A 60,000-nucleotide genomic window follows, 5' to 3' on the forward strand; every position below is an offset into this window, starting at 1 on the left:
TACATACATCTTTGGGTTGGAGATTGACTGCTTAGCCCTTTGAAATGTCAATGGGTCCTCGTATCAGATCGAAAATGTCAGAATCATTGTTAATATTGGCTCGTGGACTTTTTGACTTTTTTGCAAGTATCTTTGAGAATTCCAATAGCCTTTTTGTCGTCTTCAGAGTAGAAGTACCGCCGTGTGAAGCTTTTCTTAACAGCAGTGCCAATTCAGTCATAGTGATGAAGGGAGTTACTGCTTGTATTTTTTTGAATGTTCCATCACAGTGCACACTTTGAGACGCTTGTGGCGTGGAGTCTTCACGAATTTTTCAAGTCAGTCCTTATTTCCATAATTTTGCGCTACCCTTCTTGAAAAGCTAGCATTTAAAATGTTTGTGCAAAAATTTTTAAGAATTGTTTGTGGAAATTATTGCCCCAATTGCAAAACACCTAACGGTATTTAGTGTTTTTGTGCTGAGTTCAGATTATCGCATAGTCTATGTTATGCTTTTAATAACGTTAGCTAAACGAAGTTCGCTGCCACATAGCCGAATGCCTAATCAGAATTTAACATAGTATCAAACAAAACAAACTTGTATATTTGGAACTTTAATATGTTTGAACTTCAGTAACTCTTCTTCTCACTCAAGAAAATAGAATAATTTCTTCGATCACAGCTGCACAACGACACCATTGAAAAGGCACTTGCAACAGAGGGGTTCAAATCGAATTTCATACCGCCACATGCTCCTCATTGGGGTGGCAAATGGGAGTCCGCCGTACGATCGGGTTAGTTACACCTCCATAGAGTATATAAAGACGTATCCTGGAGCTGATAGCTAGATGCCATCAATTTATTTATTTTTTTAGTTTTAGTAGATGCGAAACACAGAAAGAAACACGCAATCTATATGCGGTCATGAACGCTCCACAAAAGTCGACACACGTAACAAGAAACTGGCACTAGCCACGAAGGCGATCAGCAGGAATATTCCCCATACTTGCATCATCAGCAGGCGCTTGTAGCGAAAATAGATAGTGCAAATTACGCGTCTGCATTTGCCGATCTTCCGTCCACTACCGTAACGTTTAAGGTAGCTCTCTTCTATTCATTAATAAAAGGTGCTAGCTTCTAAAAGCTCGATTTTTAAACATTCTTTTTGAATGATAATACGAATTTAACGCAGTGATCAGACTGTTGAATATGTAAAACTACTCGCCAAATCGTTTAGTCTAACAAAATTTCAGATATATGAACCTCATCAGCTAGTACTAGGATATTATTGCTGCGTATAGTTTCATAATCGTTAATGTTTAAACCTTTATTTGCGATACTCTGGCCTTTAAGATCAACAGGTTTACCTATAACTCCTCTTTAATTTGCAGAAGATGCAATAGCCATATGCTCTTTCAGAAGCATCTGCGAAGCCGTGATTTTGACCCTTTTATTGGAGAGAGGAGCAGACAAATCTTGGTATTGACTGATTTTTAAACTTAATTAAATTTGAAATTAAATCTGGTTAGCAACCCGTCATATAATGTAGGCTTCGAATAGCCAAAAACGAGATTAGCGGTTGATTCAATGAATACGACTTTTACTATTAACTGAAACAGTGTTTGCAAAATGCTCTTCACAAAGGTATTCTTGTACAGTTAATGTGGGTGTCGGAATTTTAGAAATAAATATCTCTTCCCTTTCCATTATCGGCATAAAAATAATGAAAAATCAAAACATTGGAAAACCGGTAGAATATTTTTTATTTTGCTTTACTTTCAGCAGCAAAAAATAGAAAGAATGCTAACGATTTGGACAATAACTCACGCTCGCCAACAAATTTTTGAGCTAATCTCAGATCATCAGTTCCCAAGAATTGTTTGTTTTGCCCACAATTTGAAAAGACCCAAAGACCGCATTACGTGTAGTCTATGGTTTCGACAACGTTAGCTATACGAAGTTCGTTGATATGTATTACAATTTAACTTAGTATATATATTCGTATTATTAATTTTATTATTTTCAAACATGATGCTTGAAAAAATTTCTTGATCTGGTCGAGCATCAGCTTCATTATCTACTACACCATGGAGTAGTGTGTGGTGAGTGCTAACAGTGCCTCTGCTTATTTATGATAAAGTGCTTAAAAAGTAGTTCTCAAAAAGACGCCATTTACACTGACTTTGGTAAAGCATTTTCAATCTGTAAATCATTTACTTCTTCTCTGGAAACTTTACCTCCGATCTAGAAAACTTTCGAAACTTTTTCCGGGATGATTTACAAAATTTTAACATCTTTAAAGCAAACTTTTGACTGAAATTACTATACCCTCTGCAAGGGTATAAAAACAGCAAAGTTATACTTTTTATACCCTTGCAGAGGGTATTATAATTTTGGTCAAAAAAATGCAACGTAGTGAAGGAGACATATCCGACCCGATAAAGTATATATATTCTTGATCAGGATCGCGTCCTGAGTTGAGATAAGCATGTCCGTCTGTCTGTTTCTACGCAAACTAGTCTCTCAGTTTTAAAGATATCGAATTGAAACTTTGCACACACCCTTCTTTCCTTTGCACGCAGTATATAAGTCGGAACGGCCGGGATCGGCCGACTATATCCTATAGCTGCCATATAACTGATTGATGGGAAATGCCATAACTTTGGTGTTTTCAAAGTTAGGATTTTTTATAAGTATTAAGAATGCATCATATGAATAAATTTGGAGAATATAATTTACAGAATATTCTGCAAGGGTATATCAACTTCGGCTCCGCCCGAAGTTAGTTTTCCTTTCTTGTTTTTAATTATTTTTTTTTATGCTTTGGCATTTGGTAATATTTAAATATTATGGAATTACGTTTTAATAAAATTAAATTCGGGCAACAAAATCTTATAGCTGCCATAGAAACGATGGCAAAATCCAGCCCAAAATCGACATAGCTGCAGGGTATATAAACTTCGGCTTGCGGAATTTTCCTTGCTTCCTTGTTATATATCTAATATGCTGAGTTTTAAATGAAACAAAATATTTTATTTTATAAATAATTTATTAAAAATAAAAAACCAAAAATTGAATAAATTTTCCTTAACTAAATTATTGGCACACTTGGGTATTAATTAACTATTTTGTTAAAACTATATCGATTTAGACACTTTTTGCCTAATCCCATTTGCCTCTATACTCTAAATGGTAAGATGACAAATTTTAAAGCAAAAATCGTTTTAGGGCCTTAAATCAACAGCATGTATCCAACAATTAAAATTTAATAAGCAGGATCAAGGCAAATAAAAAGTGGGGAAATGATGCCCAGAAGCCGTTTTACCATTCGGTGCCCTTTGAGGCATTTAAAAGGCTTTGAGTGGCCAGGAATTAGTAAGGATCGTATTCTTAACATAGATCAAAGTTAAGGATAGGAAGGACATTGGTAAGGATATTTACCCAACAGGCTTTTTGCAGGCCCTGCATGATGGATTCTACAAAAAATCAATCGATTTGAAAAGTCAAAAATAACCATTTAGTGTGGCGAAATATAAATCTGATTATGCCAATCGACTTTTGGGTCCTTTCAACCGTCTCGTATGATATAGTAATCCTTTCCCCAAACAAAAAGTTGTTAGTTGACTTTTTAAATGTGGATTTTTAAGTTTATTAGTTAAGTATTTACGTTTATTTGTAATTTAGATTTAGTTAAGTATAATATAAAGAAATGAACATTGGTAAATTAGAATTTCACACGTCTTTTCGTCTTTTGTCAAACATCTTAGGACCGTTCTCTTCAAAGGCTCGAACTCGTCTCCTCGACGTTCACCTTTCATCCCTCTTACTTCTCGTCTTTCATCTTTACTTCTTCATATCGTTCTTGCATTTCGTCGATGGTCTCGATCAGCTCAAAAAGGTTGTTGTCTAGGGTAAACTATTGTGGAATGATTGCTACACAAAGCAGACACACCCCACATCCAACCATCCCGCTATGCATTCGCCTCGAATGCATCTACCTCGTCATCGGGTGTTGACCAGCGCTTTAAGTATTCAGCACAAGTCGAGGAATTAATAGGACCATCAAAATTGCCGATCGTACGAGTTATTGTCTTTGGATTTGACAATCTTGTACGGACCCAAGTATTTAGGTTTCAACTTCAGACCGCTGCCTGAATTTTCGTCCTGGACCTTAGAAATTTGAGTCCTAGCTTTGCTTTTCAAATCGGTTTGCTCATCACTGTACGCTGCCATCGCCTCCTTGTTGATCAAGTCTTGTAGCTTGACGTTCTCTTTGGTACGCATTTTGGAACCTATCAAAAGCTCGAATGGAGTTGTGGCGATCGATCTAGCAAATGTGGAATTGATCGCCTGCTGAACTTTGTCGACGTGCTTATACCACTTGGATGGGTCGTCGATGCTTAGTTTTGAGAGAACTGATATTATAGTGGCATTCAATCTCTCGACTTGCCCATTGGAAGTCCTGTGGTCGTCTTGATTTAAGAAGTCCTGCGATGTAAATGCAGACCCTCTGTCGGAAATGATGATGACAGGGTTGCCAAATACTGCACTTTGGTTATGCAGCTTTGTGATTACGTCGTTCGAGGAAGTCGATTTAGTCGGGTACAGCCAGCAGAACTTGGTAAACGAATCTACAAGGGCTAAGATGTGCCTGTAGTCTTTATTAATGAAATCTCCGTTAGAAATCCACATGAAAGGTATGCAGAGAGACGTCTCCTTTGTCTAGAAGATGCATTAGTCATTCCTGTTTGCCTTTCTTACGATTGCTCAGAATACACGGGATGCAGCAATCTATGACCTTGTGAATCTTTTCCTCAAGACTTGGAATGTAATACTCTTTCGTGATGATTTCCCTTTGCATGCCACTGGGCACCACAACTAACTTAGTGTCGTTGACAAGCTTGTGTAGTACGCCGCCCTTGAGAAAGTAGTCGTTGTAGGAATTTTTTCTATCGTTGAGAATATCGCATATCGCTCTGTGATGATCATCTTGCTCCAGCCCTTTTTGAATACATATCAAAATACTTTGGTCAACTATTGTCATGATTGAGTAACGGCTGAGGGCGTTGACATGTTTCATACGAGTTCCGAAAATGGGCCTCATCAGAAAACATACCATACCATCGAAAATTTGATTAAAAAGTGCTCAGACCTCTCTCACTCATTATGAACAATATAGCTGTTTCTCTCAGCAATTTTTTCGGAAATATCAACTTCTGAACATCATTTCAGCACATTATTACCGCTTGCTTTTCGAATTCAGTCAAAGGTGAGAATCGAATCTTCCATGTCGCGAAAACTAAAACTGGTGATGCCACTTCGTTGCCAAATTTTGTCGACTTCTCCTTTTTTGCATTTTTGTCAAAATACGGCGCATTTTGCATTTCGTTCTTTCGTCTTCGTCGTCTGAGGAATCAATTTGATTGTGTGCGAACCCAGATCGCGTTCGCTTAGATTTTCCTGCACATATCTTTCCTTCGCCAAGTAATTTTCCGAGCTTTTGTCGAAATCGAAACCGGAAAAATTTCGAAGTCGTTGCCGGTTATCACCCTCGCTTTCAAACACGTACTTGTGAAAGGCTAAAATGTTCTCCCTCCTGCTATTGCGAAAATGTTCACTTATGAAGGCATTTAAACAGCTTATGGTGGTGAAAAATTAAATTTTAAGGCGTCGAATTATTGTTTTAAATTATGTGTCTAATATCGTCTTTTCGCAAATTTTTGTTTTTTACGTCTTCGTTTTTTGCTATTTCACATCGTACTCGGCTTCGGTTTTATTTTTCACTTCCTTTACTTAATCCCCGGCGAGCTCCCAAATGTGGAATTTTTAAGTTTATTAGTTAAGAATTGAAGTTTATTTGTATATTTGTATTTAGATTTAGTTAAGTATAATATAAAGAAATGAACATTGGTAAATTAGAATTTCACACGTTTTTTTCGTCTTTTGGCCAACGTCTTAGGACCGTACTCTTCAAAGGCTCGAACTCAACTCCTGCTTCGTTTCTCGTCCTCGCTCGTCGTTCGTCTTTCATCTTTCTTACTTCTCGTCTTTCGTCTTTCATCTTTACTTCTTCATATCGTTCTTGCGATTCATCATTGTTCTCGATCAGCGTAAAAAGGTTGTTGTCTAGGGTAAACTTATTGTGGAATGAATAAGACACACCCCACATACACATACATAACTGTAAACAGTCAGCACAATATTACAAATTAACAACAATTTTCAAAATATTAGCTTCATTGCTGTTTTCTTCTTTGGAAATCATTAGGATAACAAAATATCGTTTCATAAAACTATTCGTTTTTTGTTTCGGCATTAAATATTTATGTTTCTTAAATTAGTATTTTGTGTGTAAGCCATTTTTTTCCTTAGTAGCTTGTATGCGTCTTGGCATAGACTTCCCTAATTTTGGACCTTTCCTTAAGCCAAATCTTTTTTAGTACGTTCTTGAAGGAAATCTTATGTTTATGGTCTTTTAGCTTAAGGTTGGAACAAAGATTTTCAATAGGGTTGACGTCTTGGCAACGAATACTTTTGTGAGCAATCAAAACTGTTTAGTTTTTATATTTTTGACTACAACGTTTTATGGAAAGCGTTTTCTGTTTGTTTTTATTTTTGTATTATACTACACAAAATATGAATCTTTGGAAACGTAACCCATTTTTTCATTTTAAAATGGATACTTATTTAAAATAGGCAATTTTCTCCTACCCTGCAACGAATACTTTTATGACTCACTGTATACTAAATTTATATTAAGTAATTATATAATTATTGAAAATATAAGTATTATTAAAAAGACACATTCCACAATACATAGTGTGAACCAAAAATACTAAAAAACTTTAATACTTGTGTCCTGAAAAATCCGAGAACAATATCTACAATATGTACAACAATTCGGAAGCGACACAAAAAAACTTTGCGCCAAAACCTTCCGAAACGACCTGCACAAGGCTTGTTTACTTGGTAACTCTAACTTGTCGAAAGGCATTTATTTCTGTTATGAGAGACCGTGGTTTTTACTGACGAATCAAAATGGAGACAAGAGAGAACGCTATAGTCGGGTGCCCCGACTATCAGATACCCGTTACTCAGGTAAAGGGAGTGCGAGGGAGATGGAGATAGAAACTTTGATCACGTATAACTTTTTAACGAATGGTCCGATTTGAAAAATTTCTTCTACATTTCGATAGGTATTGATAAACACAACAAAACTGCATTTTTACTTTTCGAAATATTTAAATTTTTAAAATCGTATATAGGCGATTGTGGGCGTTAAAGGGGGCGTGGCACCTTTTTGAAGAGTAGGAACTCCTAGAATCTGCATGCAAAATGCCAATCTTCTAGCTTTTATAGTTTCCGAGATCTCAGCGTTCATACGGACGGACAGACGGACATGGCTAGATCGACTCGGCTAGTGATCCTGAACAAGAATATATATACTTTATAGGGTCGGAAACGCTTCCTTCTAGCTGTTACCTACTTTTGCACGAATACAATATACCCTTTTACTCTACGAGTAACGGGTATAAATAGCAAATGAAGCCATGAAGGAGAAGAACTTGAACCCAACGGTAAAGCATGGTGACAGAAATGTAATGGTTTGGGGGTGTGTAGGTGCGGGTATAGTTGGCCAAATGGTCTTCATTGATGATAAGATGAATAAGACAACGTACAAAAATATTTTTAGTAAAAAATTTGTTTCCGAGCGTTTCAAAATTTGGGAAAGGTCCAAAGACTTTCTTGTTTTAACAAGACAACGACCAAAAATATTCTTTGTATTTGGTGCAAAAGCGGCTGTTATGTGGCTGCAAGCAGCTAAAAACACCTCCTTAATCACCAGACTTGCATTTCATAAAACATGTATGGGACATTCTTGAGAAGAGAATCAGGAAGCACAAGAATTCTTTCAAAGAATCCTTAAAAACATCGTTGTTAGCTGAATGGGGGACCAAAATCAGCGGGGGTTCGTGTACAGACCAAACGGAGCTACAACGGAGACTACGAGGAAAAGTAAGGTTAAGTTGGTGGGCTGGTCGGGACGGGGGACCGTGTATAGAACCAAAGAAGCTACTTGGTGGACTGAATGGGACGGCGTCCACGTACAGACCCGAAGATGCTACTCCGGGAGACTACGAGGAATGATAAGGCTAGGATAGTGGCCGGCTCGGGACTTGTATTCGCGTATAAATTACATAGGGAACTACGGGAAAAAGTTAGGTTAGGTTGGATTTCTATTAAAGTAATGATATATATAATATATAATATTATATAATCCCAACATAACTTTGCTTTTCTTGTTGTGAGAAATGATTTATAGAATAATAGCTTATAATAAAGTATTTTACATCTCTCAATACCTGTTAATAACGACATTTTTCATCTGAATTTGATCTATTTATTTCGACAGAACGTAAAGGGTGCAAAGGGTTTGTGGCGTATTTAGTCAGGCTGATGAGGGTGCTTGGGTACATTTCTTTAGTTGCTTAACGAAATTTCGCATGCTCGAGTGCCTCACCTTCGTCGTTCATATTCTTTCCCTTCCTGGTAATAATCCGGGCCAAAGTCCAGCTTAAAACCGCTTCAGCAGGGGAAGCTTGTTCCTATCGGCGAACGCACTTTTCATACGTAAGTCCGCTGCACCGTTTTCATCGACTCGGTGGCCAAACTTTACAAACTTAATTTTTTTCCAAAATTTTGGTACACGGGCTCCTGTCTTAGAGATACGTCCTTCTAGGCAGAGTCATCACAACACATAGTGACATAGCAACATATCAGAATTACGGTTTTATTTTTATAAAAATGTGACGATATCATACAAACTATCTAAAAATTTAATACGCAAAAAATTTAAAAAAATAGTTGCTTTTAGTGAGAAATTAAAGCTCAGTGCAAATAAAGGACTTTAAGCTAGGAAGGTACATCCGAAAAATTGAAGAATTTTCCAAAATCCGTGGGTCGGAAAGTTGACCTAAAGCATCCGGAATATTCTTGTTCCCTTCTAACTCATGGTTAGTTAATAAAGGCGATGCTGAAAGAGCCTGCTCCTTGAAAAAATCTATTTTAATAGAAATGTAAAAAACATCTGTCAACAATAAAAGAAAGCTGCCAAAAGAAGAACAATACCTCAACAAACTTGAGGTATCACATAGAGCCCGTCGATGAAAAGAGTTGAATGAATAAATTCAATTGGATATTTCTAACGGACTCAAAAAAGTCAATTTAAAATAAAAGATAAAGTCAAAAGGTTATCTCTCAAGTATTTCAGATTAGCAATTTCATAACGAAAGAACTCAATTGTTCATGGTAAATAACTCAAGTTTTATATTTCATATTAAACTTAACATTTACTTTCATTGCAGAATAAAAAGCGCCTGGGTTTTACTGCTTATAAATTTCAGAATGATTAAATGAAGAGGGAGTTGGCAATTAACTGTTCCTCCGCGCTAAAGCAATCATTTTGATGTTTTATTTTAGTTTTTTTAAGCAACTGCTTATATTCTTAGATCATTTGTAAACACCCAAAATGTGAACAACCTTATAAACTATTAGAACAATATACTAAGCGGCAAAAGTAAAAAGAGATTAGTCATAGTCAACATTTTTTGAAAAAATAAGCTATGGAGATGCTAATATTTGTTGCCATAGTTGGAAATCGAATTCCCAAGAGTTGTGAAGGAGCTCCCGACCAACTGAGCTCGCCAGAGCACATTTGAAATCATTGACTTTCAAAGTGAACGGTTTTTTTTCGGCGCTCCGATTTTATATTTTGTTTCGTTTTTCCGTGGTAGTGCTATTTTTGGTGTTGATTTTCCATCTCTCTTTGTTTCGAAAGTTCTAGGCGTTCAGTTTCTGGGGTACTTATAACTGTTACGTATCCACCACTTCCCCACACAATGGAAGAGCGCAGTGATATCGATGATACCGAAGCTGATGAAGCCGGAGAACCTTGTTGCGTCGTACCAACCAATAAGTAAGAAGTGTTAAGGATGCAATTCCAAACCACGAGTTCGGCTTCAGGAATCACCATGGAACCCCGGAACAAGCGCACAGAGTTACTCATCATATTTTGAATGCCTTCGAGAATAGACAGTACAGCTCTGCTATCTTCTTGGATGTAAAGGAAGCTTTCGATAGAGTGTGGCACGATGGCTTGCTATTTAAGCTGAAGACTCTCTTGCCAACTGCGCAGCTGTTATCTGCTGGATGGAAGCTTTATGGTTGAAGTGAGAGGCGATAGATCATCTATCAGATGCATACGAGCTGGCGTAACACAAGGTAGTGTTTTAGGCCCGTGCTGTACACCCTTTACACCTCTGACTGGCCAAATCCCAGAGATCCGGGTACCCTCCTGGCAACGTATGCTGACGAAACAGCCTTCATTGCAAACTCTCTGTGTCGAATCGAGGCGTCCAGAATTACCCAGAGCTTCTTGGACCTGAACAGCGAGTAGACGAACTGGTGGAATATAAGCATAAACGAAAATAAATCGCAACATTGCAACTATAGGATATAGTCGCCCGATCCCGGCCGATCCGACTGCGTGCAAAGGAAAGAAGAATGTGTGCAAAGTTTCAATTCGATATCTTCAAAACTGAAACCCTAGTTTGCGTAGAAACAGACAGACGAACAGATGGACATGCTTATATCAACTGAGGAGGTGATCCTGATCAAGAATATATATACTTTATAGGGTTGAAGATCTCTCCTTCACTGCGTTGCACACTTTTGACCAAAATTATAATACCCTCTGCAAGGGTATACATAACAGCAAGGAATGTTATTAATATTCAAAAGTTTATATATTAGAATACAGCTTCTAATTATTTAAATATCAAATAAAAATAGAGGATTCTCTATGGCTATTCACTTAACAAATTGTGATTCCAAAAAACTGCAGATAGAAATTGATTGAAACTTCTCTAAAAGTCAGTCTTCAAAATATCTTTTGATATATTATATATAAATATCTTGGCACATGTTCTGTAAAGGATTTAATAAATATTTCCAGAAAAATAATTCAAACAACCTCTACATACACGCCACACGCTCTGTGAAGGACTCTATAAACTCCAAAAATAATACCCATAGAAAATCCCAACTTCCTAACTTTAAAAACACCAAAGCTCCGATCAATCAGTTATATGGCAGCTATAGGATATAGTCGGCCGATCCCGGCCGTTCCGATGGATGGTTGATGTACTCTGTGGAAATCGGAGTTTCACATTTGTCAAAAATTCCAACCGTTTCGAGAGTTTGGACTCTTGGGAAGTGGGTATAAGTGTAAATCCGCTTATACGCGATATTCTTATCGATATTAGAGCTAATGCAATAAATTAATGGCCATTTACACTAAAGCCTAGTACTCAGATCGACGAAAACTGAACGCCAGTCATGAGAGAGATCGAGAGGCAAACAGCTGGCGATCACTTTTCGTCAACGTTTTTTTTCACCTCGGTCCTCAGATCGACGAAAAAAATACCAGAATATTGCATAGCGTTGCCAGTCTGCGAAAATAAACTTTGGGTGAACCCTAGCGAAAAGATTACAAAATTTAATTCTTTGGCGTGCGCTTCTCACTGAACATTTTAAAAAATGGAGGGAAAAAATTAAAAAAACGCAAAAGTCGATTGCAGGAGCTTACATGTGAGGACAAAATAACATTAATACTATCTAGGGTGCCTCTTGTCAGAGCAAAATGCTTTTTAGGTCAAAAATGTACGAAAAAAACACAATAAAAGTGCAGCTATGAACTTTAAATTAGCAAATAAAGCCTAGTATCCAGATCAACGAAAACCGTACGCCAGTCATGAGAGAGAGCGAGAGGCAAACAGCTGGCGTTCACTTTTCGTCGGGCCTTTTTTTCACGTCGGTCCCCTGATCGACGAAAAAAATACCAGCAAATTCCATAGCGTTGCCAGTCTGCGGAAATGAACTTTGGGTGAACCCTAGTGAAAAGATTAAAAAATTTAATCTTTTGGCGTGCGCTTCTCACTGAACATTTTAAAAAATGGAGGGAAAAAATTAAAAAAAAACGCAAAAGTCGATTGCAGGAGCTTACATGTGAGGACAAAATAACATTAATACTATCTAGGGTGCCTCTTGTCAGAGCAAAATGTTTTTTAGGTCCAGAATGTAGGAAAAAACACAATAAAAGTGCAGCTATGAACTTTAAATTAGCAAATAATTATCACTAAATTAAAAAAAACAACTGTTAAATTTAAATTGTATTGTTTTTTAATTTCTTTGTATAGCGGCATAGTTGTCTTGCCAAGGTAATTGATAATATCTTTTAAAGGCTCTTTCCCGCAAATACGATATTTGAATTTTAACTGCTTGTCAACAAACCCAGCTGACTGACAGTATGACCGTAGCACGCTTAATTCTGATGAACTCTCGAAATTTTGGTCACACTGGAAAGATTAAAGTTTTTACGCAAGCGTACTCGTTTGTTGATCTGAGTACTAGGCTTTAAGGTAAGTGTAAACGGGTCCTAAAATGTTTCGCCACTGTTATCTAGCACTTGATGAGTGCGATTAAAGTACTTTTCTGATTAATGTGAGCATACAGCTCGGAACTAACAGGAGTTAGACTACGAATCTACAGCATGAAGAACTCTGGGTAGGTCTTGCTCAGTAGGGGAGAAATTCGCTTCACAATTTTTTTCGTCCTCAGAAAACTGAAAGGAAAGACCTTGTTCATTACCGGGGCCTCCCGTGGAATCGGCAAGGCCATCGCTTTAAAGGCGGCCCGGGATGGAGCCAATATAGTCATTGCAGCCAAGACCGCTGAGCCGCATCCAAAGCTGCCCGGAACTATATACACGGCAGCGGAGGAGAGTAAGTTGTCGTTAACCACCACATGAATAGAGTCTTACTTTTGAATCTCCAATGAACTTTGAACCCTTCTTGTTCCTTAACTAGTCGAACGGGCCGGAGGTCGGGCGCTTCCCTGCATTGTCGATGTGCGCGACGAGCGGCAGGTGCAGAAAGCCGTAGAGGCGGCGGTGGCCAAGTTCGGTGGCATCGACATCGTGGTGAACAACGCCAGCGCCATATCCATTACGGGAACCCTTGACACGGAAATGAAACGCTACGATCTCATGCAGAACATCAACGCCAGGGGTACTTTCCTAGTGTAAGGGGCGAGATGGGAGCCTAATCTGTCAACCAATCTAACCGCGCTGATCAAACTCCACAGATCAAAGACTTGCCTGCCTTATCTGCTGCGCAGCGAGAACCCTCACATTCTGAACCTTGCCCCCCACTGAACTTGAGTCCCAAGTGGTTCGCCAACCATACCGCCTACACCATCGCCAAATACGGCATGTCCATGTGCGTTCTGGGCATGGCGGAGGAATTCCGTGCCCAGGGCGTGGCCGTAAACGCCCTCTGGCCCCGCACCACGATTCACACCGCAGCCGTCGAAATGCTCAGCGGATCAGAAGGTGCATTGTACTCTCGGAAGCCCGAGATAATGGCCGACGCGGCCTACGCTATATTCTGCCGTGACTCCAAGGAATACACGGGCCAGTTCTTTGTGGACGACGAGGTACTGCGAGACGTGGGCGTGAAGGATTTCGCCGGGTATGCGTGCCATCCGGAGAATATACACCTGTTGGCTACGGATATTTTTCTTGACGAAGCTGGCCCTTCTGCCAAACTGTAAAGCCAGGAACACATGTATAAATATTCCTTTAAGACAGAAAGAACTGCTAAAAAAAATTGTTGTATGCGATTGTTGATACTCACAGTTGCTTTTGCTTACATTTTTACTATCATTTAGATGCCGTAGATTTGATGTTATTCTTTGACACTATCAAAAAGTACCAATTCCAATTTCCAGTATTCTAATTTTATTCAAAAGTATTCAGTGCAGTGATGGGCACATTTCCGAACCTATAAAGTACATATACATATACATACATATTCTTCATCAGATCAACAATCTAGCCAATCTAGTCTGTTTCTTTCCAAACAAGTCCTTCAGTTTTAAAGCTATTTGCAGGTATTTATATAGTCAGGATCGGCCTACTCATCATCATAAGGCTAATTGAAACAATCGGGGAAAAAAGGAAATTAAATTATAACTTCTGTATTTTTAACATGAAAATTAATCATTTTGACCGATTTACATTTTATTAGTTTATTGTAAACCACAAAATCCACAAATTCTGGGGACAAACTCTCTTTCTGAGAAGTGCTTTGCGCCTAGGAAAGATCAACTTTTAAGGCTGTTAAACGGGTGGAGCAGTAAGCAGTACAAGTATAAATAGCATTTATTGATTAGACGTCTTCCTTTTTAAAAAAAAATTTTTTTTTTAATCTTGTAGTGAATGTTACAATTTTTACTGTCAAGAAGAAGAAATCAGAGTTCCGCCGAAAAAACATCGACTAATGCCCTCTTCCCATAGAGTCCATCCGTCTGAAACGGTTGGGATTTTCGACAAATGTGAAACTCCGATTCCCACAGAGCACATCCACCATCCACCATCCGATAACAGCTGATCTGAACAGCTGTGGCTCATTATTTTAGACCGTTGCATTTTGCACAACATTTAAAATGAGCCATCAGCGTTATAAATGATACTTGGTAACAGACTGCAAGTGATCTACGCGAACAATCAAATCGAACTAATACGTCTGCCGATTTTTGCCAGCCTGCAGACAAAATATGAACAGTTATTGCCCAATATTGTCTAAATGGTAACAAATCAAGTTCATTATATATAAATGTTTGTTTTTTGTTTTATTAAAATTTCATATTTTATTTCATTTTAAATGTTCTGCTTAATGTTGTGAGTAAGGTATGCGCCTAGGAAAGAGTGGAGCAACACCTAATGCTGCCACACGGATGGAGCATTAATTAATTAATTATTGCAAGTATAAACTGCATTTTTTAATTGGGGCCCTCCTTTTAAAAATATTACCCATTTTTTTTTTTAACTGCATTTTCGGTGAATGTTCCATTTCACTGTCAAGGGAATTGGCACCCCCTGATACATGCCCTTGTCCTGTTCAAAAGTTACCCGCCATTATTTTTTTAATTTTCGTAGTGAATGTTCCAATTTCCACTGTCAAGAAGAAGAACTCAGAGTTGCACCAAAAAAACATCGCCTAACTATCGCATAAAAAAGTCCGTCAAATTTGGATGGGGAACTAACTGGGAATTTTCGGAACGGCATATCCGTGGACCATCCGTTCAACGGATGGTGGATGGAGCTCTGTGGGAAGAGGGCATAAGACGCAATGAGTTGTTTTTAAACAACCTTTGGCCTGTTTGATTTGTTTACGTAACAAAATTTTATTGGAGGTTATTAGTATTTTAAAAAATAGACTAGTAATTTTCTAATAACTTAAAGCATTACGCAGACTATAATATTATAAAAATTGATGTTTTAATATTTTAATTTGGGCACATTGGCTTCGACTGCACCAATGCTTTCTTTGACCCCATGGGTTAACCCTCGAAACGCGTTCAAGTTATTTAATCGTGACGGGGGTGGCTGCTTGCGTATTATTGCGATTCGTTTCGCATATATCAAAGCTAATTAATTTAGGTATAAACACCACCCCCACAACCCCATCCCGCCCGCAGTAGTTTGGCTTGGCTGTGTAACTACGTCCAGACTGTTGATGGCGAAAGCCGCGAGCCTGGCATGCCAATTTTATTATGCTTTGACTATATTACGAACCCCCCGAACCACCGGGATTTGCTATCTTTAATTTACTTTTCCTATACCCTTGTACCTCCAAATTTCAACGACATTACCTCATGTATACAAGCAAGACCGAACGCAAGAAAAAAAAATATGTACATATGCATGCGGACTTATTGTTTTCTTTTCCAATTCATTATTACGGTTTCTGTTAATAAAAATCGAACGATTATATAATGCAGCCGTAGAAACATTGAAAAGTAGTTGTTCCATAAAATATTTAATTAAATAAAATATTATTAAGCCGGAGTTTGCTTATTTTCTTGTAAGTAGTTTAGGAGTAAGCGCAGCGATTTTTAAATGTGTTAATATTTTAGAATCGGATTTATTGATCTACAAGAAAAAGATTTTGCAATAATTCTCAATATTTTCAATTTAAAAAGTTCAAATCCAATTTCTGTAAAAGTAGAAAACTCTGCTTTGAATGGTGAAACACCAAAAACTAATGGCAACAATCATAGTATCGAATGAAATAAAAGTCTTATGGATTTGCCTAGTCATCCCTGCAGTACCGTTCATCACCTTTTGATCGCTTTTTCATCACCAAAAATTCATCACTGCTGATTAATCGGCGATGAAACTTCATACAAATTAGTGATGAATTTAACATTGGCATGTCCTAGGAGTTAATCAGTGAAAAATTTATCACTCTTTAATCAGTAATTCATCACTGTTTTTTCAGTTTTTCATCACTCTTTAATCAGTAATTCATCACTTTTTGAACAGCGTTTACTGATGAACATGCGATGAACGAGTGAATAAAATGCGATGAAATAGTGAATAACGAGTGATGAATTACTGATTAAAGAGTGATGAATTCATCACATTTTCATCAGTAATTCATCACTCTTTAATCAGTAATTCATCTCTTTTTCATCGCATTTTCATCGCTTTTTCATCGCATTTTCATCGCTTTTTTTCATCAGTAAAATTCATTCAGTAAATTTTCATATAAATTTATTTTTATTTTATTACATTATTCCATTATTATTTTATTTATTTCATTACATATAACTAATTAATTTAACTTAATTCAATATACATATGTATGTACGTTTTCAGTTGTCTCGGAGGTGTTGAGGATGTTTCGGTTTCGGTGCTCTTTTTTTGACTTCGTGCTTTATGTACTGGGTCTTCCTGACCAAGTATATGTACATATCTAAAATAGAAAAATTATTATAAAATATATAAAAACTTACTGCGTTTTTGTTTTGCCACCGGCCAAGTCCTAAGTTTATGCTGGCCCAACAGTTTTATTATAAGCTTCGCCTTAAATAATGAATAATATATTACAGTTTCTTGTGGCAGTTAAATAATTAATAAATACCCTAATTTTGATATTTAGTTTAATTTAAAATCTGTTTGCGTTTTCCGTTTAATGAGTGACGTAACGAAACAAATTGTTGAAAAGGGCACCGTTATTTTGTTTTTCTTGCCTATTTTCTTTACATGTTTTTTTCAAAGCGTTTAGCTGTCCGACTATAAAATAATCACTCTTTATTCACTTAAAAAAGAATCACCTTTCAAAACTATCATAATAATTTTATTTTTAAAATGTATTTCCATAAAATAATATAATTAATAAGAATCAACGACTACAATACAAAAATTATGCTAATTTATTTTCAAGGGTGTATAAAGGTCGATCTGATTTTAATACATTGTCCTCCACCTCTCAGCTCATTTTATGCGGAGAGAGACGGAGTAAGAGAGGGAGATGGAAATTTTTCTGCGTTGCCTACGATCGGGGACGGAGAGTTTCGGCTCTGCCGACTTTGCCTTTGGCTCTGCCGGCGTCGCAGTCCGCTGCTGATTAAACAGTGATGAATTTTTGTAGTGATGAATTTCGGAACTGCAGGGATATTACTTCTTCACCCAACCCTATATATGAAAGTCAAGCAATTTTAAAATGTGTTCGACAAACTTCTAGGATTGGGAAGTGAAGATTTGAATTCCCATTAGATTTGCACACTAAAGCTATGTGACATCTTTATCGCAGAAATAAATATTCAAGATTTTCAAAAAACTGTTTTAGAATACTGTACAAAATTCACAGAGAAACAGAGTGTTGAGCATGTAATTAGTGAACAATTTTTCACTGTTAATAATGCTTGTTCTACAAATTTTAAGTATATTCGACTTTATTAAGAATCTTATAATGATTATTGATATTGCCAAGATTCATCTTGCAACTTTTACAAGTTTCAGGGGTTATATAATGGAAATGTTCGAATTTATTCAAACAAACATTCCATTAATGCAAACAGAACTACTCAGTGCAGGGCCTTTAATCGATTTCTTGGAAAAAAGATATCAAAGGCAGCACTGCGTTTGAATTTAGAAATAAATCCTAGTTCTCAGATCGACGAAAACTAAGCCGGTCGTGAGAGAGAGCGAGAGGCAAACAGCTGGCGTTCAGGCTTTTTTTCACCTCGGTACTCAGATCGACGAAAAAATACCAGAAAATTACTTCGCGTTGCCAACCACCTGAAATGAACTTTTGGTGAGCCCTAGCGAAAAGAATAAAAATTTTATTCTTTTGGCATGCGCTTCTTACTGAACACTTTAAAAAATGTTCATTTCAGCAGACTGGCAACGCTATGAAATTTACGAAGAAAAGGATTCTTCTCTACTCATTAGTTGCACATATTCCAGAGTATCACCTGGTCTACCCACTAGCACATGCCTTTTTATGATATTGTCGCTTTTTATGCGAGCTAAATAAGTTTTGTAAAGTAAATAAATTCAAGCTTCCAATATGCAAACGCATCATAGCTGATGTTAGTTTTGCTATTATTCAAGCAATTTTAAATGAATTTAATCATTTAAACATTGTTCAATACAATAGTATATGCTTCACATTGGAAAGATTAAAGTTTTTACGCTAGCGGACTCGATCTGAGTACTTTAAAAAAAAAAAACAAATTTACGACTGGGATTAGATGTGAAATTAGAGTTTCCACTGAGCCACACTGTCACTATCAACAGTCAACAGTCGCTTTTACTTCATTAAATGCTATTATTTAAAGGAAAAAAGCTTTTCTCAACTTTTAATTAGAGCATTCATATATTTTATAAACAAATTGGTTCCTGGGAAACGCGCTCACTTTTCTTACAACGCTTTGGTTCAGAGAATGGGATGGAAGGTATTTAAATGTTAAATGTTTCGCGCCAAGAATTAAGTGTTGAACTTTTCAAATTATCCGATAAATACGCCACGAAATCGTACAGATATGTTAATCCACGATCTAGGACTAACTAGGAAATTTTTGGCACGACATAATATTGTGGACCTTCCCGCAAATCAGGGAGTTGGCAATAATTAGAAATCTTTGATGGTGCTTTGTGAGAATAGGCTCTAAAAGATTTATTGTTATTAATCTGAAATTTATGTACGGTCACTCAATTTTAAGCACACGTGCGGATTCAAAAGAAGGAAATTAATGTACAAGCGCAGCAAAATGAACGACGAAAACAAAGGCCAATTGAGTATGGAGGTGGTGGAGCCCGAGGACGCGGAGACTGATACGGATTCAGACAGTGCTAGTGATGCGGAGGACGAAAGCGCCAAGCCCAAGGTGCCTAAGGAAGTCTATCTGCCGGGAAAAATGCTGGCCGAGGATGAAGAGCTGGTCTGCGACGAGAGTGCCTACGTGATGCTGCACCAGGCTTCCACAGGGGCTCCCTGCTTGAGCTTTGACGTCATCCCCGACGAGTTGGGCACAGGACGGCAGGCGTTCCCGATGGCCGCTTACATCGTGGCTGGCACGCAATCCGCTCGCACCCACGTTAATAACCTCATCGTGATGAAGATGAGCAACCTACACAAGACGCAGGAAGATGACGGCGACGAAGACGAGGAATTAGAGGACGACCAGGATGACATTGCCGACCGTGAGGAGCTGAAGAAGCCGCAGATGACTTGTGCCCTGATTAAGCACCAGGGATGCGTTAACCGAGTACGTGCCCGCCGTTTGGGTAACACGGTGTACGCCGCCTCCTGGAGCGAGCTTGGACGCGTCAATATCTGGAACCTGACCCAACCCTTGCAGGCCGTGGAAGATGCTAGCCTACTTAAGCAGTACGAACAGCAGAACGAGGACCGTCCGATGTTTACCTTTGGGGGACACCATCAGGAGGGTTTCGCCGTGGACTGGAGTCCTATTGCAGAGGGCGTGCTCGCCACGGGCGACTGCAGACGGGATATTCACGTGTGGAGTCCCTTAGAGGACGGCACTTGGAAGGTGGACCAACGTCCGCTGGTGGGCCACTCTCAGTCGGTTGAGGACTTGCAATGGAGTCCAAACGAGCGCAGCGTGCTCGCGTCCTGCTCGGTGGATAAGACGATTCGCATTTGGGACTGCCGAGCGGCCCCGCAAAAAGCCTGCATGCTGACCTGTCAGGATGCCCACGAAAGCGACGTTAATGTGATTTCGTGGAATCACTCAGAGCCTTTTATTGCCAGCGGCGGTGATGATGGCTTCCTGCACATTTGGGACCTACGCCAATTTCAGAGCCAGAAGCCTATTGCCACGTTTAAGCACCACACGGACCACATAACCACAGTGGAATGGAGTCCCTGTGAGGCCACCGTCCTGGCCTCGGGTGGCGACGACGACCAGATCGCCTTGTGGGATTTGGCCGTGGAGAAGGACACCGACCAGGCTCAGGCCAATGCCCAAAACGAAGATGAAGTTAGCAAGTTGCCACCCCAGCTGCTTTTTATTCATCAGGGCCAGAAGGAAATTAAGGAGCTACACTGGCACGCTCAACTTCCGGGCGTACTGCTATCGACAGCCCACAGTGGCTTTAACATTTTCCGCACCATTAGCGTATGATCTTATTTTACCGACTGAATGTTTTTTAGCTACGTATGTAGTACGTCACATAAATATACTTTTTAGGGGTGCATTATTTGTAAAGAGAATTTGCTTTGCCTTAATAATCCTGGCCGGGACTCTGCCCACCAAAAACATTAAAACATATTTTCTCCTGAATATAAATCTGAACTAATTACTTCAAATGTTTTCAAGAGATAGCAGTCCAAGATGAATGTCAAAAATATTTTCTGCTTTAATTTATCTCTAATTTTAGATTACCCAGAATTTTATGTGGCGAGCGCTTCTAACTGAACATTTTAAAAAATGAAGAAAAAATCAAAAAACCCGCAAAAGTCGTTTGCAGGAGTTTACATGGGAGGACAAAATAACAATACTATCTGGGGCGCCTCTTGTCAGAGCAAAATGTTTTTTAGGTCCAGAATGTACGAAAAACACAATAAAAGTGCAGCTATGAACTTTAAATTAGCAAATAATTATCAGTAAATTAAAAAAAAACAACTGTTAAATTTAAATTGTATTGTTATTTAATTTCTTTGTACAGCGGCAGACTTGTCTTGCTAAGGTATTTGATAATATCTTTTAAAAGCTCTTTCCCGCAAATACGATATTTGAATTTTAACTGCTTGTCAACAAACCCAGCTGATTGACAATACGACCGTAGCACGCTTAAATCTGATGAACTCTCAAAATTTTGGTCATACTAGAAAGATTAAAGTTTTTACGCTAGCAGACTCGTTTGTCGATCTGAGTACTAGGCTTTAATCTTTTCGCTAGGGTTCACCATGCAATTTCAACGCCATGCAATTTTCTGGTATTTTTTCGTCGATCTGAGTAGCGACGTGAAAAAAAGTCCCGACGAAAAGTGAACGCCAGCTGTTTGCCTCTCGCTCTCTCTCTTGACTGGCGTACGGTTTCCGTCGATCTGGATACTAGGCTTAATTGACTATGTATGAAATTGTTGTCTGTGCGTCAGTTATTGTGGGGAGCTTAGTGGCGATACTTTAAGGACTGATTTTATTTTTTGGATATCTAGGCACGTTATTAAAAAAGCCTAAACGCCGCTTTGTTAGGAAGAGTCTGCCAGTCCTTTAAATCATTAAAATTATCTAGCGTGATCTGTTCTTCAAAGAGCGGGAAGTCGATTTTTTAAATATCCAAAAAAGCCGCTTATGCCGTCTTCCCACAGAGATCCATCCACCATCCATTGAACGGATGGTCCATAAGGTTTTGCCGTTCCGAAAATTCTCAGTTAGTTCCCCATCCAAATTTGACGGACTTTTTTATGCGATAGTTAGGCTATGTTTTTTCGGTACATCTCTGTTCTTCTTCTAGACAGTGAAAATTGAAACATTCACTACGAAAATTTAAAATAATAATGGCGTGTAACTTTTGAAAAGGGAAGGCACCAATTCAAAACATGCTGTTTATACTTGTAATAATTAATTAATTATTGCTCCATCCGTGTGGCAGCATTAGGTGTTGCTCTACTCTTTCGTAGGCGCATACCGTACTCACAACATGGAGCAGAACATTTAAAATGAAATAAAGTATGAAATTATAATAAAACAAAAAATAAACATTTATATATAATGAACTTGATTTGATACCAGTTAGACAATATTGGGCAAAAGCGGTTCATATTTTTTCTGCAGGCTGGCAAAAATCTGCAGACATATTAGTCCGATTTGGTTGTTCCTGTTAATCACTTGCAGTCTGTTACCAAGTATTATTTATAACGCTGTTGTGTTCATTTTAAAATGTCCCTGACTTCAATCATTTTTTTTATTTTTACAAATAATTTCCATTAGTACAACGACATTTCCGAAGTATCGAATTTACGAAGAGTAGGCGTCTCTTTTGAGTTATTGAGTTAACTCAGATATCGATAAGAAACTTGTGCTAGTGTGGCTCAGCTGTTAATGTCTGGCGCCCTTTACAGGCGCTGCAGTCAATAAAACCGAAAAAACCCTGAAAAATACCAAAACGAAAATCGATTGGCAGATCCCATCCATTCATTCAACATTCAGCGTGCAAAAAGGCAGTAAAAAATCCAGCTGTAAATAAGCATATCCGAAGACATCCGATCAAAATGGTGAAGTCAAACCCCCTGAATATCTTGAGAAGCATCTACAACAACGAGTTCCAATGGTAAGTTTGCAATGCATTTAAAACGATCAATCGAACTTTACATAACCGGAATCCGATACAATACTCGCTCGCAGGATGTTGGTCAAGAGCTACGGCCTGTTTTTCCTGGGAGTTCGTCTGGCCAAGGAGTTTGTGGGCGTGGAACTGATGCCGGCGCTGGGACCAGCCTAGCCATGAAACCAAAATTGAATCCGTCGCGTACAAAAAAGGCAATTAAAGTTAATTAATAAGAGAAGACATATATACAATTGAAAGGGTGTGAAGAGTATTAACATCTGCTGACCATCAGCTCTTTGATTTTTGACTCGTCGGTGTCAATCTCAGTGATCAGGCTGTCGGCCAGCACGGTTGGCGTCATTTCGCGCTGCAGGAAGTTTGCTACCAGCTTCCGGCTGGGGACGGCTCCTCCGTGGGCCAGGATTTCGGCTCGGTACTTCTCGCCCGCCTGTCTGTTGAAGGGGTTCGCTTCAAAGTACGTCTGCCAGATCCAGGAGGCGATTGTTTTCGAAACAAGGTAGGCGTAGTATTTGGCTCCGTAGCCCACAAGATGGGAGAAGCGCAGCTGCCACGCCGTGTTCTCTACATAGGGTAGGCCGTAGTAGCGGTTCTGCACGGAGCGTAGAGTTTCTGTGCTGCTACCACCCTGCCGCGCCCCTGCTCCGTGGTACTCCTGGTCCAGGGCTGAGTAGAATACCTGGAGCTGCGTCTCGCTGGCAGCAAACAGGTGCTTAGAGGCACACAGTCTCCTCAGCATGTCTTCCGAAATGGGTTCGTGAGTTTGAAAGTGGCGGGCGAAGGTTCGCAGCACGCGCGGATCACCGGCGAAGTACTCCATGAGTACGCTTGGGACTTCGGCAAAGTCCGTGGAACAGCGCGTACCCGTCACGTGTTGGTGCTCGGTACGAGCTAGCATCGAGTGCATGGCGTGACCCATCTCGTGGAATAAATTGTCAACTCGTGCCGGAGACAGCAGGGTCGGCCCGCTCCAGCGCGGCTGCGCTAGACTCAGCATGACCACCACAGCGGGCAGCTGGTAGGAACCGTCCGGCAGAAGCTTGCCTCCCTTGATGGTGAAGTGGCAGTCTTGGTTGGGCTTGCCTGTGCGTTCAAAGAAGTCACAGTAGATGTAGCCCAGAAGTCCTTCTCTCTCGTGCACTACAGACAGCTTGTAGATGTCGTTGTACCAGGACTCGCCTGGCTCCATCTCGGCGTTCTCCAAACGGACCCCATAGAGCGACTGCAGCAGGTTATTCAGTCCTTCCATGCAGCCACCAAGCGAAAAGTATGGAAGAAATTCGTTGGCCTGCTCCTCGAGTGATTGCCTTCTCATCTGGGTAGTAAAATACGGCGTATCCCAAACCTCGGCCATGGCGCTCACCTGACCGCCCTCTCGGCGTTTCATCTGAGTCATCTTAGCAAAGTCGGCTTCAGCGCGCGGTCGTAATTTCTCCGACAGCTCGTCTATGAAGTCGTGGACCACTTCGGGTCTTTCCATGGTGCTACCATTGAGGGCTCGATGGGCATACGTCTTGAAGCCACAGCTGCGGGCCAACTCGTGCCGGCAAAGCAGAAGGTCCCGCAGCAGATCCTCTTGGCTGTCGGAAGGTTGCAGGTAGAGCCGGTAGGCGGCCTCCCGTATCTGCACGTTCTCCGCGTTTGTGCACAGTCCTGTAATAATAACATTGTCGCCGGATGTCGGAAAGCTAAGAGAGATGTCATCAGTGTATGCTAGGTAGAGGGATATATGGACTAACTAGTTACGAATAGCCTCCGGGACGAGGCTGCGCGGGAGAACACTGGGCTGGACGGCGCCACTCATGAACTTCTGGCCCAGCTGAAGAATGTAGTCATTGAGACGAACGACCCGCAGGCGCTCCTTCTCAGGCAAGTGGATGCCGCACTGTTCGAAGTCGAAAAGAAATAGTTTGGCTACATGTTTATCCACCTCACTGGTTGGCAGCTTGTCCCCATGCTCTACCACATGGCTTAGTGCCTGGTAGATGGGCTTATGAGTGTTAAGGCTTTCCACCACACCGCAAATGCTGATGCAGGCCTGCTCCGCCGCTTGGGTGTACTTGCTCTGAGGATGTGCGATCCGAACGAACTCTGCTAGGTCCGCCACCTTGCACAATGAGTCGGAAAGCTCGTCGAAAATGTCTACCATCTTCCGCTCCCGCTGCTCGGAGATGGCCTCCGAGATGAGCTCCTGCGTCCGGCTTTCCGCATTGTCGCGTAACAAGTAGAAGCCCTCGAAGCTTCGCAGTTCCGGGATGCGAAAGAGTCCCTGCAAGGGAAATGAGCATTAAGCCTAGTCATAGTGGTCTGGTTTTTTTGTGTCTCTGGCCCTTACCACTTCGTCGCGGGTGAAGTTGATCCGCCTGGCAGGAGGGGAATTAAAGGCTGTGGCCAGCGGCGTCCACGTGGAGACCAAGCGGCTCCGGTGGCGGTGTCGCCATCGCAGCAGGGTACGACTCAGTTTAAGCATGATTCTTGATTTAAGGTGGATCACTCAAATTCCTTGTTTATGTTGGGAAGATTTCTTAGGCAATCAGCTGCCTACAGAGTGACCGCGCCATCCACCCCAAAAGTAAATACCATGTCAGTGTCAAGAAATACCATTAATTTAAAAAGTATCCAGTGCTTAAGGCTGGGTTCACACTGCGTGTTATCACTAAAGCCTAGTATCCAGATCGACAAACGATTACGCTAGCGTAAAAACTTTAATCTTTCCAGTGTGACCAACATTTTAAGAGTTCATAAGATTTAAGCGTGCTACGGTCGTACAGTCAATCAGCTGGGTTTGTTGACAAGCAGTTAAAATTCAAATATCGTATTTGCGGGAAAGAGCCTTTAAAAGATATTATCAAATACCTTGGCAAGACAAGTCTGCCGGTGTACAAAGAAATTAAAAAAAATTACAATTTAAATTTAACAGTTGTTTTTTTAATTTACTGATAATTATTTGCTAATTTAAAGTTCATAGCTGCACTTTTAAGCCTAGTATCCAGATCGACAAACGACTACGCTAGCGTAAAAACTTTAATCTTTCCAGTGTGACCAAAAGTTTGAGAGTTCATCAGATTTAAGCGTGCTACGGTCGTACTGTCAATCAGCTGGGTTTGTTGACAAGCAGTTAAAATTCAAATTTGCGGCAAAGAGCCTTTAAAAGATATTATCAAATACCTTGGCAAGACAAGTCTGCCGCTGTACAAAGAAATTAAAAAACAATTAAAATACAATTTAAATTTAACAGTTGTTTTTTTTAATTTACTGATAATTATTTGCTAATTTAAAGTTCATAGCTGCACTTTTATTGTGTTTTTTCGTACATTCTGGACGTAAAAACCATTTTGCTCTGACAAGAGGCACCCCAGATAGTATTAATGTTATTTCGTCCTCACATGTAAACTCCTGCAATCGACTTTTGCGAGTTTTTTTGAGTTTTTCCCTCCATTTCTTATAATATTCAGCGAGAAGCGCACCCCAAAAGATTAAATTTGTTAATCTTTTCCGCTAGGGTTCACCCAAAGTTAATTTGCGCAGACTGGCAACGCTATGGAATTTTCTGGTATTTTTTTCGTCGATCAGGAGACCGACGTGAAAAAAAGGCCCGACGAAAAGTGAACGCCAGCTGTTTGCCTCTCGCTCTCTCTCATGAATGGCGTACGGTTTTCGTCGATCTGGATACTAGGCTTTAAATCGACTTTTGCAATTTTTTTGAGTTTTTCCCTCTATTTCTTATAATGTTCATTTTGGTCACACTGGAAAGATTAAAGTTTTTACGCTAGCATACTCGTTTGTCGATCTGAGTACTAGGCTTAAGACACAAAGCAAAAGTTTGAAAACCATTTAATTTTATAACACTTGTTGGTATACAATTTTATTTTGTTTTTCCGTTCTCGGCATAAATGTATAGGGTTTGGTTTACCTACACGGGAACACGCAACCAACAATTGTCCGTGTGAGAAGCAATTCGCACTTAAATCTAAGCCACATAATTCCAAAGTTTGCCCCTGGGCTTTATTGATTGTTATTGCGAATGCCAATCTAATTGGGAACTGCAATCTTTTAATTTGAAAAGGTGTATCAGTTGGAATTTTTTGAATTCTAGGAATGAGGAGATATTAACATTTGAATGGCCCCACTATTATTTTTGCTTCCACTACATTGTTATTAATTTTTTGACTGCTGGTCGCGTCCCATTGCAGAGTTTCGGTTGATTGATGTTTCGTAACAGGATAATTGGCAAATCTATCTTCAATTTCAGTATGTGTGGTGGCATCGTTTTCGTTTTTTCCCCCTTTCTTTTTTGCTTGGCAACTTAGGAGAATGCTGAATAGATAAAAAAAATAATTGGAGCCTCAATACATGTGTCAAAATTTGGGCTCAAACGGTTCATAACTTTTCGAGTACATCGGCCACGAACATACGCAGAGCATTTTTACAGCCTTGCAGAGGGTATTATAATTTCTGTTAAAATTTTGCAACACAGTGAAGGAGACATTTCCGACCCTATAAAGTATATATATTGTTGATCAGCATCACCAGGAGAGTCGATCTAGCCATGTCCTTCCGTCCGTCCGTCCGTTTCACGCAGACTAGTCCCTCAGTTTTAAAGCTATATGCTTGAAACTTTCCCAAAAGTCGTCTTTCTATTGCAGGTAGTATATATTATATACTATATAAGTCGGAACGGGCGACTATATCATATAGCTCCCATAGGAACAATCGGAAAAAATAATTCAAAAAAATTATAACTTTGTTGCTTTTAATTTTTTATGTTGTTCTTTGGAATTTGGTAATACATAAATATTATAGAATTAAGGTTTTAATTAAATTAAAATCGGATAACAATATAATATAGCTGATATAGAATCGATGACAAAATGCAGCTCAAAATCGACATATGTACAGTCGATTCATTGTTTTTAGTAATAAAGTCATAAAAATCGAAATGTGGTTGATTTGTAAGAACTGCAAGGGTATATAAACTTCGGCTTGCCGAAGTTTGCTTCCTTTCTAGTTATATACATATATACATAGATTGTTTATTAAAATTGTCATAAGTCGACCTTGTATCGTTTAAGTTAAGATTGTGTGAAAGTTGTGTTTTTCAGTTGATTTTTGATCAAAGAAACGCTCTGCTCAGACAACAGGCACTTCAAAAGATTAAATTTTGAAATCTTTTTGCTAGGGCCTGTCCAACATACACCCAAAGTTAATTTCAGCTGACTGGCACCGCTATTCTGAAATTTTTCGTCGATCTGAGTGCTGGTGTGAAAAAATGGCCTGACGAAAAGTGTTCGCCAGCTGTTTGCCTCTGACGACCACATTTCGTCGATCTAAGTACTATTCTGAACTCCATAATTCCAGTTACGAACAGCTGTTTTGATTTCGATACGGAAAGTATCAGATTGTAGAAAATAAATGCTGAGATAAATATAGAGATAAATTCCACTAGAAATTTTCGTTTCAAGATAATTTTTTGTTTTTTTTCGTCCACTCGATAATTTTATAACGCCCAACGCGATGTTGAGTTCTTTGGGCTTGAGTAAACACGTTATAATGGAAAATGATTTGACTTCTCGTCGTCTTCAGAAAAGGGTGACCGCATTTTTAGACCAAATATTGCCGGTATCGGCACGATGGTCCATCCCTATCGGCATATTGTTATAATTTCTATATCAGCGTGCTGCGTTTTCCGCTTAAATGGAATTCGTTTTATCTTTAATTTTGCTGATCTTGGCAACCAACCATGATGCTAAAGCAGCTAGGTTGAACCACCCACGTGTGCTGCTGCCAATATTTGAAGAGAAGGCCATTAACTTCACCCTGGAAGTGGACGAGTCTAATTGCTACAAATGGTTAGTAGGCGTCCCACTGACCTGCCGCCATTTTAACCCTACTTTACTTGTCCCTAAGGTCGTCCTCGCGCCAAGATTTAATATCAGTCATGCCTATCTATAAGGGCTTCAGCGAATGTGCTTACCAGGCGGTAGTCACAGTGCGCACACACGAACGGCGCCGAAACACGGCTATTGTCTTCGCCGAGGAGGCTCACACTGGTGAGACCCTGCGCTGCGACGTGATCGTGGATGCCATCGCCAGCTTGAATGTACGCACTGCAACGCGACAGCTTTACCTTGAAGAGGCGCCAGCCATGTTCGAGCTGCACGCCTTTGATGAGCAAGGTAACGAGTTCTTCACCTTGGAGGGCATTGAGTTTGAATGGGAGATTTCTAAGCCCGGCAACAATAAGCCCGCCGCTATGCGCTACCTCACCTTCACGGATAGCCACTACCACACCGTTCCGGCGGCCCTTGAAAAGTTTGAGGCGGAGGGCACTAAGGGATACATGATCCTTCTCGAGGGTATCAACACGGGCACATCCAAGGTGACAATCAGTATGCCCCAGGCCGAGTACAGGCACGTGCGGCCTATCGAAGTTTACATCAGTGTCTTGGCCAACATTATTATAAAGCCTTCCGAAGTCACCATCCTGGCGGGCGATACCGTCTCATTCCGCATTCTGCAGCTGAAAATGGACCGAATGCACGCCATAGACAGCAAGCAATACTACCTGGAGGTGGAGGACGTCAACGTTGCCAAACTGCATGGCAACAGTGCCACTGGATTGACTCTGGGCCGCACCCAGGTCTTTCTACGGGATCGTAACATGGCAGACTCCGAACAGACCACCAAGGGGCCCAGCGCATTATTGACCGTGGCAGAGCCTCACAGATTGGGCATTAGCCTGCTTCCCCACCTTAACTGGGCCACGGTGCAAGGCGAGCATCACGAGGTGGCCTTGGACTTATTTGCCGCTGACGGGCAGAAGATAACGCTTGGCAGCCGGTATTCCATCAGCTCAGAGGTGGACGAGACCCTGTTCGCTATCGACCACCGAACCCGAAACGGGAGTCGCCTTTTCGGTAAGGCGAAACAACAGGGCATCACTCAGGTGTACGGCTCATACAAAGACGTAAGTATTCTATAATGTAATGTTTTTATACCCTTGCAGAGGGTATTATAATTTTGGTCAAAAGTGTGCAACGCAGTGAAGGAGACATCTCCGACCCTACAAAGTATATATGTTCTTGATCAGGATCACCTCCTGAGTTGATATAGCCATGTCCGTCTGTCTGTTTCTACGCAAACTAGTCTCTCAGTTTTAAAGATTTCGAATTGAAACTTTGCACACTCCCTTTTTTCCTTTGCACGCAGTATATATGTCGGAACGGACGGGATCGGCCGACTATATCCTATAGCTGCCATATAACTGATTGATCGGAAATGCCATAACTTTGGTGTTTGTTAAGTTAGAAAGTTGGGTTTTTCTATGGGTTTTATTTTTGGACAATCAATCCGACCTATCAAATTTCATAAGGGTCGGCCGACTAAATCCTATAGCTGCCATATTACTGAACGATTGGATTTTCTATGGGTTTTATATTTGGTTAGTCTATCCGACCTTCCAAATTTCGTAAGGATCGGCCGACTATATCCTATAGCTACCATATAACTGATTTATCGGAAATGCCATAACTTTGGTGTTTGTTAAGTTAGGAAGTTGGGATTTTCTATGTGATTTATTTTTGGCCAATCAATCCGACTTATTAAATTTCATAAGGATCGGCCGACTATATCCTATAGCTGCCATATAACTGATTGATCGGAAATGAAATAGCTTTGGTGTTTGTAAAGTTAGAAAGTAGGGATTTCCTATGGGTTTTATTTTTGGCCAATTAGTCCTATAGCTGCCATATAACTGAACGATTGGAAATGCCATAACTTTGGGGTTTATAAAGTTAGGAAGTTGGGATTTTTTATGAGTATTAAGAATGCATCATATGAATAATTTTGGAGAATATAATGTACATAATATTCTGCAAGGGTATATAAACTTCGGCTCCGCCCGAAGCTAGCTTTCCTTTCTTGTTTTTGTTTATATCAAGTGACAAAATATAGATAACTACTTAAGACAATTGCAAGAAGTTTTTAGGCGTCCAAACTATATCCTACAGCTGTCAAAATAATAAATTATGAAACAGGAAAATTTAGATAGACTTTGAAAAATAAAAATCTAAAGTTACTTTTGGTCTTTGCTATATAGCCTATAGGGTGAAATGTCTTCTTCACTGCTTTGTAAACTTTTGACTGAAATTATAATTATATTATTATATTAAATTCTTGCCACAAAGAAAACTAACCAATTTGTAAACAAAATAAATAAATTTAATAAGACAAATCTCAAAAACGGAAGTGTTCTGGATTACAGCCACTTCTGTTCATCCGTTTCTTTCACAGCAGTCTTGTTCCTACTGCTAGTATAAGTTGAGAGAAAGCGTTTTATATTATTTCAAAGTTAATAATTTAGATGAGTCAAATCTTCTTGGTTTAAAAAAGTAATTTCATTTTAGATGCCTTGAAACATAATATAATTATATATTATTGAAAACTAAAAACACTTCGAAATTTTGTTAGAAACAGATGTAATAAACTTTAATTTTTGAGCAAATCACTCATTCTTTGAATTGTTGTTTTCAATCAAATAAATGTGACCATAATATAATTTATGTAACTACAAAGACAAAATTTTTAAATTATTTATTTTCGTATTTTTTAGCCCAATTATATAATCCAAATTTTTATCTATTTTAATTACACAGACGTTTTTTTTTCTTAGTGTTAAAATACATACAAGTCAAACAATATCAGGCTGCTCAAGTCGACATAGAACAAATGTTTAAATAATTTATTTTCGAATTTTTTAAGCCCAATTATTTGATACAAATTTTTATTTATTTTAATCACACAGATTTTTTTTGGCTTAGATTTAATATACATACAAGTCTGTCAGATTTCATAGGTTCATCAAAGGAAAAGAAAGTAAGTCATTTTGTGCTTAAAAAGCATCCCAAATAGTGAACAACGTTTTCTTTTAGTTACATTGTCTAGTTACACAAAGTATTTGTTTTCCGCCTGTCGTTCTTGACAGCTCCCATCGTTGCAGCGTCGGCTAAAGATGATATTTTCTATTATCTTGCCATAATATTGAGATCAAAAAACTTAAATAGATCGAACAAAAATATTATGGTAATTGTTTTGCCTTATTCTCTAAAAAATAACTGAGTAAAAAAAATTAGTTTTATCAAGATCTTTAATTCTAATTTAAAATGTTTTTAATTTACGAATGTCTTTCTTATTTTCCAAGAACGAAGTTTGTGGCAACTTTGACTATTTTTTTCGTAATCAGAACCTCAAAATAGAATTTAACAAGAAAGGAAGCATATACCCTTGCAGTTATTACAAAACGACTACATTTCGATTTCTATGCCTATATTACTAAAAACAATGAAGTTATGTCGATTTTGCGCTGCATTTTACCATCGTTTCTATAACAGCTTTATGATATTGTTGTCGGATTTTTTCAAAACTAAAAGTGTAAACAAACGGATGGACCTGCAGGCGGACAGACGCACGTACGGACGGACAGACGCACATGGCTAGATCGACTCCCCTGGTGATGGTGATCAACTGCGTTGCAAAGTTTTGACTGAAGTTATAATACTTTCTGCAAGGGTATAAAAACACATATATAACGTTAAATCCCAATTGCAATGTCATTAATTCTCTGGTGTTACAATAACTTTAATAAATGCAATCTTTTATTTTTGACTCAGCTGTCGGTACAAGCTGAACTTCAGATATTTGAGGAGCTTCAGCTGATGCCAATCAAGGTGGTCCTGCCTTTCGATCAAAACAGCGTAAAACCGCTAAAGCTGCAGTTTCATGCTTCTGGCGGCGACTACAACTACGCCTGGTTCTCCGGAAACCCGCAGGTCCTCCAAATAGATGCCCATGGGTTGGCCACAACTGAAATCCGAGACGTACGGCCCGCCTTAGTTCCCCAAGAGCTTCTTGAGGATGGAAGTTCACTAGCCGCTCACACCACTGTCAAGGTGGCGCTGACCAAGAACCAGAAAATCTCCTGTCTCTCACAGATCTACTTCCTACCCCCCAACAGACTCCAGATTAAACACAGCAACTTTGAGACATCCTTAAAGGACTATGTCCTCGTACACGTGGCTGTCTACGCCCGAATTAACAATTCAGACGTCCCCTACACGATTTGCGACAATCTCCATTTCCAGCTTGATTTCAGCCATCCGATTCTACAGCTGGAGAGTAACGAGGAGGCAGAGGAGCCGGTCAATGAGGCGTGTCATGTGCTACGGCTGCGGGCCACCGCTGTAGGCAGCACTTCGCTACGCGTCTCTTACATTTTTCAGGACAAAGTCCTTCACGACAGCGTTGACATCTACGTTTTTGAGCCGTTGGGCGTGCTTAATCCGCTGGATAACGAGGTTGTGCTCCCCGTGGGGTCATCCCGCAATGTTATCTACTCTCAAGGACCACAGCGTATTTTTACCCTGGCGGCGGAGCTCACCAAGTCCACAGCTTTCGATGGCGAGATAATCAAGGTGTCCGAGATAGAGTTCGACACACAAAATGCCATCACCGCGTTCACCGTGCTGTGCCGCAAGCTTGGCGAGACCGTGTTCACTTATAGAGTGCATAATAGACTTTCTACGCCAAGCTTCGCCGTCTACCGATCAGAGGTGACCACCAAGGTGCATTGCGTGCGCCCCCGTTTCTTGAAGCTTTACGCTCGCCACAATCTGCGTGAGTCTTGCCCCCTGGAACAGCGCTCCTCGCTACTGTTCCTGAAAGATCGCGAGAACAAGTTTGAGATCGAGATAGAGGTCCAGGATTCAAATAATCGGCGGCTTATGAATGTGAGCTCTCTTCGGCTGGAATGGGAGTTTGCCGCGGGGAACGAGCGCTACCACGAGGACACCATTCCACACCGTCATATCAATGAAGTGGAGGTTATTCACGGAGTTAATTTGCCAAACCGTGATATTCTCGTCCTGACTTTGAGCGAGGTGGCGCCTAACTTTCGCATTAAAGGCACTGTGTCACACTACAACGATAAGCTGCTCGCTCTGCAAGATATTTACGCTGAACGTCCTCCTTTCGGTGTCGAAAATGTTGGTTTTTAATCTTTTAATATAATTTTTCACTATCTAATTATCTTTTTATTTCCTTTTGCAGCCTAAAACGGGGTTGGTTAGCACGCCTCTGATCGAAAACGAGATACGATTTCACACGGTAAACAGCACTCTGTTGCCAAAAGACCACATCAGCATCTTTCTTGCTTCGGGCCACAGCGAATACCTACCCATCACCCAGGGCAGCGGTTACTTGCAGTTCGAGCTGTCCGAAGCGGGCATCGTGCACGTCGAATACGATGAGAAGGCCCGTTTACTAGTTCTGACGCCGCTGCGTTTCGGCCACGTGCGTCTCGAGCTGACCGATCGCTGTTTAACCAACGAACCCAGTCATTTGTCCATCTCCGTTGTGGGAATTGGGGCCATTGCAGTAATTGGCATGGACCGGCTGGAACGCACTAATCGCATCGAGGCGATCGTCCGGCTTTTTGACACCAACGACAACCTTTTGCTCGTGGACCGCAGCAGATTGAGTGTGTACGATCTATCTGAGGTTGTCTTGGACCAAAGCGTGTTGAGCGTGCGCCTAGGGGAGCAGAATAACTTGCGACCGGGGGAGATCCGCTACACTATCACGGGAAACAACGTCGGCGAGACCAAGATCGTTTTTCAGTCCGGGAAGGGCACCCTGCAAGTGGCAAGCGAGCCGTTTAACATTCAAGTTTTTGCTCCTATTCGACTCTACCCCCGCGACTCTACTCTCGTGGTGGGTAGCAGCAAACAGATCTACTACCAGGGCGGACCGCAGCCAAGCACCAATATGGTGTACACAGTAGAAAAGGAGAAAGTAGCAAGTGAGTTTATTTCTGGTGTATTGACAATAGGGTAAACTTTATTCGTCTCACTTGCAGTTATGAGGTCTTCTATTGTTACGGCCCACAGCCTGGGAACCACTAAGATTGTAGGCAAGTTCCTGCTTAAAAATCCTATAACCGGAAAGGACGAGGTGGTCTCCCAAGACTCGGTGGAACTACACGTGGTTGCCCTCAAGGGAGTGCAGATTCGGACGCCACTGGTCCGCATTCGTAGCGGCGCCGTGATGCCCGCCACCTTGTGGGGGCATAATGATTTGTCGCCCATGATTTTGGGTACCCTCCAAAACACCAAAATCTCCTGGAAAGCCAGCCAGTCGCAGGTGGTTGAGATATTTAACGTCTTTGCGGCTGCGGGTAAGTCTAGTTTTATAAAGTTTAGATATACACATAAACGTGCTCGGATACCGCTGTAGAGATTAGATTATATCTCTATGCCCACAAAATGCACGAAGATTAACCTCTTAATGTTCTTCGATGAGCCTGCCCGTTTAAGTTTTGAAGCAGGAACAGATACGGAACTTACAAACCTTTCCATTAATTTAAGGTGGCTTCTCAATTTTTGGCCTGATCAAGGCCAACATAATAATAATAACAATATAATAAAAAAATGTTTTTTGTGTGTAAAAATAATAGGCGCATTTGAGAAATATGTGCCTCTTCCATATTTTCAATTTTAAATTGTTTTTGCTTTAATTCTTTAGAATAAATAAATAAATTAAAATAAACGTGATTCCAAATAGAATATTGCTATAAAAGAACTTAAACTTATTTATACTTTAGGTCCAGTTTCAGTACTTTTGGTCTAGTATCAGTATTTTAGGTAAATTTCAAGGGGTACTTCGAAACAAATTGTTGGTTGATTTTTTAAACCAATTATATGCGCTTGCCTATTATCTAAGTCATTTTTTTGGTATTCTTTTTGTTTGGGTAGTTTTCTTAGAAGTATGTCAGGTTTATAAAGGTCTATAAACTTTTTCTACCCTTGCAGAGGGTATTATAATTTCAGTAAAAAGTTTGCAGCGCAGTGAAGGAGCCATTTCCGACCCTATAAAGTATATATATTCTTGATCAGGAGCAATAGGAGAGTCGATATAGCCATGTCGGTCTGTCCGTCTGTCTGTCTGTTTCAATACCGTTTGCAAGCTCAGTTTAAAAGCTAGCGATCTGAATCTTTTACAGTCGTCCTAAAACAAGCGATCTGAAACTTTTACAGTCGTCCTAAAACATGTGTACGCAGATCAAGTTTTGAAAAGCGGACGTTTATATCCATAGCTCCCATAGGAACAATCGAATATGACTTGGAAGAATTGAATATATTTCGGGCAGTGTAAAAGCTATTGACATGAATCTTTTCAAATTTTATGCATACCTTGTTCAGGGTAAAAGCGCGTGCCGATCGGACGTCTATATCCTATAGCTCCCATAGAAACAATAGGGTGAAATAGCTTCGAATTTTATACTTTTCACGATATTTCGCGCAGTATATAAGCTATTGACATGAATCTTTCCCAATCTTATTTTTTCAAGCAAACCATGATCAGGGTAAAAGGGCGTACTGATCAGACGTCTTTATCCTATAGATCCCATAGAAATAATAGGGTGAATTCGGTCCAAATTTGATGTTTTTTCGATTCTCCATCATTGGATTAATAAGGTCGCTGATGAGGGAGTATGGTGACTGAAACAGTTTTTAGCATATTTGTTCTTTGGCCTTTGTATTAAGAAGACTTCGGGTTTATTTTATAATTCTGTTATTCTTCTCGCTACTTTTGCAATTTTAGCAATTTCGGAAAAGTCTGCAAGGGTATTAAAACTTCGGCTTGCCGAAGTTAGCTTTCGGGATCGTTTTCTTGTGATTTGCCATCGAATGAAATTTTTTTACATGAGATATTATTTTAGTAATTAATTAATTGTATTTAAATATAATTTCAGGAATTGAATACCAAAGTGAAGACTTAATATCGGTCCGAGTTCGAGCCCTTAATCCCGGAAAGGTTACAATCTCAGCAACCATTAGTTTGGCGGACGGAACAACGCTGCCACCAGCCACGGTGGAGCTAATTGGTAAGTGTTAGGTCACCCGACCACTCAAGAAAACTATGAAAGACATAATTGAAATTATTATCGCAGTTTTTAAAACACTGGAGCTGGTGGCACCAAAGCCAATTAAAATGGATTCCATTCTGGCAGCGCCACGAAGCACGCTTCAGCTTAAGTCTAATATGGACGATCCGGTTTATAAGCTGGACGGCCAGAGTAGTGGCATTATCAACGTATCGCCGGATGGACTTGTGCACACAAAGGACCTTCTCGGCCGAGATATGATAATTGTAACAATCTGCATGCGGACACGAAAGCGGATTATTATTGAATTGAATTTTATGTTTATCGCCTAGGCTAAAACTGCCGACCAAACGATGCCCATTGGAATCGAAGTGAAAAATGTACAATACATTTTGGTGACTCTGATGCCAAACCTTAAATTTAGGAAGACCGAACACAAGGTTCCCCGGGGTATGAACTTTTTGTTAAAGGTATCGCTTCACGACAATCTGGGCAACGAGTTTTCACATAATATTGAACCTGCAAATGGACTGCGGTATGAACTGGCCACCAAGGATGTGGTCGATGTCCAGATAGATAATAATCTGACAATTTCGGTGAGTATCACTTTGCCATTTTTCCATTCAGTGAGCTCCTTTCCTTTTTTTCTTTAAATGTACCGGTTAAATGAAGAGAAAAATTCAATGCCGGGATGCATTGCTGTTTGGCTTTTGCAGCGAGTGCGATTGGTGCGGTTGTAGCTCTTGCGGTTCAAATTCCTGTGCACTAGTTTTCTTGGGCTTATACACGATTATTAAAACATATTAACTTTATACACACACTCAAACAGCTAAACCTGCAGCGGGAGACCAACAATGTAATCGCCATCAGTCTTAAAGACCCAACGGGAGTCAAGTATTCCGAGGACTACATCAAGCTGTCAGTGGTCGAGTCAGAGAACATCTTTCCCACCAAGGTAAGCTGGATATGATTTCAGCTATTGGAATTATTAAACAGGTGTAGACAGAGGTAGAAGAAATGCAATAATAAACAAGATTTAAGAAGCTTGTGCGTTATTAGAAGACACCTGTCACCTCTGATTATCTTGCTTTTCCAATGAAATTTTTTACTGGAGTTAATTGAGTGATTTTTTTTCTCCGCATGCAAAACACGTATTCTGTATTCATTTATACACATCAACACATTCACATGCAAATACCACAACTGGTCGACGATGCAACGGTTGCCCCTGTCCAACCGTCAACCAACCCACAGACCATTTTCTCGGTTGGCGATATTATTTGCTTCGAATCACCACTAACTTTGTCATCGATTTGGAGCAGCTCGGACGAGCATATTATTTCGATTAATAAACATACAGGTTAGTAGTTTGGTGCTTACTCACTCATTTTCTCCAATTTTATTTTTTCCTTTTTTTTACCATTTCGGGCAAGCTCACTTTAGCTGTATGCTAATCCTAATGCTGAGTGTCACCAGATTCCCCCAAAATTGAAAATTTTCTCATTATCACAAATACCCCCTAGAACCAGTTCGAAAATCTGAAAATGTCCTTTTTATGTTTGATAAATAAACAAATAAATATTTTATATTCCAGGTATTGCCCGGGTGCTGCATCATCGGCACAAACTGGGCGATAAGATTGTGATTACTAACGGCGACGAAGAAAAGCAGGGCGGATTCATTAAGTACGACCTGGAAGTTCGCGAGTCGGATGCGGTATTACACTCATTGTTACCCATCAATCCACATTTCAAATAAACTTTCCCACAGATTGTGTTTGCCAAGTCATTGGACATATTCAGCGGACCGGAGTATCGGGCACAACTAGTTCTCCGAAACCACGTGCAGTCCGAAAAGTACAGCAACCTCGTAAGTCCTACCGGAAAAGGATTTTATATGTTGATTTGTCCTGATATATATAACTTTCGATAGATTGCAAAAAACGTTTCAAAGTGCGCTGGGCAGCTGGAGAGTCTGCCAGTGGATGTTTTTAACTGTCGGCTGGCGGCCAAGGAGGCGCTCGGTCGCCAATTAATAAAGTTATACAAAGTTGAGGCCTTGTTCGATGCTAGCGTCGGCCAGTATTCCTGTCGACTGGAGCTGCTCTCTAGTTTTATTGAGTTACTGGCCATTGTCAAGACGAACGACGTCTATTTGGAACTTGAGGTTGGTTTCCTACTTCTTGTCTATGGAAAAATATACTTAAGGGTGGATTCCCATTTAATCCTCTCAGAAGGGTCTGCCCAACCTCATATATCTCGAAAACTAAAAAAGATATAAAAAAATCTTGTATCCTACAGCAAATTAATTGGTCCTTCAGCCTAATAACAATTTTCCCCTTTATTGTAAACAGGTGGTGATGGGCAACGGCTTTTTGGATAAGATGTCTTTGAAATTAGTTCCGGGTATCAAGGTGATTCCTGAATCAGTGCGAGTGACCGACATGAAGGCCCAAGAGATTCATATTAGTGGACTGGACAAGGCGTTGCATAGAGTACAGGTAAGTCGATGGTATATTCTCATGCTAAACAATCTTACATGTAAATAGCAGAAAAACGCACATTTAATGTGGTCATTAAGGGGATAGCCTGCTTTAGAGGCTTCAAAGAATCTACATTTTTTTGCATTAATATCTACCCAAACTTTCCAAGAATGTGTCCCTAAAATTTCAGAAGCAAATTGTGGGATTTCTCGATTTTTCATTTTTATGATTTCTCTTGCTGGCTCGAAAGATCGGGAAAAAATAAAACGTCCTATCGAGACGAGACAAAAAAAAATTGGATTAGGGGTTAAATTCTCTTCTAGTTGAAGCTAAAAAAAAATGATGATTAACACACTTTTTAAACAATCTGAAGTGAATTTAAAAAAACATTTTCTTTTAATTTGCTAAAAATTTTAGAATTTTACACTTTTTTTTAAATTTTTTTGATTTAACTAGAAGCTATACTATTAAAAATACAAAATTTTTTGGATTTTTGGTTCTGATGGAAATTGCCACCTGCATCTTTCCCGCCACTCGATACATGCTTTAAAGAGACGCCTCGGCGAAATACTTGTACCGGGCATAATATGACATATATTTTAATGAAAATGAATGAATTTGAAAAGACTGTTGAAATATATAACAATAAAACCTGAAAGTTTCATTTCAATCGAATATTTCTTTCCTTCCCAAAAAAGTCATCAGAGAGATCGATTTTTTTGAATGTTTCAAGCCTCCATTACTGCTTCGTAGTTAACTACTGACAGAGGCTCCAGCGGTACAATATTATGTATTATAAGTGTTGATGGTGCTTCGATAACAAAGGAACGATAAAAGTTGCCTTTCATTGACTGTCCTGGCAGTCAGTAGTCCGCACGTCCCTCAACCCATTTTGGTTTTGTTCTTGATCGAAAGCCGAAGTAGGCCGCAAAGTCAGAGGCAGGAGAAGCTGAGAAAGTGGCTATGCAATGTCAATGTGAAGATATCGCAAAGTAATTTTTGAATACTTTGGACTTTCATTTGCGCTTAGCAAATAAAGTCCGTGCTAAACATTTTTCATATTTATTTTGAGATTTGTTAGCTACGTAACAGCTATCTTATAGACTGACTCGACTATAGCGTTTATCCTTGCTTATATAATAACGTATTTAAGACATGCTATTTTAAAAATTTATATTGATTAGGCTGTCACCGTATATTTAAAAAATATCTCAGAGTCTATTATCGACTAGCATGGTGTAGCTTCTCTTATGCATATCAAGTTGTGATATTTTACGGATATCTACATATTTCCTAAAGCTATTATAGGATCTTGGGATATTTTTTAGAAATTTTTCTAGGTTCCCACCGTTACGTTGCTTTTATTATTTGAGTGGAAAGTTTTTTATACAGAGTTTTTTATCCTCACAGAGTGTGAGGAACTTTTGACCAACTTTATTTTTTTTTGTTAAATAAAAATATTAAAATTAGTTTTTATATCAGAGATTCTAACAAGCACACAAATTTCATCACTTTAAAATATTTCGCGAAATATATATATATATTTTATTCCTTATATTTATTTTCTTAGAAAAATACAAAACAATGTAATGCAATGTAATGTAAGTTTTGAGACTTAATTACATTGGTCCTGTAAAATGGTTTCCAGATTTTTAACGGTTAAACTAGCAATACCCGTTTTTGCAATTTGTCGAATTTTCTGATACTTAAACTATTCATTTCAATAGATGGATCCGAAATGACTTAAAACCATAATTAATTCTTAAAAACAAAAACCGATCAGAAATTTGTATTTACCTTAATAATTGTACATACAAATATATATATTTTTTCAGAGATTATTATAATTATTATAAAAAAATTTAAAAAGTATAACATTGTTGTTTTTAATCTGTTGTTTCTTTGTTCTTTGGGATTTGGTTTGGTAATATTTAAATAGTATGGAATTAAGGGTTTAATTAAATTAAAATCAGACATCTATATCATATAAGTAGCTCCCATAGAAAAAACCAAAAAATTAACAAAAAAATAAAATAAAAAAAATTTGTAATGTTCCGTTGAGATATAGTAATAATTAACTATATCAGAATAACGCTTATAGTTTTGTCAAAATAGGATAACAATATCATATATGTTGCTGCCATAGAAGCGATGGCGGAATTCAAAGCAAAATCGACATAGAGGGTATTATAACATTTAGTAGTATAAGGATAGAAATCGAGACGTAGTCGTTTTGTAATAACTGCAAGGGTATGTTTTTCTTAATTTATTATAAACAAATTCTTATACAAAATATAAACAAATCATTTAATTCTGCTCGTAAAAAACTACAATAAAAAAATCAATTGGCATGTACTCAGTTGTATACCAATTTCGTACTTTTTGCAAAAGCTAATTTTTTAATACTTTGTCTAAAGATCCTTACATTTTTAATTCGTTCTGGCATACTTTTTACTAAATTTTCAATTATATTTGTATACCCTTGCAGAAGGTATTATAATTTCAGTCAAAAGTTTGAAACGTAGTGAAGGCCTTGAAAAATCAGTCTATTTCTTATGGTTCGATCATTCGACGAGAAAAAGGGATTTTTTTTTTTTTGATTTTCTAACAAGCCGCCCGTCGAAATTCACCGATGTTGCGCGCTTATTATTGTGATGAATCGGCGTATTCGCAGTCCCCAGACTTAAATCCTATAGAGCACCTTTGGGGGATAATAAAGAAGAGGATTGGTGGGTTTAAGTCCAAAAATAGGGAAGATTTGTGGAAGAAAGTGAAGTCCGAATGGTACTCCATTGAACCATCAATTTGTGCCGAAGACATTATAAATTGCAGTGGCACAACTATATATTAAAGTTACAATTTAAACTAATAGGCTTTGAAACTACAAAACTGTTTTCCATAGGCCTCAAAATTTAAAAAATTATTATTTAGTTCATTACGTTTTTTAAAAATTATTTTTTTGTTATATTCTGACACATAATTAGAAAGAAAAGTTTATATTATTTTTTCCATGACTGTATATATATTCTTAACCAGCATCACCAGGAGAGTCGATCTAGCCATGTCCGTTTGTCCGTCTGTCCGTTTCTACGCAAACTAGTCCCTCAGTTTTAATGCTATCTGCTTGAATCTTTCCCAAAAGTTGTCTTTCTATTGCAGGTAGTATATAAGTCGAAACGACTATATCATATAGGTCCCATAGGAACAATCCGAAAAAACAATTTAAAAAAATTAGAACCTTGTTGTTTTTAATTTTTTTTTCGTTCCTTGGGCATTGGTAATATTTAAATATTATGGAATTACGGTCAACAATATCATATAGCTGCCATAGAAACGATGGCAAAATGCAGCGCAAAATCGACATAGCTTCATTGTTTTTAGTAATATAGGCATAGAAATCGAAATGTAGTCGATTTGTAATATAGCTTTCGTGTTAGATTCGGGGCCACATCTCGAGCTGTTTTGCTGAAACCACTTCGTTTGCTTACAATCGAGCACAAATTTTCGATTGGATTGAGATCGTGACGTTTCTGCAACTGCTCCCCGATGTTCTTCCAACAATTTTGTTTTCCGTCCGACTGGTATCGATTAAATTTAGATTCATCAGACCATATCAATTTTTTCCAGTCGTCAACTTTCCAGTTTTTATAAGCCCTGCAAATTTTAATCGTGCCTTGATATTCTTGTCGGACAAAGCCGGTTTCTTCTTTGTCAGTTCTGAAACGTATATAATGCGCCTTGATCGATATGTCGTCGAAATGGCTAACGGGCTTGCCTATGGCTGCATCCTTTGGTCTGCAGTTCTTCTCGTTTTTAATTTTATGCATAAAAAGCCTTGCAACCGCAACAGTTAAAATTCGACGTGGATCACTTCTCTTTGCTCTTTGGGTGCAGCATTTCGCCCTTTTTTTCAGCGAGAATTCGAGTCGAACATTCATTCTCAGTACGGTTAAGTTTTTGGTTAACATCTTTCATATTCACACTTCACGATAAAAACTTCTTGAAAACAAACGGTAAATTAGGCTTTTAGCTTAATAAGCTTAGCTTTGCAGAAAAGTTCGAAAATAGCATAACTGAGAACATTCGATTTTGTTGTGGGTTGTACATGAGTTTGTTAATAGATGATCAATAAATAATTACAAAAAAATTGGGTTTATTTTCTTTGCTAATAACTGTACGCCACTGTATATCATGTAACTCATAGAAACAATCGGAAAATAAATTTAAAAAGTATGACTTCGATGTTTTTAAACATATACGATTATGCTCCAATTGCAGAATTTTGGTTTTAATTTGTTTTTAGATCGGGCGACTATGCCAAAGCTTCTATATATATGAACGATCAAATAATCGTATTAGCTTCTTTGTTATTAATCCTAGTTCCGGCGATAGCCACAATCTAACCTTTTCATTTTTAGAGTTTGGATTACTAAATGCTTAAAATACGTTTGTCACACGGAATGAGCCATTTAAGTAATCATATTTGAATTAATTTTGTTTTTCCATCTTCCCGTGCAACATCCTACGCAGGTTAAACCCTCCAATTCAAAATTCATTGCTGTGGACTTTATTGAGCACGGTCATGGCTTAAGTAAATATCGTTTGCGATTCTTCGAGGACTTTCCGCTGGATGAGCAGTTCTACGTTCTAGTAATATCACCGGAGACAGAGCAGAGCATCGAGGTGAGTTTTATTATACCCTTGCAGAGGGTATTATAATTTTGGTTAAAAGTGTGCAACGCAGTGAAGGAGACATCTCGGACCCTATTCAGTAAATATATTCTTGATCAGGATCGCGTCCCGAGTTGATATAACCATATCCGTCTGTCCATCTATTCTGTCTGTTTCTACGCGAACTAGTCTCTCAGTTTTTAAAGATATTGAATTGAAACTTTGCACACACCCTTCGTTCCTTTGCACGAAGTATATAAGTCGGAGCGGCCGGGATCGGCCGACTATAAAAGCCGCCATATAACTGATTGATCGGAAATGCCATAACTTTGGTGTTAGTAAAGTTAGGAAGTTGGGATTTTTTAGGGGTTTTATTTTTGGCTAACCGATCCGATTTTGGAGAATATAATTTACAGAATATTCTGCAAGGGTATATCAACTTCGGCTCCGCCCGAAGTTAGTTTTCCTTTCTTATTAAAAATTAAAACAGATTAAAATAAAACTTTTCTAGTTTAAGAATGAGTTAAAGGTCAAACATAGGGCAAAAGTCAAATAAGGCTGTGTAATAGCAAAATTTTACATTCAAACTTTGTTTCTTCTTTTGGTTTTTAATGGCCTTTGAAATGTTGTGCTAGAAACTGTGTAATCGTTTTTTTTAATGGAAAATATTTATTTGCTGTGTCTTTGTGCGTTTTTGCGTTTTCAATTCGGTGAAATTTCCCTGTTCCAGGCTAAGTCCCTGCCGTTGTTTTTATCGTAGCTAGAATCACCTGCGACAATATTGACGGCCAAGAAAAAATAAATTTAAAAGCATTGCCTTTATTTTGCTACCAATACGAAATATGATTCAATCGCTACAGAATTAAAGTGGTTAAGATACCAGAACTGCACCAACTTGGGCTGATATACAAAAGATTAAAAATACTATATTTTTATCGATGATTACCTATAAAATTACCGCTATTACAGTAAAATTAGTACTACCTATTAATTTTATTAGTAACATAATTTTGAAAGTGGGGAAGGTGAAGAGGAACAGAAATAAACCTTTGTTAACCTTTTAGTACTTGACTTGTGGGTCTTGGTGCCTTCTTATCATGGATTGTAATTAAATTAGGCAAAACAAAAATAAATAAAAAGGAACAAATAAATTAAAAGGAATTAATTTATTTGTTTTTTTTTTTTAAAGGATTTCATTTATTTGTTGTTTTTAGAGTCAAATATATTAATTCTAATTGCTTTACTCCAAAATTTTTGTTTTTGTCATTGCAGATACCCATTGTCGGCAGTACAATGCTAGCTCAAAAATGCGGCGGCCGCCCGTATGGCGGACCTCTGGTTTATCGCGTGTTGGAAAATCTCGGCTTTGTGCTTACCACTACGGTGATTGTAATTATTTCTATATGGGGTAAGTTGCGACGACTGCAAAGAAGGATTAAGTTCATATTCAGCCTGCCTTTTGATTGGCGTTGTACATTAAGCAGAAAACTGAAGTTGCCCTAGGCCACTTCGTTCAGGTCAAAAATCGAAAATGTTGGGAGAGCTCGTAGTCTGCAGATGTGGTTTTTGGGGTTGTTCGCAGATAGTTGCAAGTTCCATGCATTTTTTATCAACAGGCAGAAACAAAAATAGGATCGGCAACTGGAGGTGCAGGTTTGTTCTGAGCTAAACGGAATGGCGACGAAATTAAGGATTTTTTTTCTACGGAGGCGCTCAATGCGTAATCTGGGTTCAAGGGTTCAAGGTCCAAAAACTTGTTTTGCGTTAGTTGTGGATAAGTTTGCCTTTATAAGATAGCCTGCTTTGCCTTTTTGAAATGTTTATTTGCCTAGCCTCAAGGTTTGTATAGGGATGGTGTTATCGCTTCTAAAACACTACACCCAAAGAAGAACAATAATAAATGGTGGCTATCACCCTTGGCCCACCTTTTACATTGTTTGCCTGCTAAGCTAAAACGGACAAGAAGTAAAACTTAGTTTGGTTTTATTTTTTCAGTGAAATGTTAGCAAATTTTGATAAATGGCATTTGCAAGGCATTGGTTATAAAATGAAGCTGCTAAAATATAAAGCCCAACCATTCAACGCACTCAATTATTTACTTCTTTCTATATCTATTGCAGTGTACATGTCTTGCTTCCAAACTCAGGACGTCACGCAAGTCAACTCAGAAGGTAAGTTTAATTAATAATTTTAAGGGCACCCCCTAGGCTGAGCAAGGAGTTTCAGCTGGGGCAGAAGGCTATAGCCACGAACAACTTTCGCTGCACTCCTCTATTAGTTTTAAGTTTTTAGCCATTTCGTGCATGAGCACGAAAAAGTTTCGGGCAGCGGCGATGGCAACCCGAGCGATAAAAGGTTCACTCTTTTAACTATTATTATTAGGACTGGCGGTAGCGTTTGCAGCATTTACAGAATATCTTATTTGTGACTTCAACTTTGATTTTATATCTCTTGTAATATGCTTTTAAAAAGGCTCATGATGTTTGCACTCGGTTGGAATTATATAAGACGGAACGGGTCAAATCGGACATTTGTAACATATAGCTGCCATAAGAAGCCTTTATTATATTTTCAGGAATTTATAAAAAATAAATTTTGTAAAAATCGACTTATTATGTAGCTACCATAACAATCAGTAAAAAATAAATTGTTGTAATTTTGCTTTATACGAATACATTCCGTTGTAAATTCTTCTTAGATAATGATCCTTCAAACACAGTTTTAGTTTCAAGAACATTGAGTTGAAGTGATTCTTAATAAAAATAGTAACATATGTTACGTTGAGAATATTTTTTCGACTCCTATTAAATAAAAACAAGCTGCCCATGCTGTGGCAATGTTGGAAAATACATCCCTAATTAATCGTTCGTATATATCTCTCAAGATGAGAATGAATTACTCAAATAGGAAAATAAGTCTCCAAAAAGATATAATAGCAACCAATAGAGACAGAATAAGTTCACTATAGGAACTTATATATACTGGGGTAATAACAACCGTTCTAATAATAGCTTTTCAGGTAATCATTAATATCCTAGACCTTCTCAATACAACGAAGGACATAGTACCCTGACTACTCAGACCCCAAAAACGTACCCGATACTCAGAGTCAGATCAACAATGAAAGTCTGAACCAATAGACACATTCGAACTTTTGAATTGTTGTCCGAATTTGAGAAAACTAAAAGCGTAATTCTGATATAATAAATAATTACTATAACTCAAAGAAAAAGTTTGATAAATGATTCTGATTCTGCTTAAAAAGCAATTTTATTTTTCCAGAACTTTGCATTGATTATTGATTTGTTTTATCTAATTACAGTATTCCAAAAAAACAAGTTAATGTCACCCCGAAACGGTTCTCCTAGATCGATGCATCAGGACGATACTTTAGCTGGTGAGTTTCTAGTCTAGCCATATGGCAGTGAAGTCTCATTTAAATACAATTTTTTCGTATTTTAAGATTCCTTCAACTCGCGAAAATATTCTCCAGGTCGACGAAGCCAGCACTCGGATTCATTATCGGAGGCCTATGTTTACGGACACCCACGGCTAAACTCCCCGAATAGATCAGGCAACTCAAACCGCTTTAATTGATTGTTTTACGATTACTTAATTTTAAGACTGTCTCCAAACCGATGCGGGACCTTTGTAAAATATAAAAGATTAACTCAGGGTGTAAATATATAAGTATGTTTATTTTAATATAAGCTATTTAAATTGTTTTTAATTGTTTTATTATTTCAAAGGATAACTGTTAGGAGTAAGTATGCAACTGTAATATACATAAGCTCAATCCCAACCCAGCTCATGGATCAACATAAAAGCGAACCCCCTGGCATCTTCTTTATATCATTAATGTTTTACATTTTTATAAATAAAGATTTAATAAATGCAAACGTAGTTTTTATGTTCGTAAAGCTATTTTTGAAACGAATCAACGTCTACCTGGCATTTTCAAAGCCAATGCAATTGCTTTCCGACAACCAAGAATTCACATTTCAGCATTAATTATGGTATCTCTTCTTTTCCTGTGTTGAAAAGTGTGCTGCAATTTTTGTTATTTGCATTTCAAACTAGAAAAGCATCAAGTCAAGTATGCTAATAATTTTACATTTGCGCATTTGAAGTGTGCCACGCCCCACTTGAAAAATGGGGAAGTACTTGACTGCAATTTCCAGACCACACAGGATTTTTCCTTCGCTCTTATTAATTAGTTGCAACTTCCACAGATCAGGCAACTGGGTCAGCTTTCGAATTAATAACATTATACTAAAGTGCTAGGAATGACACATCAAGTGATTTATAAGTATTAATATTTACTGCCTATCCGCGATGTAGGTGGGCCTGCCGAATACGGGATGTGCATACACTCAAATTAAAATTATATTATATAAATCATTTTTAAATTTAGAAAACATTTCTATATTATAAAAAACACTTTTTTTTAGGGTTGTGTAAAAGTAGGGAAAGCCGGAGAATTTTATAAAAAGGAGTTCTATATTATTCAAAATGTTTATATTTTTCTGGATAAGTTACTTTTTAGGATGATTTCAGAAAATATGTTTCTAAAAATGTTTCTTGTTTTAATGGCAGTTTTAGTTTATGGCGACAATTTGTATATTTCTTTACAATTCTTAGATTTTTTGGATTTAGAAACTTGCCACTATCCTATGAACATAAGAAGACAAAAAAGACTGCATACATCTGACAACTGGATACTTGGACGGTCCGCATATGAGACATGCCACTACACTTCATACATTTTTGATGTGTGAAAGGGAATTAGGTTAAACGCAACACGTAAAAAATAAACCTTCTGGTTTGTTGTTTAAAAAATATACCTTCTGGTTTGTTTTTAAAAAATAAATAATTTAGAACATTTTTTTTTTTTGCAAATTTTTTAAAATTTATTTTGAGTGTACATATACCCGCATCACTTCATCATTTTAACACAATTTGCTCAGCAGTGAAATGGAAATTTCGATTCTCGTTTTCGGTTTCGTTTCCAGCTTTCGTCCACTCTAATAAATTGTAAATAACTTAATCGTGTTCGAGCGTATTGAACCGTAAGGGCTTATCCTGGCCTGAAAAGGGCCAACGAACTCTTGCTGAATCTCACTTTAAGCATCTTGAGAGGATTGAATGGGGCTTGAGTTGACGCGGTTGGTCAGCTGACAGATGCACAGGCCTGCTCAATATTATGCCGCCCCCTTTAGGTTGATTAAGATGCCTGAACATGACTTAACTTATGTGTTAAAGCCCAGTAGGTGGGTGCGTGTGTGGATGGGCGAGCATGCTTGATTTGCTCATTTCCGGTTCATTGAAAGCCAACTGTAAGGAGAGCACGGTCATATCCGATATAAATACAGCCGAGTACATAGTTTGCAAGCGATATTCTAATCGGATTTGTGTAAATTGCCCAATATATGAATTATGGTGAGCCTCGTTCCGCAAATGCTTTGCGCACTCTTTACGGCCCACTAAGCAAAATAAATATTAGAACAACAATTAGCACATAATACCAAGTTTATACGCATGATAGGCTAATTTTGCTGTATAAATGGTAAATTATTTTCTCATGTCATGAAAACTTGTATTGAGTAAGCCTTTTTATTAAAATAAAAACAAAAAAAAATATAAATTTTGTGTCATTTATTTAATATATTGATTTCTGAATTGAGTCTAACTCCAAAAAAGTTTTCTAGTTTCGATAAATTTGTTTTCCTAAACAAAATATAAATATGAAAACTTTTCTCTATAAGTTTTATGTTTTAACCTAAAATTTAGATAGCCCTAAAAATAGTTATATTTTCTTTAATATAGAAATGTTGTCTAAAATGTAAAAATTGTTTCTATATCACAACTCTTTTTTATACCCTTGCAGAGGGTATTATAATTTTGGTCAAAAGTGTGCAACGCAGTGAAGGAGACATCTCCGACCCTATAAAGTACATATATTCTTGATCAGGATCACCTCCTGAGTTGATATAGCCATGTCCGTCTGTCTGTTTCTACGCAAACTAGTCTCTCAGTTTTAAAGCTATCGAGTTGAAATTTTGCACACACCCTTCTTTCCTTTGCACGCAGTATATAAGTCGGAACGGCCGGGATGGGCCGACTATATCCTATAGCTGCCATATAACTGATTGATCGGAAATGCCATTACTCTGCTGTTTGTTAAGTTAGGAAGTTGGGACTTTCTATGGGTTTTATATTTGGCCAATTAATCCGACCTACCAAATTTCATAAGGATCGGCCGACTATATCTTACAGCTGCCATATAACTGTTTGATCGGAAATGCCATAACTTTGGTGTTTGTTAAGTTAGAAAGTTGGGATTTTCTATGGTTTTTATTTTTGACCAATCAATCCGACATATCAAATTTCATAAGGATCGGCCGACTATATCCTATAGCTGCCATATAACTGATTGATCGGAAATGAAATAGCTTTGGTGTTTGTAAAGTTAGAAAGTTGGGATTTCCTATGGGTTTTATTTTTTGGCCAATTAGTCCGACCTATCAAATTTCATATGGATCGGCCGACTATATCCTGTAACTGCCATATAACTGAACGATTGGAAATGCCATAACTTTGGTGTTTTTAAAGTTAGGAAGGTGGGATTTTTTATGAGTATTAAGAATGCATCATATGAATAATTTTGGAGAATATAATTTGCAGAATATTCTGCAAGGGTATTTCAACTTTGGCTCCGCCCGAAGTTAGCTTTCCTTTCTTGTTTTAACTTCACGGTCGAACCCCAAAAAATTAAAGTTTCTAACAAATATAAATACATATTTCATAAAAAATAAAAAAAAAGGAAAACAGCCGTCTACAGTAACAGTGGCGTGGGTACATGTTTTTTAATGAGGCCTTTTGACTCTATTAAACTGTTTTAAATATCCTTTTCTCTGAATTATCTTTATTGAATTCTTTGAGATAGTGGTCATAAGATTATCAACATTTTTTAAAACAAGAAAGGAAAGCAAACTTATAATACTCATAAAAAATCCCAACTTCCTAACTTTACAAACACCAAAGTTATGGCATTTCCAATCGTTCAGTTATATGACAGCTATAGGATATAGTCTGCAATAGAAAGACAACTTTTGGGAAAGTTTCAAGCAAATTTCAAGCAGCTTTAAAACTGAGGGACTAGTTTGCGTAGAAATGGACGGACGGACAGACCGACATGGCTAGATCGACTCCCCTGGTGATGCTGATCAAGAGTATATACATATGTATGTATGTATACTTTATAGGGTCGGAAATGTCTCCTTCACTGCGGTGCAAACTTTTGACTGAAATTATAATACCCTCTGCAAGGGTTACAGTGGATCGCAGCTTATTTCGTGCAGTTACCTAAAAAAAGTTCAAGTCGTTATTCCTGCTAAACTAAAACAGATAACAGAAAAATTTAAATGCAGTATTTTAAAAGGGAATATAAACTTGTTTATTAAAATAAAACGATTTCCTTAATCGTAAAAACAAAATACTTATTAAATAAAAACAAAATGTGCAGGCTTTTTTCATGCCGCAGCTTATTTCGTGCAGTTCATTCTTCTTAACTTATTATTTGTAATTTAAAAGCTAATATTTGGTATGTCCTCCTATCTGGTTCAGGACAGCTTTGAGACGATTTCCCAAGGAAGAAACTAACTTTTTAGTGGTTTCCACTGGAATTTTTGGCCATTCTTCCATAAGAACACTTTACATGTCGTTTTTGTTCGAAATCTTCCTCTTCCTTATAGCGATGTCCAATATTTCCCATAAATTTTTGATCACATTTAAGTCTGGAGACTATGCTGGCGTTATGACGGCATGAGGGCAGTTCCAGACAAGATAAACCTCCACAATTCCTGCTGAATGCTTCGGATCGTTGTCCTGGTCAAATCGAAATCGATCGCGTATGCCCAGTTTTTCAGCAGTTTGGAGCAGGTTTTCCTTATGAATCTGTAGGTATATCTTGGCCATCCATGATAACTTTAAAAAAAACGAGGTTGCCCCGCCAGAAGCTGCCATACAGGCCCAAACCATAACATGACCCCCGCCATGCTTGACCGTAGCTTATAGGTGTTTGCTTTCCAGCTCTGTATTAGGAACAAGGGAGCATTTCTTCTTCCGATTTCGATTTATAATGACGTGTTATTTGCAGACGAGTCAAAATGTAACCTTTTTGGTTTAATATGTTTGGCGGCACCTAATACAGAGCTGGAAAGCAAACACCTAGGAAGATTTCGAACAAAAACGACATGTAAAGTGTTCTTATGGAAGAATGGCCAAAAATTCCAGTGGAAACCACTAAAAAGTTAGTTTCTTCCTTGGGAAATCGTCTCAAAGCTGTCCTGAACCAGAAAGGAGGACATACCAAATATTAGCTTTTAAATTACAAATAATAAGTTAAGAAGAATGAACTGCACGAAATAAGCTGCGGCATGAAAAAAGCCTGCACATTTTGTTTTTATTTAATAAGTATTTTGTTTTTACGATTAAGGAAATCGTTTTAATTTAATAAACAAGTTTATATTCCCTTATAAAATACTGCATTTAAATTTTTCTGTTATCTTTTTTAGTTTAGCAGGAATAACGACTTGAACTTTTTTTAGGTAACTGCACGAAATAAGCTGCGATCCACTGTATAATAATAGCTTACAGCATTCTGATAAACAAATGAATGCTTGGAAGAACAGTAACCTTCTAAATACCAATTTTTTAAGACGCCTCCTGTTCCTAGAAATTAAGATGGCTGGGATGCAAATTTAAATTGATTCGTGCCAAGATTTTATTGTTGTACAGCACAATAATAGACTAATCATCACATAGAAACGTACGGTTATTAATGATAAGCCTTTTGGACAATCCTGGTCTTTAGTAAATCAACTTTACGGCAAAGAACAGCAGTGCAATGTGTTAAAATAGGAAAAAGGATGCACAGAGTGACGGAGTAAAACTTTTCTCGCCGCGTACTGCATTTTGCCTTCTCTTCGGCGCGCGTTTGTTAGTTCTTTTCTAACGTGATGCACCGGTGTTCTCTGCCGTAAAGCTGCTTTACTTTAACTTTCCTAGAAAATATTTGTCTTTCAGAGTTCTTCGAAACTGAGAGTGCTACGGTCTTACTGTCAGCCAGCTGGGTTGCAGTCGATTTTTTCTGGATTTTTCTGTCCTGTTTTTATCGAAGAAATTCTCTGCCCTGACAACAGACACTTTAAAAGATTACAATTTTTAATATTTTCCCTAGCGAAAACCTTTTGCTTTTCCCACTCGAGACCGCGGGGAGTGCAAATTACTCCTCTATACAGATCCTTACTCTATGATCTGAGTACTAGGCTTGAAGGGCTGTGCTGTCTAAAAAGAGGAAACAATTTAATCAATTGAAGGCAGAAATTATAATTTTTCTAACCACTTCGCCGCCAGGAATGTGATAACAAAAATTCTTAAAGTTGTTTAAGTTTTACAAATTCCCTACTCGCCGCTTTTCAAAGAGCCAACGTGAATATCATTAAGAAATTAGATACAATTTAGTACAGTTTTGCGACTGATTATAAAAAAATCCGAACCTTTCTGAAAACATTAATGAAAAATTTATGATTTTTTTTTCGCACCCTCCGCATTTTTAATTTCTATTCACAAAATATTAATTCAAGGAGACAGCTCCGATTCTGAATATTCTGAATGCAGCGGATGCTAACAATAATTTTCTTTTAAAAAAAGGAATTATTTCTTAAAGCCTAGTATCCAGATCGACGAAAACCGTACGCCAGTCATGAGAGAGAGCGAGAGGCAAACAGCTGGCGTTCACTTTTCGTCGGGCCTTTTTTTCACGTCGGTCCCCTGATCAACGAAAAAAATACCAGCAAATTCCATAGCGTTGCCTGTCTGCGGAAATGAACTTTGGGTGAACCCTAGCGAAAAGATTAAAAAATTTAATCTCTTGGCGTGCGCTTCTCACTGAACATTATAAGAAATGGAGGGAAAAACTCAAAAAACTCACAAAAGTCGATTGCAGGTGTTTACATGTGAGGACAAAATAATATTAATACTATCTGGGGTGCCTCTTGTCAGAGCAAAATGTTTTTTAGGTCCAGAATGTACGAAAAAACAATAAAAGTGCAGCTATGAACTTTAAATTAGCAAATAATTATCAATAAACTAAAAAAAAACAACTGTTAAATTTAAATTGTATTGTTTTTTAATTTCTTTGTACAGCGGCAGACTTATCTTGCCAAGGTATTTGATAATATCTTTTAAAGGCTCTTTCCCGCAAATACGATATTTGAATTTTAACTGCTTGTCAACAAACCCAGCTGATTGACAGTACGACCGTAGCACGCTTAAATCTGATAAACTCTCAAACTTTTGGTCACACTGGAAAGATTAAAGTTTTTACGCTAGCGTAATCGTTTGTCGATTTGGATACTAGGCTTAAATCAATAAAAATGTTCTTAAATGTAGAAATTGTCACTATAAACTAAACTCGCTTAAAAAAGTAGAAATAATTTTTATTTCCATGTGCTTTAACATGGATTTTAAGGTATCTGAGTGGTAGAACAGAACAAGTCCTCTTTAAAAGCTCTATCTCTAATTTGGTCTGAGTTACTTCAGACGTCACTTACTGAGTAGTATGCTTTATCAATAATGAAACGACTTACAAAAAATAACCCTTAACTTGTTCTTGTCAATGTGGCCCAATTAGATCGGAATTCAGAACAGGGGAGACGGACCTGCAAAACCTGAGACCTGTTTCTGAGGTGCAAGCAGAAACTAATTCTCATAAATTGTAATACAATATGGCAACGCTATAATGAAACAGAGGGAATGAAGATTCCGTGAGGATTTTTCAGCTGTAAAAAGTGGAACAGGTCTGAAAAATTCAAACCCATGAAGATTAAAAAAAAAAATAAATAAAACGGCAGTACTTTTAAATTAGTATTAGTATTTTGTTTTTTACGTATTTTAACTTAGTCTTTCCGTTTTTGTATATAAATATCTCGTCTTTACGGCCCATCGGGAATTAGGCTCCACGCCTAACAAACAATGCTTGGTGTCGCAAAGGACACTTGTTTGTGCTGATCATGATCATATCAAGGTCCAAAATTATTTTGTAAGTTTAACTTATAATTTGAATATTTAAAGGTGTCTGTGTTTCACAATAATTGTTGTTCCGAAATTTTCATGTTCAGCTAGTAAAATAAAACTTACAAAACCACTTAAATGTAGTGTCAGGGAAATGCATGTAGCATGTGTTTTATTCTTACCAGTTTAGGATTGAGGATGCATCCGTGACATATGTAGAGTATGAATCATTACAAAAAAAAAGAAGATAACTTCGGTTTCTCACCAGATTTAACAGTTCGTTCCAGCCTTTAACAATGAGAGCGAGCAGTGCTCTATGATATTATATCGACGAATGAAAATAAAAGGTAGAAAAATGTACTTGTTCAAGGTGATTATAAAAAATGTATCGCAAACATTGTACTGCGATTTTTTAAGAAAGAAATGTAAACAACATTTTTTCTCGCTCACATGGAGAAAGGTATATTTCTGCCAAGAAAAGATTGGGGGAATAAATTTTGTAGGTGACTAAAAGAGAGGTCACTAGCAAAGACTCGCACCCCGATCGTGTCGAGAGTAGCCAACCGATAGGTGGCGCGAGTCTTGACCCTAGGGTAACCAGCCGATAGGTGGAGCTACTTTATTAATAAGTGCAAGAAGCGATGTGCATTTGCAGCAAATAACATCATAGAGCAAATCAACGCCTACAAAGTTGGCTCGATTCCCCTCGAAAGGGGACCCCTTATAATAATGAGGTGAAAAATCTTACACAGCATATAATCGGCACTGCCGCACCTGAAGTAAAGGACATCCAGAACTTGTAACCACCAACTACTTTTTTTAGTTTGAGATCCCTTCTCGGCTTATCTAGCTACTGCTTTATGAAAGGTTGGTACGAATCAGCCAAAGAAATTTCCGTTAAATCCAGCCGAAGTCTCTTGATCGGTAAAAAAACATCTTGACATAGGAAGATTTAGAATCAATGTATTCTGGTTTTAAAAACTATTTACACAGAGCACACACCCCTCGTGTTTCCGGCGTTCCGAAAAATGCGAGTGATAAGATAATTTATTCATCACGTAAAAGTAGCACTTCTTCAGCACATAATTTCCTTCCACAAGATAGAGACATTGTCCTGCGATATTGATAAAGATTAGATTCCGAGACCATACGATATATTCGGTCGGATAGTATTGGCATAACCATGATACAATAACATAAGGTAGTCTCGTCGGCAAATATTGGTACCCTACTATTAAAACAATGAGTGCGAGTGAGATGGGAACTGTTTAGTAAGTGCGAGCAGAGCGACAATAGAATGTGTGGATTAACCCTTAGATGGTTCAGGGGGTTTTTTTTTGCCTTTCATAATAAAAGGAGTTTAATTTTTTTTATAATTTAATTTTTAATAATTTTGAATTTGAAATTAGGCGTTGTTTTTGTCTCTGAATACTGAGTCTTTTGTTAAGATTCTTAATTCTAAAATATATTCTAATCTTAAAATAAAACTTTTTATGTCTAAACTTATATTAACATTTTCGGCTGCGATTATTAAAGTTTCGTTTACATTCTTTGTTATTTTAAAAGTATCACAGCGATTCCTCCCACAGCGCTCTTTTTCCAAACATTTCGGTGCCTTTACGCCATCGACGTGTTTGCGGCACACATTGCAAAATGTCATGTTGCTCAAGGGTTAATTTCCTAAAAAATTCGTCCGCAGACAACCTTTCCCTTCGAAAGACGAACACGCACTGACCAAAACCCGAACGTTTAGACAGCCGACGAGACTACCTTATGTTATTGTATCATGGGCATAACTATCTCAAACAGTTGGTCACTTCACAGAACAACGAACGGCCAGGTAGAGCGATTTCATACCAAGCTAACAGTAATAGTACGCTGCATCAAAACAGTTAGGCGAATCAATTACCCCATCGACGCCATAGCTAAGCTTACATTCATAAGAAAATCAAAGTCTTCCCCAAAAACATAGGCAAGCAATTTTAGATCTTGAAGACGGTGGTACTGTCGCTCCAATCGGAATCGTGAGCCCAGCAACTGGTTCCTGGAAAAGTAGATCTGTGTGCGACGCCACTGTCACTGGGTGAAACGCATGACTCATCTCTTTGACGGTCGACAAGTTATAATGAGAATGACTTATGCCTCAGGAATCTCCAAAATGTTGGCGACCTGAAGAAGGATATAATCGCTAAACCTATCCTGAGTAGCCTTGTTATAGTCTACAACACCATGGCTTGCTGCGGAATGATCTGGAATATACATACGACGTCGCTGTGATCTGAGAAATTGGCGAAAAGTTCCGAGGAACGGCCTTACTTTTCGGTGGAAGAAGCACAGCAAAAGCTGGCTGCTAAACGGTCGGCGATACCTGATACCGCCACGATTTTGGCGAAGCGGTGACGCAGCATTACACTAATGGGTTAAATATTATAATTATGATAGCGAACGGGATAAATATTATAATTAAAACCGTTATGACGTATTAAAAAAGAATTCGATAATTAAGCAGTCTAATTTGATAATTTATACAAAAACAAGAAAGGAAGCAAATTTCGGCAAGCCGAATTTTATATACCCTTGCAGTTGTTACAAAGCTACTACATTTCGATGTCTATGCCTATATTACTAAAAACAATGAAGCTATTTCGATGCATTTTGCCATCGTTTCAATGGCAGCCATATGTATGATATTGTTGTTCGATTAAATATAATTAAATCCGTAATTCCATTGTATTTAAATATAACCAAATCCAAAAAAAACAAAAAAATTAAAAACAAATTTATAATTTTTTTGAATGTCTGAAAATCCTGCCAAAAAAGTACGTAAACTCGTCATCTCTCTTGGAAATTAGCTTCCAAATCTAACGGTGATCGCAAATTCTTCCTCCAGTCTAATTCTGATGCTTGCCTTTTTATGCATTTTAAGTTCATTTCATTCTATTTTGCTGGAGTGAGGGGTCAAGATGGGTCGAGTATTTGGAAATCACAAATCGAATTAAAAATGCTAAATCAAAAGACGAAATGCTGAAGGCAATAATGTTTATTCTCGCAGGGTGTCCTTATGAGGGATACAAGATGAAAGATGGACTTGTATATAAGAAGGTGAACTCGTAGTCCCGAAAGCCGAAAAATAAGTCATTGTTGACGTCAATTAATGCAGGTCACTTTGCTTTTCAAAAAACTGTCCATGCGGTTCAACAATCCTATTGGATTCCTCATCATAGCAGGTTGTAAACAACGGCGAAAGGTGCATACCGGGTATATCCAGAAGTCAATCATTAACTTGGGGACATATGTACACGGACACAGTTAATCGCAGGAAAGAAACTGACTGGAGAATTGTAACGCTTGTCTCAGCATAATAAGCTGATAGTGTCGCCCTCTATGAGAGAGAAAATCGAGGTTGCATGCGCCATCTCGGAGAGAGTTGTTAGAAGTCGAGGTCGGCGGTCAAACTGGAAAGATCATTTAACAGGGCCGAATGTCAGACTTTCTCTGGAGTGAAATTCACCTTTTGGTGAATTCCCGATGGCCCGGGAAAGGGATTATTTTGTCATTGGTGTTGCCGAACCCTCTGAAAAGGTAAGACATTTATAGGAAAAACAAAAACCAGTCAAAATTAGTCAGTGTTATACAGTTATCGTTTTGTTGCCATTAGGGTTCGGCAAAACTGTTCGTCGACCGTGCTGGAGGAGTTTATAACATCTCGGAAACCAGAGGTTCCATCTGGCGGCAGCAGATCTACTTCCGTAGACTGCGCATTTCATACACCTGCACGAAGGGTTGTCGGCCAGAGCCCAAGTCTTGGTTTCGAGGCCACAAATGTTACAAGCTCAGCCCGAAACAAGCTATTAGTTATTAAGGAATAAAAAAATTATAATGTTTTAATTTCAATTAGTTTTGCCTTCAGCTAGTGTGATCGCCCCGTAGAACCCAAAGGGGCTGTTCACGAAAATCAAAATTCCATTTGGCTATGGAAAGGCTAATAATGGCCGAGGCAGGGAGGGGCGATTGTAATCCCAATACCATCTGGGGTTGAATAGTTGCCCGATCTCGAATGTCCAATAGACTGGTTTTAGTGTGTTTGTGTTGCGTTGAGGTCCTCCCGATTTTTATTAGCTTGTCGTAGCACGCAAATTTTCGAGTATAATAATGGAAAATTAGGTAACTTAGAGAAAGTACGGCCAAGATACCACCCTATTAGCCGACGAGCAAGTAAGCCGGAAAACTATGCGTGAGCTTGTCTTTTCTCATAATAACACCGACCTAAGTAATTCGTTACAAAATTTTCGTTCCGGTATAAAGTCTCAAAAGTCAAGAGAAGGTCAAGTAGAAAGTCCATCACACTTCCACCAGCTGTGACCACATGATGTTGCGGCAGAAGAACATTAAAGCAGCAGAACGCGTTATTTTGGCCTTTTCATAAATGGCTCTGGAAAAAAGAAGGGAATAGGAAAAAAGCCTATAAAGCCGATCAAGCCGAGCAACCTTGTGTTACCTATATAGTAATTATTACTTTACAATAAAAATTGAGTCGGCCCTAATAATTTAGCCCACATATGTACATATGTATGTACATAAATATATACAGTACAGTAACAATTTTAACTTCAAAACAATATTTTATTGAGTTGACATGTTTTCATATTTATTTATTCATTTGTTTTTAAAAGGCTTTATCTTTCTTATAATGAGATAATATAATATTTAGTATGCTCGCCATTAGCCTCCACTTCTGCCCTGAGGCGCGTGACATCGACAAAATCAATTTGTTTATATTGTAATATTTAGGTATTTTTTGCCTTCTTCATTAATACACTTTATCAAGGCAGGCTTAGAAGTAGGGCAACGTTTTGCTACCTTTTTCTTAAGGAATGCTCACAAATTTTCGATAGGATTGAGTCTGTGGGCGTACGTGTCACTAACTTTTCTGCAGTTATAAAGAGACCAGGCATTGGATTTGTGCTTCGGATCATTGTCCTGGTACAGCTTATATTTGAGTTTCGGGATCAACGAAGCCAAAATGTTGGGCACTTATGGTCAATTCAACTCCTTGGTCATCATATCGTTAAACATGCGCAGCTCTCCGACGCCTTGATATACAACCCCACATCATAACTGAAAGTTT

At 38.3% G+C, this 60,000-nt stretch overlaps 5 protein-coding genes and 1 non-coding gene across 8 annotated transcripts; 5 read left to right on the forward strand and 1 right to left on the reverse strand.

Annotated features, from left to right (window-relative positions):
• The first annotated feature begins 12,451 nt into the window (after positions 1-12,451).
• LOC108039021 (hydroxysteroid dehydrogenase-like protein 2) lies at positions 12,452-13,871 on the forward strand. Its single transcript, XM_017115922.2, is given in 5 exon segments — positions 12,452-12,603; positions 12,658-12,821; positions 12,906-13,119; positions 13,183-13,238; positions 13,241-13,871. Coding segments are annotated over 5 exon segments (858 nt in total). The 5' UTR covers positions 12,452-12,589; the 3' UTR covers positions 13,651-13,871.
• A 5,202-nt stretch (positions 13,872-19,073) lies between these two features.
• LOC108045903 (glutamate-rich WD repeat-containing protein 1) lies at positions 19,074-20,716 on the forward strand. The gene has a single exon (XM_017125385.2). It carries the CDS (start codon positions 19,144-19,146, stop codon positions 20,536-20,538), a length of 1,395 nt encoding a protein of 464 aa, XP_016980874.2. The 5' UTR covers positions 19,074-19,143; the 3' UTR covers positions 20,539-20,716.
• A 1,760-nt stretch (positions 20,717-22,476) lies between these two features.
• Positions 22,477-22,924, forward strand: LOC108048078. Its single transcript, XM_017128549.2, has 2 exons — positions 22,477-22,689; positions 22,764-22,924. Exons 1-2 carry the CDS (start codon positions 22,631-22,633, stop codon positions 22,858-22,860), a joined length of 156 nt encoding a protein of 51 aa, XP_016984038.1. The 5' UTR covers positions 22,477-22,630; the 3' UTR covers positions 22,861-22,924.
• LOC108048070 (mitochondrial intermediate peptidase) lies at positions 22,894-25,380 on the reverse strand. The gene is made up of 3 exons (XM_017128535.2): positions 25,040-25,380; positions 24,444-24,973; positions 22,894-24,392 (listed from the first exon to the last, which is right to left on the reverse strand). The coding sequence occupies exons 1-3, from the start codon at positions 25,172-25,174 to the stop codon at positions 22,958-22,960; spliced, it is 2,100 nt and encodes a 699-aa protein (XP_016984024.1). The 5' UTR covers positions 25,175-25,380; the 3' UTR covers positions 22,894-22,957.
• A 2,953-nt stretch (positions 25,381-28,333) lies between these two features.
• LOC108048059 (nuclear pore membrane glycoprotein 210) lies at positions 28,334-47,695 on the forward strand. 3 transcript variants are annotated; one of them, XR_006417696.1, is made up of 20 exons: positions 28,334-28,553; positions 28,612-29,671; positions 32,373-33,743; positions 33,808-34,558; positions 34,616-34,933; positions 36,512-36,643; positions 36,710-36,909; positions 36,976-37,239; positions 37,473-37,598; positions 37,898-38,003; positions 38,238-38,359; positions 38,414-38,512; positions 38,576-38,809; positions 38,997-39,143; positions 43,656-43,808; positions 45,069-45,204; positions 45,917-45,967; positions 47,119-47,193; positions 47,260-47,486; positions 47,546-47,695. XR_006417696.1 is itself a non-coding variant. In XM_044460796.1 (19 exons), exons 1-19 carry the CDS (start codon positions 28,399-28,401, stop codon positions 47,391-47,393), a joined length of 5,634 nt encoding a protein of 1,877 aa, XP_044316731.1. In that variant the 5' UTR covers positions 28,334-28,398; the 3' UTR covers positions 47,394-47,521. The 3 variants fall into 3 exon arrangements, 2 of the variants coding, with proteins under 2 accessions (XP_044316731.1, XP_044316732.1); XM_044460796.1 differs by lacking the exon at positions 47,546-47,695 and having other exon boundaries at positions 47,260-47,521; XM_044460797.1 differs by lacking the exon at positions 47,546-47,695 and having other exon boundaries at positions 47,290-47,521.
• LOC123037933 lies at positions 34,969-35,106 on the forward strand. The gene has a single exon (XR_006417697.1).
• Positions 47,696-60,000: the final 12,305 nt, after the last annotated feature.

This window comes from Drosophila rhopaloa, unplaced genomic scaffold (assembly GCF_018152115.1).
Source record: "Drosophila rhopaloa isolate 14029-0021.01 unplaced genomic scaffold, ASM1815211v1 contig_227, whole genome shotgun sequence".
Classification (NCBI taxonomy): Eukaryota; Metazoa; Arthropoda; class Insecta; order Diptera; family Drosophilidae; genus Drosophila; species Drosophila rhopaloa.

Coding starts and splice junctions, on each gene's coding strand:
- LOC108048059 (XM_044460796.1), top strand. CDS start 28,399: ATGGAATTCGTTTTATCTTTAATTTTGCTGATCTTGGCAACCAACCAT. Junction 28,554..28,611: donor GAGTCTAATTGCTACAAATG/GTTAGTAGGCGT, acceptor CTTGTCCCTAAG/GTCGTCCTCGCGCCAAGATT. Junction 37,240..37,472: donor ATAATAATCTGACAATTTCG/GTGAGTATCACT, acceptor ACACTCAAACAG/CTAAACCTGCAGCGGGAGAC.
- LOC108048078 (XM_017128549.2), top strand. CDS start 22,631: ATGGTGAAGTCAAACCCCCTGAATATCTTGAGAAGCATCTACAACAAC. Junction 22,690..22,763: donor TACAACAACGAGTTCCAATG/GTAAGTTTGCAA, acceptor ACTCGCTCGCAG/GATGTTGGTCAAGAGCTACG.
- LOC108045903 (XM_017125385.2), top strand. CDS start 19,144: ATGTACAAGCGCAGCAAAATGAACGACGAAAACAAAGGCCAATTGAGT.
- LOC108048070 (XM_017128535.2), bottom strand. CDS start 25,174: ATGCTTAAACTGAGTCGTACCCTGCTGCGATGGCGACACCGCCACCGG. Junction 24,974..25,039: donor ACTTCACCCGCGACGAAGTG/GTAAGGGCCAGA, acceptor TTTCCCTTGCAG/GGACTCTTTCGCATCCCGGA. Junction 24,393..24,443: donor CCGGAGGCTATTCGTAACTA/GTTAGTCCATAT, acceptor CATCTCTCTTAG/CTTTCCGACATCCGGCGACA.